Below are 72,089 nucleotides of genomic sequence, written 5' to 3'. Positions count from 1 at the left end.
GGACCACATATTAGAATTGCTGCCTCACAGCTCCAGAGATCCGAGTTCGATCCTAACTATTGGTACTGTATGCGTTGAGTTTCCATATTCTCCCTGTGATTGCATGGATTTCCTCCAGGTACTGTGGTTTCCCACTTCATCCCAAAGATATGTGGCATGGTAGTTTAATTGCCCCAGTGTAGATGGTTTATTGAAGCTGGGATGGTGGGGGAGGAGTAAATGAAAATGTGGCGAGATGAAAATTGAAGTTAGCATTAATGGGTTGTTGGTGACCAGCATGTATTTTAGCCTCAGACACATTTGTTATGAATGTGGCAGCAGTTTCACAATTTGAAAAACACACTGCAAAGACAGAAGGGGCGAGGGTTTGCCTCCTGCTGTATCTCTCTAAGATTCCATGCATTATTGAGTCTAAAATGCACTGCTGGAAAAAGTGGTTGGAAGCAGAAACATGTCTTACACTTGCAAAATATCTGGCAATGGACTGAGAGATGGGAAGTGAGCTTAACGTAAATAACTTCTCTTTGGTTAATATTGGACACATTGACCAAATGGTCTTCTTCAATGGTTTAAACTTTAAACACAAACCACTCCTTCCCCCTTTTACATTTGCCCCCCTCCCTACATCATCCCGACCCACTCTTCATCCTGAATCACTTTCCCTGCTCTTGCAGAAACATTCCTAATTCTACATCTGAAACAAGAGATGATGACTCGGTCCACATGTTCTCTGAGAAACAATATTTTTCCCTGGACAAAGATTCTTCAATGACCGGAAAATATATACCCTTCAACCAGCATTTCTGGGCTTCTAAAATCTACAGCTACACACAATCTCCCAACTTTGGCAGCAGTGAACCCCCCTCCTGGGCAGATTTAATGAAGACCAGGCCACAGCAATCGATATTTATTAGTCGGGAAATGAAACAAAATATACATTGCTCTTTTTGCTGAGTGCGGTGAACTGAACAATGTTAGATCACGTTTTTGTCTGGTGTGCTGTGGACATGAATAAACTAAACCTTTTGTCTTTGCAGTGTTTTTCAAATTGCAATACTGCTGCCACATAATTCATAACAAATGTGTCTGAGGTCAAAATACATTTCTGACTTCTTCAACCTTCTTCTTCCTTTCCATTCGTTTTGCAGAAGTTGATCTCACTTACTAACCATACGGCAGCACATTGCGTGCTTTGCAATGAGTCAAACCAAAGAATCAACTCTTTCCCAGCAGTTCTGAATCTGAAATACAGATGGGAATGGAGAAAAAAAAAACCTGAAAGCATTTAAAGGGGAGTCATAAATCTGTTGATCATCACGATACCCACTAAGAGTGATTTCTGTTGGTTCAGACTGCTGACGTTGAGAAGGTGGCTGTGGCCACCATTCCCTGATCCCAGATCTGGATCAGGACTCTAGGCGGCAAGGTGGCGCAGCGGTAGAGTTGCTGCTTAACAGCACTTGCAGCGCCGGAGACCCAGGTTCGATCCTGACTACGGGAACCGTCCGTACGGAGTTTGCACTTTCTCCCCGTGACCTCATGAGTTATCTCCGAGATCTTCAGTTTCCTCCCACACTCCAAAGATATACAGGAATGTAGGTAAATTGGATTGATAAATGTAAAAATGTCTCTAGTCTGTGTAGGAAAGTGTTAATATGCAGCGCCTGTTTCCGCGCTGTATCACTAAACTAAACTAAATTAAACTAAACTAAACTTTGGGCCTGAAACCAACCCCAAGTTGGTGAATAACCTTGTGTGTTCCTAAGTGAGTGTTTCTTTGCTGGAACATTATCTTTTAATCAACCATGCTTCTCTATTATTCTATTGCTTGAAGCTAAAAGTAACAGCTCTTGCTCAGTGTTGATGCACCAACTCAATTGGATTGCATGTTCTGTTTTTGTTTAAGTGTAATGCAATCCAATTCTTCACTACAACCCAAGTTATTATTTGTAGTCAAGTATAATTGTCAGATGCACAAGTCTGGCGAGGAAAAGGTACAATAAGAATTTGCAGCATGAACAGAAAACAATCAAAAACATAATTATAATAAATCTTTCCATAGCTGTTATAAATAGAAAGATTAAACGAAAACTTACCGTTATTTTATGAGAGTTGAAGTGAGGGATTACGTGAAGAATCCGCCAGCCCGCATGCGCATCAATCTTCAGAGCAACTCTATGAAACCACAGATCAATAGAAAGATTAATAACCGCTGAGTTACCGAATGATCTTTATGAGATTCAGGGTTGGGAGTGGAGGGCACGTAATCCCTCACTTCAACTTCTCATAAAATAAAGATCAAACTTCAAACGGTAAGTTTTCGTTTAATCTTTCTATTCTATTTCGAAGTCACGTGAGTGACTACATGAAGCCTTTAAAGCTATGTGGTTTCATGCAGTAACCCAATCTGTGTGTGAAACACTTAACAGATAAAACCATAAATGGTAGAAAACATGGGTTATTAACACCATGATGCTAACTTGCATACATGGCCATGGCCCTTAATGAGACCACAGTCCCAATTGGGTTTGAGTTAGACAATAACTCATGCAACACTGTTGAGAATTCTATCTGCAATCATCCAGGCATATTCAACCAAAATGTTATAACTTCTGACAGTGCACTATGTAAACCTCCTGCTGTTGCAAGAAGATGGTCAAATGGGAATCCATTCTGGTGCTAATGAGCCACCAACAATCTCTTGAGAAACTATTAAATAACAATGAAGAAAGTATCCTTCATCTCATAGGTACCAGCAAGCTCAGTGTACCTGTATGCATAATAACACCCCCAATCTCCGATCTGGTGGGTATGCTGTCTACTCCAACTTGTACCCAAGCATGCCCGTTTTGCTTTATGAGATTATTCCCATAACAAGCTACCCTCATGTCAGTTTTATCCAGAGACCGAGCCAGAGATTGAGTAAAGGCTGTGTTCTTTGTGCTGAAATCAGCTGCTAAAGCATAATCAACTTAAAAGATGCTGCTCACATTAGGAAAACAGTCGATGAATATCTGCATAATAATTACTGATATACATTCCACACTACTTTGAGTCTAGACTTTTAGAGCGGTCATATAAAAGACACCTTGCATGATGATAGTCAACAACGGGAGAATAACCACCAATATTGTCCACTTATGGTACTATAGAGAATGACAAAGCAGCTCAAGCAGTGTCATTGTGCTATCACATAATCGCTTCTCTGAGCGCAAACTGACCTCCAGCTCGGTCCGCAAGAACCTACCTGACCTCCCGGTGGCTCAGCACTTCAACTCTCCCCTCCCATTCCTAATCCGACCTCTCTGTCCTGGGTCTCCTCCATTGCCAGAGTGAGCAACACCGGAAATTGGAGGAACAGCACCTCATATTCCGCTTGGGGAGCCTGCATCCGGTGGGCATGAACATTGAATTCTCCCAATTTTGTTAGCCCTTGCTGTCTCCTCCCCTTCCTTAGCCCTCGAGCTGTCTCCTCCCATCCCCCAGCCCTCGGCTCCTCCTCCTCCTTTTTCCTTCCTTCTCCCCGCCACCCCCTATCAGTCTGAAGAAGGGTTTCGGCCCGAAACGTTCCTATTTCCTTCGCTCCATAGATGCTGCTGCACCCGCTGAGTTTCTCCAGCATTAAGACTACATACCAGTCTTTTCAATCTTTCCTCATATGACAGTCCCGCCATCCCAGGGATCAATCTCGTGAACCTATGCAGCACTGCCTCAATCACAAGGATGTCCTTCCTCAATTAGGAGACCAAACTGTACACAATACTCCAGATGTGGTCTCATCAGAGCCCTATACAACTGCAGAAGAACCTCTTTACTCCTATACTGAAATCCTCTTGTATGAAGGCCGAACATCCCATTAGCTTTCTTCACTGCCGGCTGTACCTGCACGCCAACTTTCAGTGACTGGTGTACAAGGATCCCAGGTCTCGCTGCACTCCCCCGTACCTAACTAAACCCAATGAGATAATGAAGGTACACAAAATTGCTGAGGAACTCAGCGGGTGCAGCAGCATCTATGGAGCGAAGGAAATAGGCGACGTTTCGGGCCGAAACGTCGCCTATTTCCTTCGCTCCATAGATGCTGCTGCACCCGCTGAGTTCCTCCAGCAATTTTGTGTACCTTCGATATTCCAGCATCTGCAGTTCCCTTTTGAACCCAATGAGATAATAATCTACCCCCTTTTTTTGCTGCCAAAGTGGATAACCTCACTTTTATCTATATTATACTGCATCTGCCATGCATCTGCCCTCTCACTCAACCTGTCCAGGTCACCCTGCAATCTCCTAACATCCTCTTCACAGTTCACACTGCCACCCAGCTTTGTGTCATCCGCCAATTTGCTAGTGTTGCTCCTAATTCCCTCTACCAATCATATATAATAATAATAATAATACATTTTATTTATTGGGCGCCTTTCAGACATCTCAAGGACACCTTACATAGGTTAACAGGAATATAAACATATAATCAGAATAAAATAAATAATAAAGACATCACAGAAACACAAATTAAAAACAGAATTCAGTCCAAAAACAAAAATCAAAAACACAATGTGAAGAGAGAGCAGCGGCAGCTAAAGCGCGCCAGCGTCCACTCTCCCTTCACGGCAGCCATCTTGGACAAAGACTAACAGGATTACCTTACAGACAAAAATCATCCCCCCACAATGGACACCACTGTGGGGGAAGGCACAATGTCCAGTCCCTATCCCAAGTTCACCCCAAGTCAGGCCTATTGAGGCCACCGCAATTGCCTCTACGGAGGCCCGATGTTCCTGGCCGTTCTCACCGGGTGGTCTTGCCCCGGCGTCGGGAGAGTCCTCTCAGCGGCTGGCCACCTGGAACGGCCGCTATCTAGCTGGAGACCGCGGCTTCCGAAGCCGACAAGGCCGCGCCGGTTTGGAGCTCCCAGGCTCCCGATGTTGAAATCGGCGCCGCCCACTCCGCTCCGCAGACCCGCAGCCCGGAGGTGTTGAACACGGCGGTCCTCAGCTCACCAGAGCTCCAGCGCGGTCGATCCAGCGCGGCGACCCAGGCAAGGCATCGCCCGCTCCGCTCCGCGATAGCGCTCCAGCGCTGTGCCGCCACCGAGGCCGAGGTGCTGGGCGGTCCCCGCCAGGAAACGGCGCTCCAAGCCCGCTGGTAGGCCACGAGGACGGGTCGACGGGCAGCCCGAGAAAAAAGCTGCCTCACCGACCAGTAGGGACCTAGAAGTAAAATTAACCCCTACCCCCCACATTAAAAGTCCATATCTCCAACGATCAAAACAGGACTCACTAAAACTTTTTTAAAAGCGAATTAAAACGGACGGCTGCTGGCTATTAATATATGGTAAACAGTTGCGGCCCCAACACCGAGCCTTGCGGCACTCCACTCGCCACTGCCTGCCATTCTGAAAAGGACCCGTTCACTCCTACTCTTTGCTTCCGTCTGCCAACCAATTTTTCTATCTATCCAATTTCAACCCCTACCCCCAATACCATGTGCTCTCATTTTAGTCATCAGTCTCCCTGCGGGACCTTATCAAAGGCTTTCTGAAAGTCTAGATACACTACATCCACTGGCACCCCTTCATCCATTTTACTTGTCACATCCTCAAATATCCTCAAATCCGTTTCATAAATCCATGTTGACTTGGGCTAATCCTTTTACTGCTATCCAAATGCCCCATTATTACCTCTTTAATAATTGACTCCAGCATCTTTCCCACCACCGTCAGGCTAACTGCTCTGTAATCCCCGTTTTCTCTCTCGTTCCTTTCTTGAAAAGTGGGATAACATTAGCTATCCTCCATTCCACAGGAACTGATCCTGAATCTATTGGACATTGGAAAATGATCACCAATGCATCCACTATTTCTAGAGCCACCTCCCTGAGGACCCTGGGATGCAGACCATCAGGCCAGGGGATTTATCATCCTTCAGTCCCATTAGCCTACCCAATACTATTTCTCGCCTAATGAAAATTTCCTTCCGTTCCTCCACCCCCTTAGATCCTCTGTCCTCCAGTACATCCGTGAGATTGCTTGTGTCTTCCTTAGTGAAGACAGATCCGAAGTACCCATTCAACTCTTCTGCCATTTCCTTGTTGCCCATAATAATTTCACCCGTGTCTGCCTTCAAGGACCCCACATTGACTTTTCTACTCTTTTTTTTTAACATATATATAAGAGCCTTTACTGTCCTTCTTTATATTCCTGGCCAGCTTCCCTTCGTACTTCATCTTTTCAGCCCGTATTGCCCGTTTTGAGTTCCTTGTCAACTCTTGACTGTCAGTCACCACGAATCCTCAGCCTTCTTCCTCAGAGTGGAAAATAGCATAATGCAAGCCTGAACCAGGAGTGCTCCGCAGTCCACTGACTAAATCCACCTGTCTCAGGCTCAACACTCTCTCTTCGACCAGCCACTCAATCCGATTTACTGGTATTGAGAGTCTACAATTTATATATATATATTTTCTATTAACAACATGAACCTGCACAATTATCTGTAATGGTTTTCTACAACATCTTTGTACTTCCTGATACATATCACCTTGCTAAAGGAGATCAGACATCCGCTTAAATTACATTTTGTACAAAGACCACTATACTGGAAGGGTAAAGAGTGCTGTGCACATCAGCCTGACAAAAAACCTGTGAGATCATAAAATATCTTTCATCATTGCACCAATACATGACGATTAACAGCCAGAGGACCAACCACAGCCGTCTCCAGCCACACCTTGTGCAGGCTCCTTCATTCCAATGACCTTCTTCTTGGTAGGTGACCTGGACTTGGATGTCCCTTTGAATGAATAGTACTATCTCCCTCTCCCTTGCTGCTTCACTTTTCCAACAGCCAGAGTGTGGGTTTCTGCAGTTTAGCTGCCTTTGGGAGTGCGTGGCTTTAAGGCTGATATTCTGCTCTGCATGCCTCACATGACAAGCAAAATTAGGTCAGGTCCTGCTGGGAACTGTGTGGGTTCTCTTTCAGTACTTGCTTTGTGTGTGTAAACAACTCTAACAACTTTTAAAATTGGATGTTGGCCAGTTTTGTGAATCACCTGATTGATGCTAATGTCAAACATAGCCGCATTTTAGCACAACAAAGTCGGTGCTTAACCTTTCGGAGCTTTTGATTCAACTTAAACTCCAGGGAACATAAGCATTGAATCCAGGCTGACACAGTCAGAGCTGCTGTGTATTGGATGTAATATTATTGCATGACCACGTCTCCCATGGCTGAACCAAATCAATGGCATAAAATCAGGGGAATTCTGGCCATCATTTATCCAAGATTTGTCAAAGACCACTATGGGTATTGCCATTGGTTTATTAATGACATGTGTACTGAGATACAGTGAACATTTTGGTCTGTGTCCTCTCCAAGAATATCACACCATACATGAGTACAATCAAGCCTTGCACAAGCTCATGAAGTAGTTCAAAGTAACTAGAATGTAGAATATAGTTTTACAGCAATAGAGAAAATGCAGATACAAATATTCAATTATTTCATTTGATTACAGTACCAAATTCATTACAAGATTGGAAGAGGCAGTGCAAAGGGTCTAGACCCCATGCAATACAGAAAATATAGACCCAAAAGAAGCATAAACTTGCACATACTATTTGGTCAGTGCTGCGTATGGGAGCTGGTTGGTTGCTAAATTATCTCCATCATTTGGGTGCAGAGTGTCATTCCTACCTCACAGTTCCAGGAGTTGCTTGGGCCACAGCTAGTGTTAGCACATTCTCCCTGTGACATCACCCCGCAGGTGTTGGCTGCAAACTGCCCCATGTGGATGGAGTCAGGAAATTGAAAATGGTGAGAGGGAGGAGGTTGACGTGGACACAAGAAGAAAAATGGGATTTGCGCAGATGATTGTTATAGATATGGACGGTCGTAGGATCTGTTTCTGTACTCTACAACTTTATGACTATATTACTGTGAAGCTTATCTACACTGGCATGTGGATGCATGATATCCCATGCTTTCACTATAAAACCTCTGTGTCCTGACCTAACATCAAAAGAGCAACTAATTTAATCATTTTCATTTTGGGATCTCCAGAAGTGTGTAACGGTGCTGTGTAAATGTAAATCTATGTTTAAGTGTATGTTGTAAATGTTAACATGAGTACATGAGACAGTAGCCACCCACAGTGTTACTTATTTAAGGACCTGAACCAAGGTGGTCTTTATCTCGTGGCATGTTGTGAGGTGGGGTGCTTCAGCCTCTAACTCTGCACAATGCTAGGTACAGAATCTCCCTTATCTCCATCTTGTCTCATAAAGGGCCTGTTCCCGCTTACACGTCCTTGGCTCGCAAATTACGTGACCTCGTGGTCGCTTGAGGCGTACGAGCATAGTATGGCCGCGCGGGGCCGGTCCCACTTAGAAGCGCCGAGGGGTATGGAGTGTGCGGGGCCATTCCCGACATCGCGGCGGGGCTCCGAAATTCTTGCATTGAACGAAATCACTCGCGCGCCAACGGCCTGTCGCGGAACTGACGGCCAAAGTGGGACAGGCCCAAGACCCTGGCACGACGCAACGTCTCACCTCCACAGCAGCAGAAGCAAAACGATCGCTGAACTCGGCCTGGGGCTCACGGCCGTTGCGGTCCGGATCCGCCCCACTTCTACTCCAGAGCGGGCCAAGAAATTTGAAGATAGACACAAAATGCTGGAGTAACTCAGCGGACCGGCAGCATCTCTGGAGAGAAGCAATGGGTGACGTTTCGGGTCAAGACCTTCTTTTCAGACTGAGAAGAGTCTCGACACGAAACGTCACCCATTCCTTCTCTCCAGAGATGCGCCGGTCCCGCTGAGTTACTCCAGCTTTGTGTCCATCTTCAATGACGTCACATGCTCCAGACGGCTGTGCGTACGCATGTAACCGCGCCCGACCTTCGCGGGACCGTCTCGGCTTCAAACGCAACCGCGCGGTCGCGTAATGTGCGTGCCAAGGACACGTAAGTGGGACAGGCCCTTTATAAGCTTCTAAGGGCAGGAACACTTACACAATTAATCCATAAGACCTGTGCATATTTCAGCTCGACCGCCAGAGACCCAGGTTCGATCCAGACTACTGTGCCGTATGTTCTCCCTGTGAAAGCATGGCTTTTCTCCATGTGCTCCAGTTTCATTCCAAAGATGTACATGTTTGTAGGTTAATTGACTTCTGTAAATCGTCCCTCATGTATAGGATAGCACTAGTGTAGGGGGGATCGTTGGTCGGCATAGACTGGGCAGGCTGAAGGGCCTGTTTCCATGTTTGTCTCTAAACTAAAACTAATGCCTGCGTTCGAGTACCTGGACTGGAAGCCGCATTGTTCTGAGCTGGGGGACACAAACAGCACAGCCGGCACTTGAGCCAGAAAACAATCCACCTCACACTACTAGCCCCCCAGCTCCATCAAAGACATCAATAAGATTGCAGACAAATGTGGACGCAGCCCAGACCATCACATAAACCAAGCCTTCCATTGACTCCATTTGCAGCTCATGCTGCCTCAGTGTAATCAAGAAACAAGTCACACCCTGGCCAATCCCTCTTCTCCCCTCTCCATCGGACCAAAGGTATAGAAGTGTGAAAATGCACATCTCCATTCAGGGACAGTTTCTTCTCAGCTGTTATCAGACAACTGAACCATCCTACCACAACTAGAGAGTAGTCCTGGAGTATAATCTACCTAATTGGAGACCCTCAGACTATCTCTATTTTTGATCAGTACTGGCTTTATCTTGCACTAACGTTATTCACATTATTCCTATTATCGTATCTGTACACTGTGGATGGCCCGATTGTAATCATGTATTGTCTTTCAGCTGACTGGTTAGCATGCAACAAAAGCTATTAGTTGTATCTCAGTACACGTGACAATAAATTAAACTAGCCTTCTGGACAGGTGAAGATTGAATGCTCCCGTTCAGGATTGGGAAGAAAGGGCACCGGTGAAACTGACTTGCAATCCACACTCCCCTCCTGAGCAAAGCATGTCCTATAGATGACAAGTTGTGCATCCTTCACGTGAGTATTGAATGAGCACAGTGCTGTGCTGAATGACATCATCTGGTTGGTATAATGGAATGATCTATTTGATACAGTGGGCACTTTCCAGTGTAAATACCAGAGACTGGCTGGTATATATTGATCAGACAAATACTGGCAGCACAGAGGTCGTTGGATCAAGTGCTGTTTAAGCTGTTGTAGCGCTAACTTGGAAATATATTTGCATTCCAGTTGTACCTCCCTGTCAGTCACTAATTCTTTCAGTCATGCAGAATTGCTGGTCGAGAGGAATTCTGACAGATTTCGATGTACCTGTTATGCTTCTACAAGTCTCTGTAACTAATGGATCATTTTCAAATGATTTGTTAAAGTCTACTTCAGCCTCATTCAACAGTAGATTTTTCCTGAGTATATATGTTCCATTTTGTTTAGAGGTACAACATGGAAACAGGCCCTTCGGCCCACCAAGTCCATGCTGACTATTGATCAACTGCTGTCCATCTTTCTCATCCACTTCCGACACATACGGGCAATTTTTAGACAAACTCCCCTGTCTTTGGAATGTGGGAGGAAACCGGATCACCTGGAGGAAATCCACGTGGTCACAGGGAGAACATGCAAGCTCCACACAGACAACACCCAAGGTCAGGATCAAATCTGGATCTGTGGCACTGTGAGGCAACAGCTCTACCATCTGTCCCACTGTGCTACCTACATGGCCTGAAACTAAACTGCTAAATAAATGCAAACAACATAACTTTCCAGGTTGTTACATAGACAATTAAATTAATCGGGGAGATGGTAATTACTCTTAGTGGAACTCAACACACAAGGGCAAAGTTAAACTCAGAATTAAGATATCAATTAATTGACTAAGCATAAAAATGTCATATTTGCATATTTTGCAGCAGTGTATGTCAGGCTTGGCATACAAGTGTAGAAAACAGAACATCCTAGGAATTACTGCAGCATTTGCAGCAAGTCTGGAGAGAGAAACAGCGTTTCAAGTTTGGATGAAAAGATAGACACAAAGTACTGAAGTAATTCAGCAGGTCAGGCAGCATCTCTGGAGAAAATGTATGGGTTTTGTTTCGGGTTGGGACCAGAAGTGTATATCACTGTGTCATCCACTCTGGTGGTTCTGATCTTCTCGTGGGACAAAGCGTATCCAGGGTTTGTAATGGAGGACTCAGGACAGTAAGTGTATGCTATGATTCCCAGCGGTTGCCTTAACACATCTGTGGGTCATCTCTCCCATCTTAAACACCAGAGTCTAGCTCTTTTGTGAGGAAGATTTTTCAAAGTTGACTAGGCTGGAAGCTACTTGGCCATGTCTGAAAATGATCCTTGATGTTGATTCCAGGGAGCCCTGCTAGATTTATTACACCGCTGTTTCAATGTAGTGGTAAAGATACAACTGAATGGCTTGCCCTGCCATTTAAAAGGATATTATAAATCAGGATGAACACATTATAAATTTGGAAAAGAATGACAAACTTCCTCCCATGGTGAGCAGGGTGAGTTTAAACCAGAATCTGTTTGTTTGTGCTCATCGTTAACAATGGCTTGCTTATTAAAAGAATTCCAGAACATCAACTGAGCTTAATGTAGTGAAAGGAAAGTTTTTTTTTCATAGATGAAATGAATCTATGTTCGTTCTCTTAAATAATCACAAGGCACTGCTCTAAAGAAACAGAGATTATCGCTAATATCACCCAATGATCATCCTTAAACTATTATCAGGTCAACATGGGTTATTTGGACATAATCTGTCTGCTGTATGTGGGGGCTTCCTGCAAACTAACTAGCTGGTAGTTTTCTTCATTAATACTGTGGTTTGCCTGGTGAAAATCGGATTGAAATAATCTGAAGTTAAAGGACGCACTACTTAAAAGCAAATATTTATTTGTCTGACTGGCAGAGTCACAGCCAACGTACTTGTTTCCTCACCTGAGTTCTTAAATAAGAGAACTGAAATCCATCGCTGAGCAAGAGGCCGCTTGAGATTTTCTATGTTGACCCAGAGAGTGCATGGAATCAGCGAAAGGTCACCTACTCCGAATGAAGCAGATGGTGCTGGTGACACTTGAGATTTATTTTAGGCTTATTGGTGCAATCTGCTTACTTGGAAAGATTTCAGCTGTCTAGTCCTGGGAAGCATCCTCTTTTTTCCCTTCGGGTCTATGAAAGAGCAAAGAAATCTAGCTTATTTCTTCAACTTTGAAAGGTCTCAATGGCTCAACAGTTCTTTACCGTCACATATGCACAGAACAGTGAAAATATTTTGCACAACCCACAAATGCACTGTCAGCATATTTTAGCACCGTTTAAAAAGTCCAAGTCCAGTCCACAATGTTGGAAGTACTGGAGCGCCCCTGATCCAGGTAAGCCCCAGGCTGCTGCAGGCCCATGACCTGACGTCCCTCTCCTCGCCCGACCTCCTCTGTGTCCCAAGGGGGCAGCTCCGGCAGCCGACCTTGCAGGCGCTGGAGGTAATACCATGGTCCCACTCCCACCGGCCTATTCCACATGTCCGTCATCGCCAGCGGCTCTCTCCTCGATTCTCCAGTCTGCCACCTCAGTCCCGTTCCCCAATAATAAATCATACGCTTGTCTTTCGCAAAACTCACTGGATCTATATACAATGTGACAAGGCAAGAAAGAATATGATTGAGACTCTATCCAAGGGTACACTCCACCCTTCACCCTTGGTTATTTTAATTGTGATCTGAGCTTCTACACAGGCCTTCATCCTAGATTTATTAAGTGGGTATCCAGCATGTATGGAACTGGCTGAATACATTCTCCAGCAGATTTAACCACATCTTTGGTAGTAGTGATCCATGTTCCTTTGATCCCATCCACTTTCAAGTCAGAGTCACTGCAAAGTGAGCAAAGTAGGAATCCTCTCTTGTTTACTTCTCGCTTAAAGCCCAGAGTGGTCTTGTCCATCCTTTTGTTTTGGATGAGATTATTTAATGATGAGAGTAATGAAACATGAAACTGGAATTCATCTATAAAGCAACCCTGTCTCCATTATAATTGACCATAGACACAGAATGCTGGAGTAACTCAGCAGCATCTCTGGAGAAAAAGGAATGGGTGATGTTTCGGATCGAGATCCTTTATCAGACTGATCAGCCTTGACCTGAAACATCACCTACTTTTCTCCAGAGATGCTGCCTGACCCGCTGAGTTACTCCAGCATTTTGTGTTTAACTTCGGTGAAGATAGACACAATATATAAATATATCAATTATAATGTGTAGTTCCTTCGATCACATTATAATTGACCAGCTTTTGATGAGATAGTGCACTACATTTGTCCCTAAAGAAATATGTTTTTCTACCAACACTGAGGTGGATAAATCAAATACTTATAAACCATAAGAACAGAAGAACTGCAGAGCAGGACCAAATCATATCTAAGTCCCACCAATTTTGGTCACACTGACAAGAGACAGTGTATGCAGATGCTGCCACTCCCCTAGAGAGCTGGGGGGGAGTTGTGGTGAGGAGAGGCAGCAGAGCAGGAAGGGAATCTGGGATAACAATAAGATTCATATTTCATTCATACTCATGGTGATGTCAAGTGAAAAGCCCCCCAGTGGCATGTGATAGTGAGACTACACTCTACTGTATCCGCTCTATTGATTATAGACAATGGGTTGAAAATCAATCTGTGGACTTGCATTCTAATGGATATGATAGCTGGAATAGACTTCCAGCTATTCCAACTAACTAATTCTTGAATTTGACAATAATATAAACACCATCATTGCTTACTTAGTAACAGGTCTTCACTACTATAGGATGGTCACCCTGCCTGATAATTTTCAAGTTAAATTTTTAGATTTATTTTCTGGGGCAATAATAGACAAATATTGGCAGTTAAGCTTCAGACTTTGGCGACACAGTGTGGAAAGGCCCTTCGGCCCACTGAGTCCGTGCTGACCAACGATCGCCCTGTACATTAGCACTATCCTACACACGAGGGACAATTTGCAATTTACAATTTACAGAAGCCAATTAACATACAAACCTGCACATCTTTGGAATGTGGGAGGCAACTGGAGTGCCTGGAGAAAACCTATGTGGTGCTTGGGAGAACATACACACTTCATACAGACAGCATCTGTAGTCAGGATCAAACCCGGGTCTCTGATGCTGTAAGGCAGCAACTCTACCACTACGCCACTGTGCCATATATATTCATGTTGTATTTATTAACCTCTATCATTACGAAATTCATCAACCCTGGCAAATTTAGATTAGTTTTGAGCTGCAGCATGGAAACAAGCCCTGTGGCTCACTGAGTCCACACTGACAATTGATCTCCCATTCACACTAGTTATCTGATATCCCACTTTCCTTTCCATTCCCTACATTAGGGGCATTTTGTTTTACAGACGCCAATTAACTTACAAAGCTGCATGTCTTTGGGATGTGTGTGGAAACCATAGAGCACGGAGGAAATCCAGCCAGTCACAGGGAGAACACGCAAACTCCCCACAGACAGCACATGAGGTCAGGGTCGAACCCGGATCTCTGGGGCTGTGAGGCAGCAGCTCTACCACAATGCCTCTGTGCCACCATAATGGTAATTGGAGTGGTTTTATTTATGTTTTGCCAGCTTCAGCATTTAGTGCTCACATTTGAGGTCAATGTTTAAATGTTTCTTCAGAACTCCAACAGTATAATTCAAAACCCTGCCCTTTACAACACAAGTATAGTGGTTCAATTTCCCTTACTGGATGTAAGGGAAGCCTTTCAAGTGTCTGGTGTAAATACAGAGCGGGAGGGCTAAAGGTTGACGGGAAGCATGTGGATTGATGACAATGATGTGCGTTTTTTGGCAAGTTTCTTCTTGCATTCTGTGACAACGCTCCCTGCTGCCTTGTCTCCAGAAGAATAACATCATAAATGTAAGGAAGATGTGTAAAGGTTACAAAGGAGAATTGAGTAAAAATCATTTTGCTGCTGGCTGTAGGCTGATACAAGAGCTTTACTGGGAATGTTCCCTTGATTAGAAGGTAATTGCAATAAGAAGAGGTTGGACAAACTTAGTGTGTAGGAAGGGACTGCAGGTGCTAGTTTATACCAAAGATACTCAAAATACTGGAGTACCTCTGCAGGTCAGGTAGCATCTATGGAGAAAAGGAATAGGTGATGTTTCAAGTCGGAACTCTTGTCTATCTTTGGACAAATTTGAATTGCTTTCTCTGGAGCATCAGAACCTGAGAGGAGACCTGATGGCAGTTTCTGAAATGGTAGACAGACAGAATCTTTCTCCCAGGGTAGAAATCTATCTTGAATCTTGAATCTTGAAATGTCAAATACTAGAGGTCATAGCTTTAAGATGAGATGGGGATAATTTAAAAGAGATGTCTGAGGCATCTTTTTTACAAAGCAAGTGCTGCCATGGGTGGTATTGGAAGTAGATACAAAATTGGTTGTTAAAAGGGTTTTGGATGGACACATGGATATACAAATAATGGAGGGGATGTGAGGCATGTGCAGGCAGAAGTGATTACTTTGATTCATGTTCAGCACATTTATCATGGCCCAAAGTGCATGTTTGCTCTAAGTTCTGTCTACTTGCTGTGTAAGGTGCAGACTCATGTGAACTGGAATTGGGAAAGGCTAATCAGCCTCATCCTATGTGTGATCATTGTAGACTATAGCTTGGGCTTAAGAACAACCTTATCCAAATTTGAAGTACATTCTTCTAACCTGTTCACACAAAAACAAAATTAATAATGATAGTCACTGTGGCTAACATTGGAATGGTTGTCTGCCAGAATGTTTTAAATTCCTTTTTGCTCCTGGAGGTTAGCAAACCAACTTTTATTTTGCATTTTTTTGAAGGCTTATTGGTCAAAAGATTGATAAAGTTAACTCCCTTTAGGTGCTTTTATTCCACCCCTTTACGAACAATTATTGGCAAAAGTCATAATGGCAAGGAATTCTATTTTACATTAAAACCGGTGCATTTCACAAACAATCAGCTTGTCTCTTAAAGGAACAAAAATAACAGACTGAATTACCGAGAAGCAAAGTCAATCTCTGGTAAACGACACAGCTCAAAAAATAAATTGGGTTGAGCTTAATGTGTTTTACAATTTATTAAAATCATTCCCTCCTTCTTGTCCCATCCTTCCAAGTGACATCAATTGCTTTTAGAGTCATTAAACAATTCTGTGATGAGTAATTCAGCTGTTCAGAAGAGGCAGAGACAGAGAGAGACGTAAACAGCTTGTGCTGAATTGGCTCTTAGCTGGACCAGAGGCAGAGCAGTACCTGTAATATGGTGCCTAGCTCCTGACTACTTTGTCAGAATGCTGCTTAAGTGGCTATTATACAATTTCAGAAATGTGAAACCGGCACCAGCAAGGTTGCTGGAGTTCCCTAGTCAGCATTATGGAAGATTATCTCCAGTGTGGATTTGTCCAGTATCCATTATCTACAGTTGTGGAGGTGAGAGAGGGGGATTCACATGCAAAGATTCACATGCACAAGCATTAAAGATATTAATGGGAAAGAAAGCAGAAAAAAAATCCATGTTTGGAGGTGATTAGTGTATGTTTTATTAGTGCCAACGCTGAGATTAAAAATAATAGTTCTCTTTAGACTTTGGGCTTTAAAGATACAGTGTTGAAACAGGTTCTTCGGCCCACCGAGTCTGCTCGACCAGAGTTCACTCCATACACTCCACCAAATTTACAAATTTTACTGAAGCCAATTAACCAACAAACCTGCATGTCTTTGGGAGTAAAATGGAGCACCTGGAGAAAACAAGGCCGCCACAGGGAGAACATACAAAATCCATCCAGACAGCACACATACTTAGGTTTGAACCCGAGTCTCTGGCACTATAAGGCAGCAACTCTACATCTGTGCCACTGGGCTGTCTCTTCTCTTGCCTCCGATACACTGCTGTACTCGACAGCATTTTCTATCCAAACCGCTTCTTCCCCTCTACTTGCTTTGTCTCCTGCACAAACCATTTTGCTGACTCTCTGAATTTAATTAGAAACCCGTGAAAATATACAAAAAAATTGTTGTGCTCATTTTTTAACGCTTTTGCTTCAAAAGGCATTCACTTCAGGATCATGGACAGTGGAGTGTCACTCGAGTAGAAAACAATTAATCAGTTGGGAGCAAGGAGGTTTATCCAGCTGGAGACCTGTGTCCAGCAGCTGATGAGCTCAGACCCACTGCTCTGGCGCCTGACCAGCGCCACGTTCAGCCAAGAAGTGCTTGGTGCTGTCACTTGGTGAGAAATCAATAAACACAATTTATAAACACTTATGTGATCTGGCAACTCCACTGGAAATGAAAGTGGCCTTTTAGCTCCTCCTGCCTGTTCAACCCCTTTAGTGGTAGCGTGCCTTGTCCTCAAACACCCGAGATTACTGTTGTGCCCACGGAAATAAATTATTTCCTGCTTGCCTTGTGAGTTTCCTTGTTTCAAGAAGAATACCTGGAGATGAAGTATCAGCCTTTATAGCATAGCACTTTAGCTTAATTTAGTTTAGAGATACAGTGTGGAAACAGGCTCTTCGGCCCACCGAGTCCACCCTCGATCACCTGTTCACACTAGAAATAGAGATACAGTGCAGAAACAGGCCCTTCAGCTCACCAAGTCCACACTTACCACCGTACACTGGAACTATCCTGCACACTAGGGACAATTTACAATTTTTACTGAAGCCAATTAACCTACAAGCCTACACGTCTTTGAAGTATGGGAGGAAACAGGAGCACCCACGGAAAATCCATGCAATCCATGCAGAACGTAAAACACCATACAGACAGCACCTGTAGTCACCTGGTCACCGGGGTATTGCCTGTATGGTTGTGAGTAGTCTCCTCAGTCGCCCAAAGAGTCATAGCGTCTTTCTGGTTGCCGCTAGATTTTCAACAAGACAGTCGGCGACAGTGGGTTTAACCATAGCTTGACTTCTCCTGTCGTAGGTCCTGTCGTAGTTGTTGCAAGGTTAACGTTGGTTGTCACCAGGTGACTTAGGTTGTCGCCGGTGCCGATTTCGGGTTTTTTTGTTGTTAAAGTAATGATTCTCTTTCAAATTTATGTCGAAGGGGGATCCAGTCGCCGTTTTTTTGCCAGCTGTCGCCTAAAAATAGCCTAAGTGGGACAGGCCCTAAAGGCAGCAACTCTACCACCTTATGGTCATGCCATCCCTAAGTTCCATGTTATTCTACTTTTGCATTTATTCCATGCATACGTGGAGGCAATTTTACAAAGGTCAGATGTGAGAGGAAACTGGAGCATCCAGAGGAAACCCATGCAGTCACAGGGAGAACGTGCAAATTCCATACAGACCGAGGACAGGATCAAACCTGGGTTTCTGATGCTGTGAGGCAGCAATAGACAATAGGTGCAGGAGTAGGCTATTCGACCCTTTGAGCCAACTGATTCAATGTGATCATGGCTCCGACACTGCATCACTGTGCTGCCTTATGGAATAAATATGGACTTTAACACTGCCTAAAGCATTAGTGAAAAACAAATTACCTGAAGAACACAACAGGCCAGGCTGTAGCTGTGGAAAGATCCACAGATGTTGTCTGCCCTATTGAGGTTGTCCAGCACATTGTTTTATGCTCAAGTTTCCAGCATCTGCAGTCTCTACTATCTTCTTCCTGAAACATTGATGTGTTATACATTCTAATAGTCTTGAGTCTTAAATATTAAAGGGGCTGTCCCACTGCGGTGACCTAATTGGCGAGTTTGGAAGAGTTTGCCCTTGAATCATACTCGCAGCATGGTCGACACGGGGTCCTTGGAGGTCTTTGTAACTCACCTTCATGCTCGAGAGTAGTCCCTGTGTGCTCGAGGCCTCAGCTAGGTCATGCCGTATTTTTCAACATGCTGAAAAATGCCCGCGAGAAAAAAAGGTCACTATTGAAAAAATCAATCTTTTTTTTGCTCGTAGGTTTAGTTGAAGTAGGTCATAGTAGGTCGGCATGTTATTCGTAGGTAATCGAGGGTAGTCGAAGGTAATCGAAGGTAGTCGAAGATAGTCTTCAACATAGTTGAAGGGTGGTGGAAGGAGATCGAAGGAGGTTGTCTTCACTCTCCACTATTCGGTGTCCAATTTTCCCGAAGCTAGTCGAAGCTAGTCAAAGCTAGTCGAAGCAAGTCTTCACCATAGTCGAAGGAGGTCTTCTACATAGTCGAAGAAGGTCTTCAACATGGTATTTTTTCAAACTCTCCTAAAGTCTTCTAAACTCTCCAATTAGGTCGCCGCAGTGGGACAGACCCTTAACTGAGTTTCTCTTTCCACAGCCTGCTGAGTGTTTCCAGTAATTTTCTGTGTTAATGTTGTGGATCAGATGAATCTGGCCACCGCTGAATTCTCAACTGTTTTCAAGGCACTGTCCCTCAACTTTCTTCTAGATGGTTCTCCTCTTGTATTACACTTCTCTTCCACACGTCAATACCATCACTAGCTAGACAAAAATGCTGGCGAAACTCAGCGGGTGAGGCAGCATCTATGGAGAGAAGGAATAGGCGATGTTTCGGGTTGAGACCCTTCTTCAGACTGATGTCGGGGGTGGGGGGGGAGGGGGTGAAAATATATCCACTCCCCCTCCCATTCCGAAACCGATCTTTCTGTCCTGGGCCTCCTCCATTGCCAGAGTGAGGCCCAGCGCAAATTAGAGGAACAGTACCTCATATTTCGCTTGGGTAGTTTACACCCCAGCGGTATGAACATTGACTTCTCCAATTTCAGTAGGTATGTTACAATACTTACCTTCAGCAGCACTGCAATTCTGCCACTGGCCGTGTGTGCGTTTTTGGCACTTTTGAGGGGGGGGGGGGGTTAAAACGCGGTTTTTTTCCCAGCTTGTCCTGGATTATATTTGGTTGGAGTGCAAGCTTTTGCTGAAGAATCGTTCCGACGGCCGTCCGGTGTTTTTTTTGTTGTAAATTGCCCGACTCATTCAGCGCTGAAGTCATTTTAAAATCAGCTTCTGAAGCCGTCAACGCCGATAACGGGGCCGGATTTCAGGTAGGTGACGGGTAAAAGAAAGCGGTTTATTTTTATGTATAAAAGTGGTCCTTAAGATACTTTTAGTTCACATTTTAAGTTGCGAAACGGTGATTTAGTCCCAATAACAACCGGCAGTGTTTTTCATGCTGATATGGGGATCTAAATCACTGCAAACCGCAACGTTCCAAATGGTCGTGTTCCAGAAAATCCCACTCGCAAGATGATTTAAATGGCCATTAATTTACAAGTATTAAACATTAAATTCCTTCCATTTGGCCTATAAATCCATGACAATGAGATTTAAAAATTATGTTTTATTGTGAATTCTTGTGTGAATGTTATTTGGACACTTAGGCTATTTAAAAATGTTAATCTATTCTTAAGAAATTGATAGATGTTTAGATCTAGTAATTGAATTTTGTAATTAGCTACAATTAGGTAACTAACTAATTATATGCTTTAATTGCAAGTAATTGTTTCATATTTGTTTCAGAATGCTTCAATCCATAATAACTGAAAATTTATTTTAGTTCTCATAATTTTTAAGAAAGTTATGGGCTTTTGACTGTCCTCAATCACAGCCTTTGTGTTAAGTCAATGGAAAAGCAATAGAGAACAAGATGCTAATTTCCGAGTATGAAAATGGCCATAACTTTTTTAATACTGAAGATATGAAAGTGAATTAGGTGACAAATTAAACTTCTTGTTATGCTTTATCTGATGGGATAAATTACAGACTTGATTTTTAAAATCTCAAAATTTTGTAACATTGCTAATTTCAGGTAGTCCTTGCTTTCTCCCTCCTTCCCCTCCCCTTCCTAGCTCTCCCACAGCCTACTGTCTCTGCCTCTTTCTTTCTTCCTTCCCCCCCCACACCCGTGACATCAGTCTGAAGAAGGGTCTCAACCCGAAACGTCGCCTATTCCTTTTCTCATAGATGCTGCCTCACCCGCTGAGTTTCTCCAGCATTTATGTCTACCTTTGATTTTTCCAGCATCTGCAGTTCTTTCTTAATCAATACCATCATTAATCAGTTTTCTCTTTGCTCCATTCCAATAACTAACAATGAAACTGAGGAAAACATATTTATTCCTTTACAGAAAACAAAAGGTTAGTGGAACTCAGCAGGTCAGGCAACATCTGGAGATAGAATGTTTGCATAGTTGCCGGGTGACATGCTGTGTCCCTCCAGTCTTTTATTTTTTGTTCTTTATTTCAGGATCAGCAGTTTCTTGTGGCTCCTCTTTATTCCTTACGGGCTGCGAGACCCCCTCAAATGTCCATCTTTCCACGAAGGCTCATTTATACAGCACAGCACAGGGGGCACATAGATACATAGATACGTAGAAAATAGGTGCAGGAGTAGCCCATTCGGCCCTTCGAGCCTGCACCGCCATTCAATATGATCATGGCTGATCATCCAACTCAGTATCCTGTACCTGCCTTCTCTCCATACCCCCTGATCCCTTTAGCCACAAGGGCCACATCTAACTCCCTCTTAAATATAGCCAATTAACTGGCCTCAACTACCCTCTACGGGGGGCAATGGATCAGCGTTCTCGTCGCGCCCCCCGTCAGTACCCAGGCTCGCCTGGGGAAGCCAATGATCCTCCCAGCAGACTAAATTCTACAAGACGACACCTGAGAGCCAAGTCAAAGAATCCTAGTCATTATCCCAAAGCCGAAAGCAGCAACAACGACCAGCCTCAAGAGCACCTAGCAGTTGGACCTGCTCTCCGAATACTACAACGGAATGTTGAAGGCCTCTCTGCAGCCAAGCGACGCCTCATCGAAGTCCTCGCCCACCAACACTCCATCGACGTCATCTGTCTCCAAGAGACTCACGTTGGGCACAGAGGAAGCGGGCCGTTACACCATCAATGGCTTTGATCTTCTTTGCTATTCAGGACTGGACACGGCCCCTGCTTGGCCAGCCTTCACAAATGGGGCAGCAGCCCAACCCCACGGTGTGCTTGTGGAGAGCAGCAAACAATGCAACACATCATTGAAGCATGCCCTCAACAAAGACTCAAAGGAGGACTTGTCACCCTTCATACAGCAGATCAAGAGGCAACTGCTTGGCTAAAGGACTTTGCATTCGCTAAATAAAAACTACCCTCTGTGGCAGAGAATTCCAGAGATTCACCACTCTCTGTGTGAAAAATGTTTTTCTCATCTCGGTCTTAAAGGATTTCCCCCTTATCCTTAAGCTGTGACCCCTTGTCCTGGACTTCCCCAACATCGGAAACAATCTTCCTGCATCTAGCCTGTCCAACCCCTTAAGAATTTTGTAAGTTTCTATAAGATCCCCCCTCAATCTCCTAAATTCTAGCGAGTATAAGCCGAGTCTATCCACTCTTTCTTCATATGAAATTCCTGACATCCCAGGAATCAGTCTGGTGAACCTTCTCTGCACTCCCTCTATGGCAACAATGTCCTTCCTCAGATTTGGAGACCAAAACTGTACGCAATACTCCAGGTGTGGTCTCACCAAGACCCTGTACAACTGCAGTATAACCTCCCTGCTCCTATACTCAAATCCTTTTGCTATGAATGCTAATATACCATTCGCTTTCTTCACTGCCTGCTGCACCTGCATGCCTACTTTCAATGACTGGTGTACCATGACACCCAGGTCTCGTTGCATCTCCCAACGGTGGCACAGCTGCAGAGTTGCTGCCTTACAGCGCTTTCAGCGCCAGAGACCCGGGTTCAATCCCGACTACAGGCCCTGTCTGTACGGAGTTTCTATGTTCTCCCCGTGACCTGTGTGGATTTTCTCCGAGATTGTTGGTTTGCTCCGGCACTCCAACGATGTACAGGTTTGCAGGTTAATTGGCATTCTATGAAAGTAAATTGTCCCTAGTGTAGCATAGGGTTAATATGCAGGGATCGCTGGTCAGCGCGGGCTCGCTGGGGCATTGGGCCTGTTTCTGCCCTGTATCCCTAAAGTAAATTAAACTAAGCTAAACTAAACTAAACTAAACTAAACTAAACTAAACTGGCCCTTCGGCCCAACTAGACACTAACTTTGAAATTCTTTTCACAAATCTCTCAGCCTCTCGACCTCCCTGTGCTGTTCAGAGCTTACTGATTTGATGAAGCTTTTTGGTAAACTCTGCATCTTTTTCTCGCCATCAATTTGGATCTGATCTGGGAGAGTCTAGGACTAGAGGTCATAGCCTCAAAATTCAAGGACGTTCTTTTAGGAAGGAGATGAGGAGAAATTTCTTCAGTCAGAGGGTAGTGAATATATGGAATTTTACTTCGGAGTCACGTGAGTGACTACGTGAAGAACCCGCTTCCAACGCATGCGTGTCATATCGCTACAGCGCATTGCACGAGTCAACAGAAGGGTGGAGGACGTCCCCCAGTAACGGGAGAAGGAAAAAAGGATCAGCAAAAAGCAGGTAAGGACTCTGCATTTTTATTCACAGAAAAATGGACAGAGTGAAAAGGAAGCGGTCTGCAAAAAAGCTGCCCGAGAAACGGGTTGTAAACGTGGATGAACGGCAGAGACAGCAGCCGTCGGCTCTAGATGCCTCGGTAGAGGAATCAGCTGTGCCAGAAATCATTCTGGCACCGACGAAACTTACTCACCGGCCGGGAGGCAAAGTTCAAACAAAAACGCACCATCTAGCAGAGCCCGACTTGGAGCAGCAGCGGGCGACCAGCCCGTATCAATATCGGACCAGGGCTGAACGGGTGCGGCAGACGGAACAAACCCGCTATGAGTGGCTGCATACGGAGCAGCCAGGAGAAACAACTGACCGGGAACAGACGTGGACCGACAGTCAGGACTGGTGTGGCCAGCGGCGGGACGAGGAAAGCCCGCAAACCAGCACCCGTGAGTACCGGGGACGGGAACAGCGGGGATACAGAGAAGAGCAGCACACTGCTAAAAGGCTGCAAAAATGGGAGCAGCCAAAAATAGCAAGTGCAGCTCACCGTCTAAAGGAGCTGCTGGAGGAGCTCCTTCACAGTGGCAGTCCCATGAATGTGGAGACTAGCCACAGTGGGCAGACAAGCCCCATATGGGTACCCCGTGAGGGACCCCTGAAATCTCGACCTCTTCGGAGGAGAGTGGGCAGGACCCTGATGGGCCAGACCCTGATCACACAGCTTCCCATGATCCTGAATCTGCAGAAAAACATACACTGCTGGACATGGTGGCTGATTACTTCAAACCAAGTCAAACAGGGGCAGACTTGGATTCCAGGATGGCAGCCAGTATTAACTACATGTCTGGCCATCAACTCCAACAACAAATATTCACAGAGACAATGGCCAGACATCTGCCACCTGGTAACTGTGATGCATTACAAATCCCCAGTGTCAACCAATGCATTTGGAAGCATATGGGGAAGGACATCAGGAACCATGATCTCAAAATCCAGAAAGCCTTAAAGGGGCTTACGGCAGGGATCACAGCTTACATCCGCACCCTGGACAAAACAGAGCAAACTAAAGGCCACCAAGACTCACTAGCCCTGTTCTGTAATGTACAATATGAGCTGAATAGCATGCGGAGGGCGGCTATTCAGCCAGCACTGGATCCTAAATATGCAACAATTTGCAAACAAAGAGCCGTTAAAACCCCAACCCTTTTGTTTGGGGAAGCCAAGACACTGGGGCTCATCAAAACCAGCGCAAAGGCTTATTTTGGATCACGGTACCAGCCACATGGAAGACCGAAAAGTGTGGCTTATATCAGTGGCAGTGCCAGAACCCAATATAACCCGCAGCCGCCTTCTTTTAGGGTATGGCCAGGGACGGCCACCCTGGAAGATGCGGAAGCCTAAACCTCCAGTACAACCATGAACACGAATAAAAACAAAACCCCCTTTTTTCAAAAAACAAAGAAAATAATACAACCACCAGTAACCATGGAGGTAGGTGGGTGTGGTTATTTTGTAAAAAAGGGACCCACGACGGTGGGAGGGAGGTTGCAATACTACAGTGACGAATGGTGTAAAATCACTACAGACTAGTATGTTCTAAGCAGTATTCAGGGTTATCTGATAGAATTTACTCATCCCAATAACCCCCCAGTACAACATACACCAGAAAGGCATTTCGTCCTTACAAAAACCGAACAATCTAAAGCCCACATGGAGCTACAACGATTGTATACAAAAGGTGTGATTGAGCATACTACTCATGAACAATTAAAATTTGTATCAAACATATTTATTAAAAATAAAAAAGATGGGGGTTGCAGGATTATCATTGACCTTTCAACCCTAAACACATTCGTTCAATATGTTCATTTTAAGATGGATACCTTTATCACTGCTAAAGAATTATTATCAGCTGGTTTCTATATGACAAGCATTGACTTAAAAGATGCATACTATACAGTACCCATCAAAGGGGAACACAGACGGTAGTTAAGTGTAAATTGATACCAGAAACGAATATGGATTATCTAGGATTCACCATTAACACGGTCAATATGTTAGTAACTTTACCAATAAATAAAGCCGCAGCCCTACAGGAGGATTGCAGCGAGCTTCTTAACACCAACAGACCCTCCATTAGACGGGTAGGCCGGATAATTGGGAAGATTGTGGCTACATTCCCGGCCACACATTTTGGGCCATTACATTATCAAAATTTGCAAAGAGCAAAAATTAGAGCACTCAAATTTAACAAAGGTCATTTTGATAGACCTATGGAGCTGCCTACGGAAGCTATAATTGAACTACAGTGGTGGGAACATAGCATTAGGTATTGCTCCAACCCCATCATTATTGACAACTCGTCTATGGTATTACAAAATGGTGTATCCAAAGAAACATTTGGATATCGGCAACATATAGGTAAGCTAAATTCAGTGGCAGACACCAGGTCACACAAATTTAATGAAAACACGGAATGGATGTTAAATAAAATGTATTTGCTGAAATTACAGCAAAATATGGTAGACCAGATATTTATATTTTTGCGTCCAGGTTGAATCACCAATTACCAAGGTATGTGTCCTGGGAACCAGACCCTGGGGCAGAAGCTACAGATGCTTTCTCACTGCATTGGGGGAAATGGCGATTTTTATGCTTTTCCCCCATTCTGCATCATCAATCGGGTACAAAGGAAAATTCAACAATATTCGGCATCTGGGATTCTCATAGTACCCGATTGGCCTACTCAACCGTGGTATTCGGTCATACAGGGGATGGTGTTAGAACCATGTTCCATTATTGGACATAGCCCGAATTTATTAATTCATCCAGTAACTGGAGGGGGGCAGTCACCCATGCCATAATACTATGGATTTGTTGATTTATAGAGTCTGAAAGACCCACTACACGGCATGGGGCTGTCAGACAGGACGATGAATCTCATCACATCCGCACAAAGACTGTCAACACGGAAGCAGTACCTCGGACACATCAAGAAATGGGGCATATATACTGCTTTGACAACAACCTAGACCAAAGGGCCAAGAACATTCCGGCCGTATTGGAATTCTTAACAAACCTCCATTATGATAAACGATTGGGCTACAGTGCCATCAATAGTGCCAGAAGTGCACTCTCCAATTACCTATCACAAGGAACGGAGCGGCACACGGTGGGAACGCACCCCCTGGTAACAAAACTTATGAGGGGCATATTCAATGCAAATCCCCCTAAAACCAGGTACTCCAAAATCTGGGATGTGGGTGTCGTTTTAAACATGCTGAGGAGCTGGTCGCCCATAAACAGCATTATCACTGCAGAAACTGACCATGAACATGGTTATGCTCATGGCGTTAGTTACTGCACAACGAGTCCAGTCATTAAGCAAACTGAGCCTGGACTCCTTGATCATCTCACGAGAGAAACTGGTGTTTGTCATACATGAGTTAATAAAACAAACAGACCAGGTTAATCGGGTCAAGTGATTGAATTTATGGCATATCCATATGACGAACGTCTGTGTATAGCAAGACATATCCAATTATACATGGAATATACTAAGAGCATTCGAGGTCAGGAAATGGCTTTGTTAATTTCTTACAAGAAACCGCACAAAAGGGTCACGACCCAAACTATCTCAAGGTGGCTCAAATGTGTCCTAAAGATGGCAGGAATAAACACTAATGGTTTTAAATCTCATTCCACCAGGGCTGCAGCAAAATCCGCAGCAAAAATTCTGAGGTACCCACGGACCAAATCCTCAGAATAGCAGGATGGTCATCCGAAAGGACTTTCCAAAGGTTTTATAATAAACCAGTTTTTGGAGCCATCATCATTTTCGGAAAGCATTTTACGTTCAATATTATAATTTGCCCGAAGGGTTACAGGGCTATGATTTCAATTAATAAATGTATTTTCTCGTTATATCACACAAGTCTTTGTATAAGTGTGTCTAAAATTGCTAATGATACTCTCTCCCGATACCCAAGGCAGTTGTGAAGCATGGACTCGTTCCACGGCATGAGGTCACAGAGCTTTGAAATCTTCACGTAGTCACTCACGTGACTCCGAAGTAAAATAGTAAGATTAAACGAGAACTTACCAGTTTGAAGTTTGATCTGTATTTTATGAGGAGGAACGTTGAGGGAATACGTGCCCTCCGCTCCCACCCTCCTATGATCATATCAAAACTGGTATCTCTTTGATAATCTTACTATGTTAGGTCATTATAGTTTCTGTGACCTCACACCGCTGCTTTGAAGAATGACACGCATGCGTTGGAAGCGGGTTCTTCACGTATTCCCTCAACGTTCCTCCTCATAAAATACAGATCAAACTTCAAACTGGTAAGTTCTCGTTTAATCTTACTATTATTTGCCTCAGAAGGCTGTGGAGGCCAAGTCAGTGGATATATTTATGGCAGAGATAGATAGATTCTTGATTAGTACGGGTGTCAGTGGTTGTGGGGAGAAGGCTGGAGAATTGGGTTAGGAGGGAGAAATAGATCACCCATGATTGAATGGCGGAGTAGACTTGATGGGCCGAATGGTCTAATGCTACTCCTTTTCCTTATGACCTTATGATCTTATGATTATGCCCCAGCTTTCACTTCATGCCAGGCGCTGTATAAATGCAAGTTCTTGTTGCTATTGTGGACTAGTACATGAAGAATTAACTTTTGGGTAATGATTTCAGAAGCAGTAGCAAAACAAAACCACATACCAATGTTGTTTCTGTTTCCCTCTACTAATAAAATGAAGTTTGTTAATATTACAATATTAAAACAAAAAGTTGATTTTCCTTTCCAATTTGACTCACAAGACTCCAGACTTCTAATTGTTAAATATGAGGATTTTCTATTTTGGAATAGATTTAACAAACAACACATGAACATTAAAAGTTTCTGTCAGGAAAACACTGCAGAACTTTTCAGTAAAGTAATCTGTCTGAGGCAGGGATCTTGTCTTTTTTTACTTCATGAGTAGTTTGCATTCCAAGTCCCACAATATGATATCAGCTATGTAACATGCATGGACAGACCCAGACATGAGACTCGGAATGGTTGACATTATTGGATCTCTGGTGCAGCTGTCTCAAACTGTAATTCAGTTTGGTGTTGTTTACTTCTTCAGACCACACTGTTACAGATCCACACATCGTCTCAAAGTGTAAAAGCTTATAGAGCTGTTTTGAACTCCTTCCTTCCATGTAAATGAGTGAACATATTAATGAAGAGATAATAGAGAAAAAAATCTATTGAGATGATTTTAGGTAACTTCTGCATTTAAGGTTGCAAGTCAAATGCAGTTTGATGGACTCAAATGCATTTCTAATTAGATATTCTATTGATTTAGCTTTTTGTGGGACCTTACTTTGTGCAGATTCACTGCCACCATTCCTACACTGCAATATTGACAGCACTTGACAAATCTTCACGATGTGAAATGCTCTCAGATATTCTTAATTCAGGAATGTTGCCTTATAAATGTTTTCCTTGCGCCTTTTGTTCTTTCTCTCAGGAACATGCCCTTCCGCCTATATTGTGCTGATCATGATGCCAAGATAAACAAACCTTATCTGCTGCACTGATCTATATTCCTCCATTCCATGCATTATTACTTTCTTATTTTTCCGCCTTCTTATTTTTCTTATTGACGAAAAGTTGGGAAGGTATATGAGCATATAAGACATCACAACCTCAACCTCACACTAACCTGTTTTATTCAAAAGTATGGGGTTTAGGATGATGGCCGTTTTTTAAAGCTATTTAGTTTAGTTTAGTTTAGCTTGGAGATACACCGCGGAAACAGGCCCTTTGGCCCATCGAGTCCACTCTGACCAGTGATCACCTCATACACTAGCACTATCCTACACACTAGGGACAATTTACCAATCTTACCAAAGCCAATTGACTTACATGTCTTTAGAGGGGTGGGAAAAAAACTAGAGCACCCGGAGAAAACCATGAGGAGAAAGTATAAAATCGGTATAGACAGCACCCAGAGTAAAGATCAAACCTGGGTCTCTGGCGTTCTAAGGCAGTAACTCGACCGCTGCCTCTACCACTGCGCCACTGTGCTGCTCCTTGCCTTAACCTAGAAAGTTATTCCCTCAGCTATGTGCAGAATATTCAAGGGGGCCTTATTGTATTTTCCCTGTGGCATTCGCTCAAGATAAGTGTTGTCAGGTTTTTGAGTAATGATATACTTGTTCACAGAAACCCAACTTGTTCCTGATATTTCTCGGCCGACTTGCACATTTTTTATAAAAGAAAGCAGATGTGTGCGCACAATTTAATCCCAAACAACAATCTTCTCCCATAATCCCTGCAATGTATACAAAGCGTTTCCTTGTTGGTTTTAGTTGTATTTTAGTACAAAGTATACAGTCTAGTAGATTTCTTTGTGGAATAAAAGTTACATTCATTATGACACCCAGGAGTCACCTTCCACCTACAGTGAATTTTTACATATATTTTGTTTTATGTTTTGCGGATGTTGTTGCGGAGGTTGAGGCAGATATGACAGTGGCATTTAAGAGACTTGTGGATAGGCATATGGATATGCAGGGAATGGAGGGGTATGGATTATGTAAAGGTCAACAAGAGATGGTCTTTGCATCATCTTCAGCACAGACATTGTGGGCTGAATGGCCTGTTCTTGAGCAGTACTATTCTACGTTCAAACATTCCATTACAAATTGGACCTTCGTATTTTGAAAGCATTCTTCCCAAGAAATGGGAATTAGATACCAGAAAGTTAAGGGCCTGTCCCACTTGGCGATTTTTTCCGGCAACTGCCGGCGTCATTGACTGACGTATCAGGTCGCCAAAAGATTTTGAACATTTCAAAATCAAGCGGCGACAAAAAAAATGTTGACAGTTGAGGCGACACTGCACGTCAATACGTCATCACGCCGCGTCACCGTCGCATCACGCCACGTCTTATTCGGTGACCTGATATGTCAGTCAATGATGCCAATAGTCTCCGAAAAAGTCGCCAAGTGGGACAGGCCCTTTACAGAGTGACGCAGTTTGACCACAGGCCCATTGGCCCATCGGGTTCACTTTGTTCATCAAACATCTACTTACACTGATTTTACACGACATACATTTTATTCTCTCTACTTTCGCAACAAATCCAACCAGATTATAACACTCACCCACACACAGTGTTGAGCCTTCCCGAGATGTTGTGAGCCTAACTCAACGAAACATCAAATCAATGAAGATATCCCCAATGATATATTTTACTTCGGAGTCACGTGAGTGACTACGTGAAGAACCCGCTCAGTGCGCAGGCGCGGCATTACGCCAGCAGTGCAACAGTGGCTGCAACGGGAGTTAGGCTCTCCCGCTACAGAATGAACCGGACCGTCAGGTGAGTACCCTGAGGTCGGGTTTTCTTTTACAGGTGAGCCTTTTTCTGCTTGTGTTTTTTACAGGCAGAGAAAAAGGCTCTGGAACAAAACTGTCCCCCGTTCAAGGAGGAACGTTTCCAGTCGGGGAGGGGGGCAGCAACAGGCCGCAGGAGCGTTACCCGGTGTTCCGTAATTCCCCGACACCGTGCCGAGGCCAGCCCGCTAGTACCTGATCAGCGGGCTGGATGCATAGCCACTCGAAAGGCATCCGGCAGGTGTTCCCGATGTCGGACGGGACGTCTCTTCACCCGCACGGGGGGAGAGAGAGCCGCCTGAGCCGCTGGAGCAGCTCACGAAGCAGGTGCCTGCGAGACGCACTGCTTGAGGGGTGCTCTCGCTTCTACAAGGCACAAAAGCTCCAGAAGAAGGCGGTAGGAACAATTACCGGGCGCTCCGCTATCCCCATCACCGCGCCGAGCCCAGTCCCGCTAGTGCCTGAACTGCGGGCTGCATGTCTAGCCATCCGAACAGGCATCCGGCCGGTGGCGTCCGATTCGTCGGACAGGGACATGTCTCCACCTAAATGGAGAGAGACAGCCGCCTGAGCTGCATCCAACAGCAATTGGAGCAGCTCCAGCGAGATGCGCAGAAAGAGCGCTCTCGCGGAGGGAGGTCAGGCACCGCCTCCACAGTGTTTCATGCACTGCCCTCTGCTCCCTCATTACTGGAGGCTAGCATTGGTGACCAGGGCTGGGCTGGTCTGGAACAGGGGCAGGCGGACGAATTCGGGAGTATGACAGGGGTGCAGGAACATGAAGAGCTGTTGGGTGTGATGGACCGCTTGTAGCAACCCCACGGGCTGGAGCACCGCTGGAACCAAGAATGGCGGCCAGCATCAACCATTACTGGAAAAGGTGCTCGCTGAGGTGCTGAAACAACACAGCACCAGAAAACGGTGAGGCCCTCAAAGTAAAAAGTGTCAACAGCCAAATCTGGGGGCATGTGGGTCACACATCCGGACCCAAGAACTCAAGCTACAGCGGATCCTAAGGCTCCTGACGTCGGCCATCACAGCCTTTGCTCGTTCCGTGGAAACCACGGAGATGGATACCTGCCAGCAGGATGTGCTGGCATTAATGTGTACCACACAATTTGAGATCAACAATCTCCGGAGGGAAACATAAGACCTGCCCTCAATCCCAAATTTGCTGGCTTGTGTAAAGCCCCAGCTGCGGAGACGTACGCGCTGCTATTTGGGAAAGATTTCAATAAAAAACTGAAGGAGATGCAGGAAGCATCAAAAACCTTCGGCCTAATGAGGGCAGGCCCCGGGACGAGCAAACCAAGACCTCCGATACCCAAGCGGCAGCACCCCACGGCATGCACCAGTCGACGTCCGCAATATGGGACTGGTGAACGCTTGGGGTCCGCACATTATCCCCAAAGATCTTTTTAGATCAGGGCCCACAGCAGACCCTCTAGAAAATGCGCCTCCCCCCAACATCGCCAGCACGTCAGAACAAAATCTTCAGGAAAATGAAGAAACAGAATCGCCAATAACCATGGAGGTAGGTGGGTCTGGTCCCTACCAGCATATAGAGAATAAGGGTGCTTTATTAACAGGGGGGAGATTACACTTGTTTAAAGAAGCATGGGGTATGGTCACGAGTGACAAGTATATACTCAACAGCATTAGAGGATATAAAATACAATTCATGTCAGAAAAAACGCCGCCAGTTCAACAATGGCCCCAAAGGGTATTTCTCCCTCCGTCAAAGAGAAACGTGAGGGACAAGCTGAACTGGTGAGACTTATCACAAAGGGGGTCATCGTAAAGACCAAACATGAACCTTTGGAATTTGTATCGAATATATTCACTAAAACCAAAAAAGATGGTGGCTGTCGCATCATCATTGACTTAACATCACTAAACAAATTTGTTAAGTATATACATTTCAAAATGGAAACATATGTTACTGCCAAACAACTGAATTCCAAAGGACACTTCATGGCAAGCATTTATCTTAAAGATGCTTACTATATAGTACCCATATACAAGGATCATCGCAGATACCTAAAATTTATCTGGATGGTACAAAGCATTGCCCTATGGGCGAACTTCAGCCAAAGATTATTCACCAAAATATTGAACCCAGCCATGGCAATACTAAGAAAACAAAAACATATTGTCATGGCATATCTGGAGGATATTCTGATAGTAGGGAAAACGATGGAATTGGCTGTGGCAGCAGTATCAGCTACAAAACAGCTCCTCGAAACTCTGGGTAAAGGCCTACATCCAGATAAATCTAAGTTGAAGCCATCCACTATCATGGACTACCTGGGCTTCACAATTAACTCAGTCCATATGACTGTTACCTTGCCAAAGGCAAAAATGGTTGAATTAGCACAATCATGCAACAAATTAATGGTCAACGAGCGACCAACTATTCGACAAGTAGCAAGAGTAATTGGGGAAATGGTAGCAGCATTTCCGGCTACACAATTCGGACCTTTGCACTATCTAAAAATTTACAGAGAGCAAAGGTACGGGCAATAAAGCGACATACAGGTCACTATGATCGTGTCATGAACTTACCCACTGAAGCAATATCAGAGCTACAGTGGTGGGCAGAAAACGTTTGGCATAGTTTCAGCCCTATCTTTATCACTAACCCTACTTTAGTTATTCAAACAGATGCCAGTGCTCAAGGCTGGGGAGCGACTAACTCCATATCCAGCACAAGTGGTAGATGAACTAACCTAGAGTCATCATTACTACTTACACTGGGCATTAACTATCTAGAGATGTTGGGCGCCTTTTATGGTTTAAAAGCATATGTATCTAATATGCAGCACTTGCATGTTCGGTTACAAATTGATAAATACTACGGTGATGGCTTATATTAACCATATGGGTGGCATAAAATCATTATCATGCGACAAATTGGTCAACATGATTTGGCAATGGTGTGTCGAAAGACATATTTGGCTATCAGCTACTTACCTACCAGGTAAGCTAAACACCCATGCCATGAGAAAATTAAACGCCTGGGTTGCAAGTTTGAACAGACCTTACCTGGAACTGGGATTGTCCAAACAAACCATCACCACCATGTTGGCATCCCTTCGAACATCCACCAAGAGGCAGTACTTAACCAGCATCAAAAAAGGGAGAAGTACTGCCAGGAAACAGGGACAACATACGCAACAGCTACAGCCACCAACATACTGGAGTCCCTGGCCATCTACACCACGATGTAGGGATCAGCTACAGTGCCATCAACACAGCGCAGAGTGCTCTTTCTGCTTATCTCAAACCAGCGCCAGGACAACAGGCGATGGGATCCCATCCACTGGTGGTAAAACTGATGAAGGGCATTTACAATATCAAGCCCTAAGCCCAGGTATACCCATATTTGGGATATCAGTGTGGTCCTGACATATCTCAGGGAATGGCCACCAGCCAGATCCCCCGGCCTCGAGCAAGCTACACTAAAGACGCTCATGTTGATGGCACTTGTATCCGCTCAGAGGGTCCAGTCACTACACCTATTGCGACTGGACAACATGATCACAGCTCCAGACCAGATCTGTCGTTATCCAGCGACTGGTCAAACAGAGCAGACCAGGAACACCTAATCCAGTCGTGGCTTACCCACCAGAACCACGGTTATGTGCCATGACCCACCTACTATCCTACATAGACACAACCAGAATATTCGAGGGAGATGAAAAGCCTTGTGGGTCAGTCACAAAAACCTTATGGTGGGGTACGAGCCAAACCATTGCGAGATGGCTCAAGCAGGTGCTAGAAACTGCTGGGATAAACACTAACATGTACAAATTTTATTCCACCAGGGCAGCATCCATGTCGACGGCTAAAGAATGGACATGCCTATAGACCACATCCTGGCTACAGCAGGATGGTGGGAAGGGAAAAGACCGTTCAGAAATTTTATAATAAGCCGTTGGCAAAACCTGGTTTATTTGCAGTAAAGATTTACGAACTGCAAATATTTAATTTAAGCCCAGGGGAGCAACTTAATTCTTTGTTGTTATTGTTTAAAAAATACCATTGTGTTTTTCTACAAATAGACTCATTGGTTCATTACGATAACACTTCCTCCCTCAAGAACTTCGGCAGTGAGTGAAATGAAACTGTTACACGGTTTGAAATCACAGAGCTTTGAAATCTTCACGTAGTCACTCACGTGACTCCGAAGTAAAATAGTAAGATTAAACGAGAACTTACCAGTTTGAAGTTTGATCTGTATTTTATGAGGAGTTACAATGAGGGTATTACGTGCCCTCCGCTCCCACCCTCATTATATGGATCAAACTAATAAATTGATGTCTCCTTATCTTTACTATGTTTACTTCAAAATAACTGTGTCTATCTGTGATTCCACACCGCTGCTTGGAAGTATGCCGCGCCTGCGCACTGAGCGGGTTCTTCACGTAATACCCTCATCGTAACTCCTCATAAAATACAGATCAAACTTCAAACTGGTAAGTTCTCGTTTAATCTTACTATTTGCATCTACATGATCAATTTTTATGTGTGTGTTAACATGTAGTTAGCTTATTATTGTATGTAGAGTTAGTTATTGTTCTTAGCATAAGTGTGTATAAGCAGTTTAGATACTACTTTGGCTTTGGGCTTGGTGTTCCTGGTTGTGTGCTTATCCTGGTGTTATAGCACAAGTACTTTGTGTTGTAATAGTAATTTAAGTAATTCACAATGATTAATTACCTATCCAACCCAGATATCTTCAGGATGTAAGAGAAGAGCAGAGAACCCAGATAGTGTGGGGGAAAATGTGCAATTTCCCCACAAACAACGCTGGAGGGTAGAGTTCATCCCAGATCACTGGACCTATGAGGCAGCAGCTCTATGGACTGTATTACCGTGTTACCCAGTTTTAAAATAATCTGCGATTGCGTTGGTTGCCCCTATAACACTAGAAGGAAGGATAATAAGAAGCATATCATAGTGAACCATTGAAAATGAATGGCATGAACAGACAGCAGTGGTTCGAGAAGGCAGCTGGGCACTATCTTCTCAGTTCTAATTGTGGGCAATAAATGTTGCCCTTGTCAATGATACCCAGATCCCTGAACATGAAAACATAATAGGGAGCCGTGCATGCCTGTGCTGGTCAATAAAGAGTTACCTGACATTCCAGCATTTGATCCCTAGGCCTGCAGATCACAGTGACACCCACATAATGTTTAGATGTGTTAACAGTTTCTGTTGCCACCATCACTTTAGGCAATGCGTTGCGGACCCCACCCACTCTCTGGGTGAAAATCATATCCCTCAGCTCCTTTGACATCTTGGTAAAAATAACTGATCATTCTTGTAATGATCTTCTAATTTTGCTTTTAAGCTACATATATTATATATATATATATATATATAACTTTAATTGTCATTCAGGTATACACATAGACACAGTGCACATTGAACGAAATTTCGTTGCATTGACTCTTCAAGTAGCAGCAGAATATAACATTTATATCAGGCGATCAGTAAAAGTGCTTAGTGTGTCCATAAAAAGTACTTCATGTGCATAGTTCTGTATATATCTCGAAGAGGATAATCACTGCTTCCACTAATTTTATCAATTTTGCATACAGGGCAAATCGATCGACAGAGGATGCCATCTCTCTGGCCCTTCACACTGTCCTGACTCACCTGGACAGACAGGGCACGTATGTGAAGATGCTCTTCATTGACTATAGCTCTGCATTCAATACGGTCATCCCCACCAAGCTCACCACCAAACTCCACCAGCTAGGCCTCAGCTCACCGATATGCGCTTGGATCCTGAACTTTCTCACGGAGCGACCGCAGGCAGTGAGACTGGGCCCGCACCTGTCCTCCACCATCACCCTGAGCACCGGCACACCACAGGGTTGTGTACTAAGCCCCATGCTCTACTCCCTCTTCACTCACGACTGTGTCCCTGCATTCGACACCAACACCATCGTGAAGTTTGCAGACGACACAACAGTGATTGGGCTGATCACCAACGGTGATGAAACAAACTACAGAGCGGAGGTGCAGAACCTGGCGGACTGGTGCGCCAATAACAACTTGGCACTAAACACCTCCAAGACCAAGGAGCTGATTATTGACTTCAGGAGGTCCCATTCTGGAGAATACGCCCCAATCTCCATTTATGGGGAAAGTGTGGAGAGAGTGTCCAGCTTTAAGTTTCTGGGCACTCACATTTCAGAAGACCTCACATGGTCCACAAACACCGCCGCGCTGGTCAAGAAGGCACAGCAACGACTGTTCTTCCTGAGGACATTAAAAAAGACTGGTCTGCCCCAACAGCTGCTGACAACGTTCTACCGCTGCACCACAGAGAGCATACTAACGTATGGCATCTCTGTGTGGTATCTCAGCTGCACGGAGGCGGAGAGGAGAGCTCTTCAGCGCGTCGTCAACAGAGCGCAGCGGATCATCGGGACAGAGCTACCAGCCTTGGAGGGCATCTACCACACGCGGTGCCTCAGGAAGGCCCTCAGCATCCATAAGGACTCATCACACCCCTGCCACGGTCTGTTTCAACTACTTCCCTCCGGCAGACGTTACAAGGCCTTCTACGCCCGAACCTCCAGACTCAGGAACAGTTTTATCCCAAGAGCTATAGCGGCTCTGAACCGGCCCTAATGAGTGCCCCCCCACCCACCCCCTTTGGACAGTCTCCCTCAGATGGTCACGTCAATCAATTCAGCTTGTTTATTTATGTATTGTATTTATTTACCTTTCTTGTACATCAGTGGAGCTGCACACTAAATCTCGTTGCACTGACGTGCAATGACAATAAAAGATATATTATAATAATAATAATAATAATAATAATAAATACTTTATTGATCCCCTCAGGGAAATTCAGATGTCCAGAAGCTCCCAATCAACAAACCCACAGATTCAAAACGAACGCAGACAGAAAATACATAAAATACAATGTGGACACTACCTGAGAGCAATAAATACTTAAAAAGACCAATAATTAACAGTTAAAAATTAATAATTGCAAAATGCATCCCCCTACAGCCTAGCGGTCCGAATTATAAAATCTAATGGCTGCAGGGGTGAAGGATCTCCTGAACCGCTCCGTTCTACAGGGCAGGGAGAGGAGCCGGTTGTTGTTCCGAGTGCTCTTTTGACTCTCCAGAATTATATGGAGGGGATGCCCGGGGTTTTTCAGGATGACCTGCACCTTGTGCCTCATACGCCTCTCAAGCACCTCCATCCCAGAGTCTACTCTCCCCTCCAGCACTGAGCCAGCTCGATTAACCAGTTTGACCAGCTTCCTATTGTTTTTTGCACTAATGCTGTTGCCCCAGCAGACAACAGCGTAGAAAATAACGCTTGCAACCACTGTGTTGTAAAACATGTGCAGCATATCCTTACACACATTGAAGGATTTGAGCCTTCTGAGGAAAAAGAGTCTGCTCTGGCCTTTTTTGTAGAGGGAGTCGGAGTTGACAGACCAGTCCAGTTTGTTGTCAAGGTGCACTCCAAGGTATTTATATGTCTGCACCACCTCAATGACAGTCCCTGCAGCGTTGACCGGCTGAAGGGGGAGCTTGGACCTGCCAAAGTTAACCACCATCTCTTTAGTCTTTGTAGTGTTCAGGGTGAGACAGTTCTCTTCACTCCAGGCACAAAAGGCACTGGTCAAGTTCCTGTATTCCTCCTCCTGCCCGTTCCTTACACATGCCACAATCGCTGTATCATCTGAGTATTTCTGTACGTGGCATGTGTCAGACTTATAGTTAAAGTCTGCTGTGTACAGGGTGAAGAGGAACGGGGCCAGAACCGTTCCCTGTGGTGCTCCAACATTGCACACCACTGTGCCAGACACACTGTCCCCCAGCTTGACAAACTGTGGTCGAGCCGTCAGGTAGTCGTGTATCCAGGAGATAAATGTGGAATCCACCCCCATCTTCTTAAGCTTGTCATTCAGAATCAGGGGTTGGATGGTGTTGAACGCACTTGAAAAGTCGAAGAACATAATCCTCACATAGCCACCGGGTTTGTCCAAAAAGGAGTAGATCCGGTGCAGCATGTAGAGGATTGCGTCATCCACCCCAATGTTCTCCTGGTATGCAAACTGTAGTGGGTCGAGTGCGTGCTGGACTTGTGGTCTCAGGAGACGAATGAGTAGCCGCTCCATTGTTTTCATAATATGAGATGTAAGGGCCACCGGTCTGTAGTCGTTGATCTCGGTCGGCCGCCCTGCTTTGGGAACCGGCACGAGACATGATGTTTTCCACAGACCTGGTACCCTCCCTGACTGGAGGCTCAGGTTGAAAATGGTCTGGAGCGGCTCCGCCAGCTGAGCCGCACAGTCTTTTAGTAGCCTGGGACATACACCATCAGGGCCAGCTGCTTTACCAGGGCGCAACCTCCTCAGCTCAGCTCTCACCTCGTCCGCCGTGAAGAACATTTGAGGAGATGCCGGCATAGGAGGTGCTGCAGCTGTGGTGTTGGGGGGGCTGCCTCGTGGAGGTGATGGTGGGGGAGAGGCTGCACCTGTAGAGGTGGGAGGGGATACCAGATCAAACCTGTTATAGAACAGGTTAAACTCATTGGCCTTGTCCACGTCTCCTGACGGCTGGCTTCTCTTCTCCTTGAAGCCAGTGATGGTCTTCATTCCTCTCCACACCTCTTTGATGTTGTTGTACTGCAGTTTCTTCTCCAGCTTCGTTTTATAGTCCCCTTTTGCCTGCTTCATACTCCTTTTCAAGTGGTGCTGTACCCTCTTGATTTCTTCCCGATCACCAACCTTGAAAGCCTCCTAATTATATATTATTATTATTATTATATTATTTATTCAAGACATTAAGGGTCTAGGAATTAAATTTCTCCCTCCCGTATCCGTAAAATGTAGCACAAAGTTTACAGTGTACATGCACCATAGATATGATTTTTGTGATGTTATTGGAAGGTATGTAGAAACAAAAGATGTTAGGTAGGCATTCACAAGTGAGAACGTTAATTGGGTGGTGGATGATTCATTTGGCCCCAAATTTTAACAGGAGACAGGAATGATCCAAATTAATTTGAGAATAGGTTATATTAGAATTTAATTTCAATCTCATTAAGCGATGAGTGCAATTACATGCAATAGCTGGAGAAACTCCTGCCAAGCCAGTGGCCTCACTTTTGCAGTTGGGTTTTCCAGTGGATGCCATTGCTGCCCTCAGTAAATTCAAGTTACAAGTAAGAACAGTATTTAATCACAAGTAAGCTTATAGTATCAAATCCAGTGAGCTTACAGTATTTAAATATTATGATTACTGATACACATCTCCAGAGAAGTTTCTCCAAACCATCCGAAATTAGTTTAGGAATTTGAGAGTAGACATATGCATGATAGGCTGGACTTGAGTTTCATATTGTTATTCTTAATTGAATAATTTAGTCCATGTCCCAGCTATATCCAGAGGAAAGTAAGGCACTTGCGATTACTAGCCTTAACATGTTACTCTAAGACTCGTGTGTAACTTTGTTTTGAGGATGTTACGTCATTTGGAGAACCTGCGTGATAAAGAGAGGTTGGATTGGCTGGGTCTATTCTTCCCTACAGAGTCCTTCCCTACAAGGGTGACACGTTGGTGCAGTGGTATTGCCTTAAGGCACCAGAGACCTGGGTTCGATCCTGACTACAGGTGCTGTCCGAACAAAGTTTTTTCTCCCATGACATGCGTGGGTTTTCCCTGGGTGCTGCGGTTTCCTCTCTCAATCCAAAGACGTGCAGGTTTGTAGGTTAATTGGCCTCTGTAAATGATGTAAATTGCCCATAGTGTGCAGGAAAGCACTAGTGTACGGGGATCACTGGCCGGCGTGGACTCGATGGGCTGAAGACCCGTAAGGCAGCAACTCTACCGCTGCGCCACATTGCCGCACCATTGCTGCTGTGCATTCTGTCAGACCAGGTTAGGGAGGCACAGGAGCTACTCGGCAGGGTCGAGACAGAGTGCGAGAAAGTGGGCCTCCACCTTAATGCCGAGAAGACGGAGTACATAGCGTACAATGTTGGTGACCATGAGCCTCTCAAGACCAGTGGCGGTGCATCTCTCATGAAAGTGGAGGACTTCAAGTACCTGGGAGCAAGGATGCAGAGCTCGGAGAATGAAACCAAGGTCCGGAAAGCGCTCGCAAGGTAAGCCCTCAATAACACGGGGGGAAATCTGGACGTCTCGGATGTCTAAGGGTCTCAAACTGCGATTCTTCCATGCAACCGTAGAGACTATATTATTGTACGGGTGTGAGGCATGGACTCTCGCTCGAGCACTGTCCATGCCTCTCGATGGTACCTACACCCAAATGCTCAGAAAAGTTCAAACAGCCAGTTGGAGGGACCACATCACCAGCTGTATGGGGAGAATCCACCTCTGACCGAGAAGATCAGGTGGAGAAGGATGAGACTCGCTGGTCACTGCTACCGCCCCCCAGAAATGCCAGCAACAAGGTTATGCTGTGGGAACCCACCCATGGAAGACGTGACCCAGTGCAGCCAATCAAGATGATGCTGAAGACGTTGATAGAAGACGCATGTGTAGAGACAAAAGAGGAGTTTGCCGGCTGCATGGAGGACGGAGATGTGTGGTACGTCTGCCGCCGTGCCCGTCGGAAACCAGCACCACTGCGTCGCTAATGTTTTCAACGATAATGAATTCTGTGACCGGTAGTGGAGTGAGTGAATAGTTGTGGATGAGGTGCCTATCAAGTGGGTCCGGTATGGTGCCAAGCATCCTGAGTGCTGTTGCAGCTGCTCTCATCCACACAAGTGTATCATGAGTAATATTGGGAGAAGGGAGCGCAACCACCTTCCCTCGCTGACCCTCAATCCGCAAATACAAAACCTTATGGCCTGCATCATCCATGCCACACACTCTCCCCCATCTTCCATTTTTGCCTACCCAGATGCACTTAAATCTCGTTGCTGAATATTTCCGACGAGTATTCCAAGCTCCCTATGCCTCAGCTCAGGTGAGGCAAGCCACTTGTTCCGCTGAACCTGGGGACGTTTTCCTGCAGCTCCACACATCCGTGTAGACCAGGCTTCAAGTCTCTCTCTGCAAACACCGTGGGTTGGAGCCAGCACCATTCGACTAGTTTGTTGCAAATATTTAATCCGATGGGTGTTTCAGGAGGAACAAATAAATGAAGTCGAAAGGCAACCACTGGAGTTAATTTACGCTCCAAACCAAGAGGCTTGCGAAAATAAATTGGAAAACAATCTGGCTGCACATAACAGGTCGCTCTATTGGCTCTTTGCCTCGTTAAGTACAACTGGTAACAGAAACCTAAGTAACAACGACATACTAAAAAAAATGTTTCTGGCAGCCCCCTTCAAGAAATCACCAAGGACTTTGCTCCTACATGCTATCGCCTTTCCCCTAGTCTCTGACCAACACGTGAGGCCGTGATTTCAAGCAGCCTGGTCTCTAGGTCTAGAGTTTCACTACAAATCCCGAGTATACAGGGAAAAAAAATCCAGACTGTTTTTGAATTACAACTGTGTTCAAAAGAGAGCACTCAGACCCCGACCACGGGTGAACATCTGGGAAGATCGGCGGGGAGGCTGGCTGGACAATGGTGCCTTCCTCAACTTTGGTGCCACTGTGTTGTGTTGTGGTGGTGTTGTGTCGTGGACTTATGTGTTCGTGCTTTTTTTTATTTTAATATGTTTTATTTATTTATTACTTATTTTTATGATACTTGACTGTAAGGAAAATTCATTTCGTTGTCTCGAATATGAGATAATGACAATAAATTGAATACAAAAAAAAAAGGATATGGAGAAAGGATAAATTGAAAGGGCTGTCGGAGGAAGGCAGGAGCATGGGAGCAGCTGGTTTGAAGTTATGCTGAGACTGTACAGGCTGATGGTCAGAATGGCCTCCCTCCATGCTGCAGCCAGTCTATGATTCTGTGACCTTACCTGTACCATGTGAGCCAGCAAAACAGAATCAGCAGTTTTGGTCTGACTCACTCTGACTGCCTTGGCTGACCCAGTATCTAAAAATAGGCTCTGGTTTTGTTTACGTTCATCTCTGCCAAGTTTTTTCTCCCTCCCTCTAAGTCTGTGCTGTGGAACTAATTGCCCTCTGGCATAACAGGAAAGCAAAGCAGCAGTGCGAGGGAGGGTGTGTGAGGATGTGTGGGGAGTGGTGCAAACTGATGCCCTGATAATGAATAGCAGGAAGCCCTGAAAGCGAATAGCTCTGGGGCGAGCAAGTAACATCAAACTAAACCTCGCTGTGACTAGGGCTATTCCCACCGATGACTAGTATGGCCATTCCCTGAGGGTCATCGATATAAATTACTGATATCCTAGCCCGATTAAAGATTGCAAATGGTTACACATCTTAAATCTCATGACCCGATAGGCTTGCAGTTTGAACGCGGGTTGAGAACAAGATGAGTAAACTCGAGGGAAGACAGTCAAACCTAGTCAGAATAAGGTCGCATTTGGATATCTGAAAATATTGAAATTTGATTGGTAAAATAGATGTATGTGGAGCCTCTAGAGCCAGCATGCTGAGAGTCACCGCACTCTCATGGCAGCCTCATGATTAGATCTCAGTATCACAGAAAGGTATAATTACTCAGTCAAGGCCATTCCGTCCATTATGCTCATGCTAGCTGAGGAAAGAGCTATTGAGATTGATCTCATTTTCTAGTTCTCTGTCTGTAGACTTGCTGTTTATGGAACATCATTTGCACACCTAGTTACGTTTGAAATGTGACGGATCTTTCAGACTATACCCAATTTTAGACTGTGATCACCATGCCTCACAAGCCTTTTAAACCACTTTACTTATCGACAGCCTTCAGAGATCTGTGCTCTTGCATTCAGAGTGCAGAGAGTCTTTTCATTGACGCAACGCACCAAAAAAGCACGCAACAAAAAAGCTTTCTACTGTACACAAAAGTGCTGGAGAAACTCAGTGGGTGCAGCAGCATCTATGGAGCGAACGAAATAGGCGACGTTTCGGGCCAAAACCCTTCTTCAGTCTGAAGAAGGGTTTTGGCCCGAAACGTCGCCTATTTCCTTCGCTCCATAGATGCTGCTGCACCCGCTGAGTTTCTCCAGCATTTTTGTGTACCTTCAATCTTCCAGCATCTGCAGTTCCTTCTTGAACAGCTTTCTATTGTACCGCGGTACATGTGACATTAATAAACTAGAGTAAACTAAACTTAGTACATTGTAGTTTCAGAGTGATATATTAAATATATTACTGCCCATTGTTCCACTTGTAGCAAGACTGACAGAAGGAGATAGTTCCCAGGAATGTTTGGTGCCATACCAGTAAGTTCTGATCATCCAGATGCTCACATTACCCATAACAATTCTGTAAAGTTAGCCTTTGACCCTTGTAAGCCCTTCATATCAGGATACAAGAGCAAAGAGTTGCATAAGCTAACAATCATTACCACCTGTCCGACTTCTGCAAGAAGTGGAAGCCATGTAGAATAATTCCAAAACCTCAAAGCCATTGAAGGTTGAATGGAGAGGTAAGTTTAAGTGGAGGGAGTTGGGCGGCAACAAGAATATGAGAGGGATAGAAGTTCGAAGGGGGATGGAGTAAGGAAAATATATATTTTCTCTCATTCATACCTCTGCCATTCCTTCTTTTTCTCTCTACCACCATTTATCTCATATAAATGGGGAGGGGAGACGGTGGGTGAGAGGGAGATAAAAGGAGAGAGAAAGTGGGGTAGGGTGAGCAGAAGAGAGAGGCAGGGAATACTCCTTAGATGGAGAATGATAGAGAGGTGATCAATCGTGGGAGGGAAGGTAAAGGCCTATCTTAGAAACAGGTGTAGGAGTAGGCCATTCAGCCCTTCGAGCTAGCACCACCATTCAATATGATCATGGCAGATCATCCAAAATAAAGTTCTATCGTATCGTATCGTATCGTATTATGAGTGGCTTCAACAAGTTTTTATTCTTGTAGCATCGGGACACGTGCTGGCTGAATGATACACTGCGCTCAGAGGGTTGGATGCCATGAAACATATGAAGGACACATTCAGCCCTGACTTAGAAGCATAGAAACATAGAAAATAGGTGCAGGACTAGGCCATTCGGCCCTTTGAGTCAGCACTGCCATACAATATGATCATGGCTGATCATCCAAAGTCAGTAGCCCGTTCCTGCTTTTTCCCCCATGTCCCTTGATTCAGTTAGCACTAAGAGCTAAATCTATGGTAGACAAAAATGTTGGAGAAACTCAGCGGGTGAGTCAGCATCTATGGAGCGAAGGAAATCTAACTCTCTTTTGAAAACACTTCACTGCCCTCTGTGGCAGAGAATTCCACCTCCTTTTCCTTGATACAGAATCAGAGAACTGGGCTCAACACCTCTGTCTGAAAGTTGGAGTGTGTTCTGCTGACTGCTTTCCAGCCAGCAACTCAGAGCACCTATTGTCTCTGGCAAATCTCCTAGTTCTAGGAATTTTGGAAACTCTAAATGCAGATCGAACCCAGTGGTAACCACTGACATTCATCATATTATTAATTTATCTCAGCACCTGAACCTGGAATGGCTGGAGAATGAGAGGACGTTAAATTCAAAGTAAATCTAAGCCAGGCGATCTTTGTTGCTCTCATCGGGTTCTCTGCTCCTTTCTCTTTGTATTAATATATTTTTTTTAAATTTTTAATCTTACAGCGAGTGTAACCAAGCTACATGATAATGGACTATATGGTTGTTTATGATGGGAAAGAAAATGAACTAAAATAAACAAGTAGCCAGAATTGGAGGACCACATATATTTTAGGTTGCCGGATTGCAGAAAGGTACAGCAGTGGGGATGATTGCAGCTGTAAAGATATTTGAATGCAATGCATATTTCAAAGCAAGTTCGGTAGGCGGCGCTACTCTCGTCTGCAGCGGCCTCTGCAGTCCGTCTGCGTTTTTATTATTTTATGTCTATGTTTTTATGTAGTTTTTGTTATTTTTTGTTGGGGTATGTGTGTGGGGAGGTGGGGGTGGTGTGGGGGGGTTGGGGGTAACTTTTAAATCTCTCCCTGCACGGGAGACCCAACCTTTTCTTTGTCGGATCTCCGTTGTCATTGGGGCTGCAACGAGGAGCGGCCTCCAACAGGAAGACCGGAGGCTGTGGTGCCAACTACTCACCTCACCATCGCGGAGCTGGCCGAGTCCAGAGCGGGTGGAGCTGTGGTGGACGCTGCTGCGGCCCGACCCCCGGAGATTCGGTGGCTGCAACTGCGGGTTTGGTGGACGGCACCGGGAGCCCGCGGGTCCCTGGAGGGAGACCGCTTTTCGGGGCTTCCGCAGCAGTGACTTCTCCCGCCCGAGTTGCGGGGTTGAAGAGCTCCTGGAGCGGGGCCTTACAGCACCGCCCCGCGCGGCTTGGAATGGCGGCGGGTCTCTGCGAGCGCACGCCGGGGGCTCTAACACCAAGACCTGGTGTGCGACCTTGCATTACCCGGCGTGGCTTTAATGGCCACGGGACAATCGCCATCGCCCGCCGGGGGCTTTGACTTTGACTCTGACATCGGGGGGGGGGGGAGAGTGCAGTGGAGAGAGAAGTTTTTTTGGCCTTCCATCACAGCAATGTGATGGATGTTTATGTAAATTATGTTGTGTCTTGGGTCTATTTGTTTGTAATGTATGGCTGCAGAAACGGCATTTCGTTTGGACCTCAAGGGGTCCAAATGACAATAAATTGAATTGTATTGTATTGTATTGTATTGTATTGTAAGTTATTAAAGGTTATTAAAGCAGTGTACTTACCATTACACAAAAGTGTTGGTATTATTGTTGTTTAATTAATTGAGACTGCAATTATATTGTGATTAATTACTTTCATTGTGCGATGACCCTAATTAAATTGCAATTACTATGTAAAACAAAGAACTATTTTCCCAATTGCAGCATAATTGGCTAATGAGTCATGGGGTCATTGTGCAGACATGGAGAAGTAGCTTTTACATGCAATGACAAGGGTCGAGACCCTTCTTCAGACTGAGAGTCAGGGGAGGGAGAGATACTGAGATAAAGAAGTGTAAGGCATGAGGATGTCATAACTTCTTCAAAATAGGTGTACCTTGAGGAGATTTTGCAGTGGAGCAGACACAATGTGTATCGGCAGGATAGTTATTATCACAGTGCTATCATCATATTTCGTCCGTTTCCTGGGCTGAGACTCACTGAGTTTTTTGAAGCCTCCATGTCCACATGTTGCATTGATTAAGGTTCCTTGTGACCCAGTGTCTGTGCATCAGCGAGGACTGTGATCAGTTTATTTCATTGGAGGCGGCTATTCCCACTAAAACCTGAAGGTTAGTGGATTCTTTGCTTGTAAGTTTTCTGCTCCACCGTGTCCGACGACCAGACCCCCCTAGAATAACCATATAAATAAAACCTTTATTAGACAAGAAAGCTATATCTTTGGCATTCAATGAAACATTTCAAAACAGTTATGGAGTAGTGGAAAATAGTTGATACCAAGCAAATGGGAAACGTAAAAAACATGTGGGAGCAGGACCAAGACCTTGGTTGTGAGGGAAATTTTTCAGGATGCCTTTTGCAAGCAGGGAACGATGAACTAAGCAGTTCCAGATGACAACCCAACAGGAAAGAGAAGGAAAAATGTAAATCAGAAAAATAAATAAATACCATGTGAAAGCAGTGGCCCCTGGACTCCACAATAATATTGACCACAGAATAAAATGTTTCTTGACAATGCAATGAGAATATTATATGTCCGGACACAGAATTGAACCCTAACTAAGGATTGGGTAGCTCTGTTTAAGACTTTGCCCCCTGTCCCACTTAGGAAACCTGAACGGAAACCTCTGGAGACTTTGCGCCCCACCCAAGGTTTCCGTGCGGTTCCCGGAGGTTGCAGGCGGTTGACGGAGGTTGCAGGTAGTGGAAGCAGGCAGGGAGACTGACAAAAACCTCCGGGAACCGCACGGAAACCTTGGGTGGGGCGCAAAGTCTCCAGAGGTTTCCGTTCAGGTCTCCTAAGTGGGACAGGGGCATTACAATAATTTGCAGAATTCACATCTTTAGTTTAGTTTAGTTTAAAGATACAGCATGGAAACATGCCCTTTGGCCCACCAAGATCATGCCAACCAGCTATCACCCCATACACTAGCACTATCCTACACTGCAGGGACAATTTACAATCTTTACCAAAGCCAATTAACCTACAAACCTGCACGTCTTTGGAGTGTGGGAGGAAGCCGAACACCCAGAGAAAACCCATGCAGTCACAGGGAGAATGTATAAACTCCGCACAGACAGCGCCCATAGTCAGAATCAAACCCGGGTCTCTGGCGCTGTAAGACAGCAACTCTACCACAGCGCCACCATGCCACCCAGTGTCATTATCAGTGCCATTATTCTTTGAAATATTTTCAGATGAAGCATTGTGATTGTTTTGGTCTTTTTAAATTTGTATTACACTCTCTAACATCACTTCAAGCTGGTCTGCACAAGGGTTATCATTGAATTGATCTGTCCGAGATGAATTATTTTATGAATATTTAGGAGGTTTCATTCAGCCTCATGTTTGCCATTTCCATCTTGTTGTTTTTGTACAGTTCGGTATTTATTTTAGGTTTTGTTTGAAAGAACAGATATTCTGCACAAAATTATTACAAATCTGACTTATTGAAAGACTTGCAAGGCTTCAATAGAACAATTCATATCCAAAACAAACCCGTAGACGTTAGAAATCTGAAATAAAAACAGAAAGTGCTGGAAACACTCAGCAGGTCAGACAGTTGAAATGTTAACTCTGTTTCTCTTTCCACAAGTGCTTCAGCACTTATTTTGCTTTTATTGCAATAAAAAATGGTTTTAAGCATAAAGAAATAGGGATATTTATAACCACAGAGAGTAGCATTAAAATCGCTCTATTTTACAGAAGTTCCAAAGAAGTATTTTACCACTAAGATGGAGAAAATCTAAGTGAGAAAAATGAAGAAAGCAAGGCAGCATTAGAAACAGCTGTTGCATTTGTATTTTGGCACGTTGCAACCGAAGGGGAAGACCTCTTCTCATTCCAGATCGGCAGAAAGCCAGTTGCAAAGCTGCGGCATCTGCAACAAGGTCAACTGAGACCAATGCCCACCGTCAGTGACAAGCAGATGACTCAGAGAGTGGTAGCTGTGTGAAATAAGCTTCCAGTGGAAGTGGTGGAGGCAGGTTCGATTTTATCATTTAAAAATAGATTGGATAGGGATATGGATGGGAAAGGAATGGAGGGTTATGGTCTGAGTGCAGGTAGATGGGACTAGGGGAAAATAAGTGTTCGGCATGGACTTGAAGAGCCGAGATGGCCTGTTTTCGGTGCTGTAATTGTTATATGGTTATATGGTTATAAGCTTCTTCATGCTACAGGCTGTACGGTGGCGCAGCGGTAGAGTTGCTGCCTTACAGCGCTTGCAGTGCCGGCGATCCAGGTTCGATCCCGACTACGGATGCTGTCTGTACGGAGTTGGTATGTTCTCCCTGTGACCTGCGTAGGTTTTCTCTGAGATTTTCAGTTTCCTCCCACACTCCTAAGACGTACAGGCTTGCAGGTTAATTGGCTTGGTGTATGTGTAAATTGTCCCTAGTGTGTATGATAGTGTTTGTGTGCAGCGATCGCAGGACGGTGCGGACTCGGTGGGCTGAAGGGCCTGTTTCCATGTTGTATCTCTAAACTAAACTAAACTAAGCTAATCCCATGTCCTCTGCCTCCTACTTAGACCCTAAAGCCATTTGGAATGCTAAGTTCTGAAGAAGGTCTGAAGGAGGGTCTCGACCTAAAAGGTCAGTCTGAAGAAGGGTCTCCTCATAAGATCATAAGATCATGTGATAGTAGTAGAATTAGGCCATTCGGCCCATCAAGTCCACTCTGCCTTTCAATCATGGCTGATCTATCTCTCCCTCCTAACCCCATCTCAACCCGAAACGTCACCTATTCCCTTTCTCCAAAGATGCCGTCTGACCCATTGATTCACCAGCTTTTCGTGTCTATCTTTAATTTCCTTCATTTGATTGTCTTTTTCAGATGCTTTTTGCCTTACCTCTTGAGTTCCTCCAGCACTTTGTCTTTTGCTTAAGATTCCAGCATATGCAGTTTCTTGTATCTCCATAAGCTCTGGAAAGATCAATTGAGGAAGAAACTGTGAAAACGTTCCTCTGAGAATTTTTCAGAAAATATATTGGCACAAATGGACATAGGACCCTCTAATGAGAATGCTTTTTCCAAAATATATTCCAAAACATAAGAAAAGGTGATCATTGTAACATCATTTTTGATGTGTAGTTTTCTTTGACAATTCCTAAAGCATCACTTCCTTGCTCATAAGCAGTTCAAAGTGTTTGTGCCTCATGCAAGGATCCATTATGTATGTGACCCTGCAAATTAGTTTGGCAGGAGAGGCTGCATCTGTCTGTGGGGGAAGCTACAACAGGAGCATCAGGAAGAGCACGAGAAGTGACTCAGCTCAGTGGGATTTGCTCTAGTCAGGGGGATCTCCAGCTAGGCTTTGACGTTGTTGTTCAGGCAAGCTGTCAGCTGCAAAAAAACAAAGTACTGGAGGAACTCAACGGGTCACGCAGCATCTGTGGAGGGAATGAACACACAGAACTGCACAGAACAGAATTGACTCAGAACTGCTGTAGCTTTGGGAGCAACAACAGCAGCAGGAGGAGATTAGCAAGAGATACGACTGATTGGCTCTAGCCCAAGTGGGAGGAGAGAAGTGAAAACAGTTTAAGTACAGGTCAAGGACAGGCAGACTTGACTCAGAACTGCTGTAGCTTTGGGAGCAACAACAGCAGCAGGAGGAGATTAGCAAGAGATACGACTGATTGGCTCTAGCCCAAGTGGGAGGAGAGAAGTGAGTCAGTGCTGGGAAAACAATTGAAAACTGAGGAATTTGGTTTGTAAATTGGTAAATCAGGCAATTTATCAGTCAATTTAAGTAAGACTGCTCTTAGGGAGCGGCAGTGAGTGAGTGGCCGTGTGAGTCTTTGGCTCGATAGTCTTCGGCTGAGGAGAGGAGACCACGCAAAACACTGCAGAGGGAGAGACGAAAGAAGGAGATGTCAGGCAAGCTGATTCAGTGCGTTGCTTGCAGTATGTGGGAGGTCAAGGACACCGCTGGTGCCTCTGGCTGCTACAAATGCGAAAAGTGCATCCAGGTAGAGCTCCTGAAGGGCCGTGTTGGGGAACTGGAGAAGCAAGTGGATGACCTCCGGTTCGTCCGAGAAACGGAGTCGTTCCTCGACAAGTCCTACAGTACGATTGTTACACCTAAGGTACTGGAAGAGAGAAGGTGGGAGACAGTGAGAACGGGAGGGAAGCATGGAATGCCAACTTCCCCAGGTGTTGTACCTCTTGTGAACAGGTTCACCCACTTAGAAGCTGTCGGGACAGAAGAGGTGTTTACACTGGGCGGCGGACTGGCTTGTGATGCGAATAGGGCTGTTGAGCCAAAACCAAAAAGGCCTAAGGCAGGCAACACCATTGTAGTAGGAGACTCCATTGTGAGAGGTACGGACAGGGGTTTCTGCGGCAACAGACGGGATGCGAGGATGGTGTGCTGCCTTCCTGGTGCCAGGATCCAGGATGTCACGGACAGAGTGCAGAAAATTCTCAAGGGCGAAGGTGAACATCCGGAAGTGGTAGTGCATGTCGGCACAAACGATGTCGGAAAGAAGGGGATGAATATTCTGCAGCGTGACTTTAGAGAGCTCGGAAAAATGCTGAAAAGCAGGACCTCCAGGGTTGTTATCTCCGGTTTGCTTCCAGTTCCTCGTGCTGGCGAGAGCAGGAACAGGGAGATACGGGACCTGAACGTGTGGCTGAGGAACTGGTGCACGGGGCAGGGATTTAGATTCTTAGATCACTGGGATCTGTTTTGGGGTAAGGGGGAACTGTACAAAAGGGACGGATTGCATCTTAACAGGTGTGGGACCAGCATTCTGGCAGGCAGGTTTGCCACTGCTACACGGGTGGTTTTAAACTGAATAAGGGGGGTGGGGTGTCGAATGGGCTAGTGGAGGATGGAGTTAAAGGGAAAGGGTTTCTTAAATGTGTGAGCATAGAGACAGAGGGGTGTAAAATGAGGGTAGAAGCAATAGGTAGCAAGGTGAAAAGTAAAAGTGGCAGGCCGGAAAATCCAGGGCAAAAATCAAAAAGGGCCACTTTTCAACAAAATTGTATAAGGGGTAAGAGTGTTGTAAAAACAAGCCTGAAGGCTTTGTGTCTCAATGCAAGGAGCATTCGTAATAAGGTGGATGAGTTGAATGTGCAGATAGCTATTAATGACTATGATATAGTTGGGATCACGGAGACATGGCTCCAGGGTGACCAAGGCTGGGAGCTGAACATCCAGGGATATTCAATATTCAGGAGGGATAGAGAGAAAGGAAAAGGAGGTGGGGTAGCGTTGCTGATTAGAGAGGAGATTAACGCAATGGAAAGGAAGGACATTAGTTTGCAGGATGTGGAATCGGTATGGGTAGAGCTGCGAAACACTAAGGGGCAGAAAACGCTGGTGGGTGTTGTGTACAGGCCACCTAACAGTAGTAGTGAAGTTGGAGATGGTATCAAACAGGAAATTAGAAATGCGTGCGACAAAGGCAAAACCGTTATAATGGGTGACTTCAATCTACATATAGATTGGGTGAATCAAATTGGCAGGGGTGCTGAGGAAGAGGATTTTTTGGAATGTATGCGGGATAGTTATCTAAATCAACATGTAGAGGAACCAACGAGAGAGCAGGCTATTTTAGACTGGGTATTGAGTAATGAGGAAGGGTTAGTTAGCAGTCTTGTTGTACGTGCCCCCTTGGGCAAGAGTGACCATAATATGGTTGAGTTCTTCATTAGGATGGAGAGTGACATTGTTAATTCAGAAACAATGGTTCTGAACTTAAAGAAAGGTAACTTTGAGGGTATGAGACGTGAATTGGCCAAGATTGACTGGCAATTAATTCTAAAAGGGTTGACGGTGGAAATGCAATGGAAGACATTTAAAGACTGCATGGATGAACTACAAAAATTGTTCATCCCAGTTTGGCAAAAGAATAAATCAGGGAAGGTAGTGCATCCGTGGATAACAAGGGAAATCAGGGATAGTATCAAAGCGAAGGATGATGCGTACAAATTAGCCAGAAAAAGCAGCATACCGGAGGACTGGGAGAAATTCAGAGACCAGCAGAGGAGGACAAAGGGCTTAATTAGGAAAGGAAAAATAGATTATGAAAGAAAACTGGCAGGGAACATAAAAACTGACTGCAAAAGTTTTTATAGATATGTGAAAAGAAAGTGATTAGTTAAAACAAATGTAGGTCCCTTGCAGTCAGAAACAGGTGAGTTGATCATGGGGAACAAGGATATGGCGGACCAATTGAATAACTACTTTGGTTCCGTCTTCACTAAGGAAGACATAAATAATCTGCCGGAAATAGCAGGGGACCGCGGGTCAAAGGAGTTGGAGGAATTGAGTGAAATCCAGGTTAGCCGGGAAGTGGTGTTGGGTAAATTAAATGGATTAAAGGCCGATAAATCCCCAGGGCCAGATAGGCTGCATCCCAGAGTACTTAAGGAAGTAGCTCCAGAAATAGTGGATGCATTAGTAATAATCTTTCAAAACTCTTTAGATTCTGGAGTAGTTCCTGAGGATTGGCGGGTAGCAAACGTAACCCCACTTTTTAAGAAGGGAGGGAGAGAGAAAACGGGGAATTACAGACCAGTTAGTCTAACATCGGTAGTGGGGAAACTGCTAGAGTCAGTTATTAAAGATGGGATAGCAGCACATTTGGAAAGTGGTGAAATCATTGGACAAAGTCAGCATGGATTTACAAAAGGTAAATCATGTCTGACGAATCTTATAGAATTTTTCGAGGATGTAACTAGTAGCGTGGATAGGGGAGAACCAGTGGATGTGGTGTATCTGGACTTCCAGAAGGCTTTCGACAAGGTCCCACATAAGAGATTAGTTTACAAACTTAAAGCACATGGCATTGGGGGTTCAGTATTGATGTGGATAGAGAACTGGCTGGCAAACAGGAAGCAAAGAGTAGGAGTAAACGGGTCCTTTTCACAATGGCAGGCAGTGACTAGTGGGGTACCGCAAGGCTCAGTGCTGGGACCCCAGCTATTTACAATATATATTAATGATCTGGATGAGGGAATTGAAGGCAATATCTCCAAGTTTGCGGATGACACTAAGCTGGGGGGCAGTGTTAGCTGTGAGGAGGATGCCAGGAGACTGAAAGGTGACTTGGATAGGCTGGGTGAGTGGGCAAATGTTTGGCAGATGCAGTATAATGTGGATAAATGTGAGGTTATTTTGGTGGCAAAAACAGGAAAGCAGACTATTATCTAAATGGTGGCCGACTAGGAAAAGGGGAGATGCAGCGAGACCTGGGTGTCATGGTACACCAGTCATTGAAAGTGGGCATGCAGGTGCAGCAGGCAGTGAAGAAAGCGAATGGTATGTTAGCTTTCATAGCAAAAGGATTTGAGTATAGGAGCAGGGAGGTTCTACTGCAGTTGTACAGGGTCTTGGTGAGACCACACCTGGAGTATTGCGTACAGTTTTGGTCTCCAAATCTGAGGAAGGACATTATTGCCATAGAGGGAGTGCAGAGAAGGTTCACCAGACTGATTCCTGGGATGTCAGGACTTTCATATGAAGAAAGACTGGATAGACTCGGCTTGTACTCGCTAGAATTTAGGAGATTGAGAGGGGATCTTATAGAAACTTACAAAATTCTTAAGGGGTTGGACAGGCTAGATGCAGGAAGATTGCTCCCGATGTTGGGGAAGTCCAGGACAAGGGGTCACAGCTTAAGGATAAGGGGGAAATCCTTTAAAACCGAGATGAGAAGAACTTTTTTCACACAGAGAGTGGTGAATCTCTGGAACTCCCTGCCACAGAGGGTAGTCGAGGCCAGTTCATTGGCTATATTTAAGAGGGAGTTAGATGTGGCCCTTGTGGCTAAGGGGATCAGAGGGTATGGAGAGAAGGCAGGTACGGGATACTGAGTTGGATGATCAGCCATGATCATATTGAATGGCGGTGCAGGCTCGAAGGGCCGAATGGCCTACTCCTGCACCTAATTTCTATGTTTCTATGTTTCTATGTTTTAAGTCAGGATGGGATAGTGCATGTTAACTTGGGTGTCACAATCAAATAAGATCAAATAGAACAAGTTGCCCTACAACTTTAGGCTGTGCACGCCATATGCAAGAAGAAGACAAAGAAGAAGACTTGGGAGTGACAAACCGAGGCAATGTACACCACCTTCAAGGAAATCACTCCCTGTTGTTCAATTATATCTCCCCAGAGCTCCAAACAACCTATTTTAATAAATTTCCATTGATATTCTCACCCATTAAATATCTGTTGATCTTAAAAATGAAAACTCCTGTTGCTGCTTAATAAGAAGGGTGTCAAAGATTGCAGGGCGAAAGCAGGAGAATGGGATTGGGAGGGAATAATAGATCAGCCATGATTGAATGGCAGAGTAGACTTGATGGGCCAAAAGAGCTAATTCTGCTCCTATGTCTTATGACCTTGTCGTCTTATACTGGAAAGGGAAATATTATTTTGGTTTGTGTTCCTAGTCAGAATTCAGAAAGGCACTCACTATGCTATTTAAAGAATGCATTCAATAGCAACAATAATATTATTTTTGTGCATTTGCATAGCATCTATATAGCAAAATATTCCAGAGTACTTGGGGCGGCATGGTGACACAGCAGTAGAGCTGCTGCCTTACAGAGCCTGAGACCAGGTTCGATACGGATACTGTCTGTACAGAGTTTGTACGTTCTCCCCGTGACTGTGTGAGTTTCCTCTGGGTGCTCTGGTTTCCTCCCACACTCCAAAGACGTACAGGTTTGTAGGTTAATTGGCTTTGGAAATTGTTTTTGTAAATTGTCTCCATTGTGTAGTGGGTAATTGCTGGTGGGTGTGTAAGAAAGAACTACAGATGCTGGTTTAAATCGAAGGTAGACACAAAATGCTGGAGTAACTCAGCGGAACAGGCGCATCTCTGGGGAGAAGGAATGGGTGACGTTTCGGGTCGAGACCCTTCTTCAGATTGCTGGTCGGGCCGAAGGGCCTGTTTCCGTACTGTTTCTCTAAAGTCTAAAGTCTACTTAATGGGAAAGGCATGCTGAGTGGAATCGGATTACCAGTCTGATCTTAAAGAGATTTGTGATTTCAACTTGCTACCATTGAGTGATTAAACAGAAATTAAACAGAAATTAACAATTCTTATTCCTGCAAATTCCTGATAATGATTATTTTATCGGGAAGAGTCCAGGAAAATGGGGTTGAGAAAGAAGTCAACTGTTGAATGTTGGAGCAGATCTATTCCGGCTCCTATTTCTTATTTTCTTATGCTGATAGCTTGCTCAATTTTGCATTTGCAAACATAAGAGTCTGTGGATGCTGAATGTGGAGTGACAAGAAGCTGCTGGAGGAACTCAGTGGCTCAAGTAACATCTGTGAAGGGAAGTGGATTGACCTGATGTAAGGTCTCAACAGGAGATGACGACTATCTCTTTGCCTCCACAGATGCTGCCTAACTTACACACTCCCTTGTATTTGGGCAATCAGTCAATAACTGTGCATTACAATGCAAAGATATCAAACAACTTGGACAGCTGCACAATGAACTAATCATTGGGAATATTGTGCAAGCTAGTGAAAACACAGAAGGTGCTCTGGTGAATAGCACCTCGAGAACTCTTTTCAGATGTATGTACTGCATGAATCAGACTATTTTTTGATGCCCCCATTCTACGTTTCGATTTATTGTCAAATGCCGAGGAGTGATTAATGCCATCCATCTGTTTCCCAGAGATAAACTGTGTAACCGCTTGCTTGTTGACTCAGTGTTACTCGGTGCTGTTTGTACCTAATTGTGCCTTGTTTTCTTTGTAAACTGTTCTTGAAGACAGTAACCCAATCTCTGGTTCTGAATGTATGCTTACAACAAATCTCTTAGAACGAATGCGGCCTGAAGTTAATAAAAAGCAACATCAGACTTATCGATGACTATAAACTGTGTTGATCTTTGTTTTAAACTAAGCCATGACCTTTGCTAATTAAAGACTGCCAATATTTTCAGGCCTAGATTTTCTCTATAGAGTACAAGTTGGACAAATTCAGTGCCAGAGGCAACATAGTTGAGAGTGTTAAAGGACTGACACACTGGTCAATTATTGGGTTTCCGTCATTTTCTACCGTAGATTGGTCATTCGTGTTATAGTCTCTCTCAAATTCATCAACAACCAATTAGACAAGTAATCTTGGGGAAATATTTAGAGAGCTATCACTTAATATTTTCCAGCCCCCTCCCCTTCCCCAAAAGGTGCTTTATTATTCCATTGAGGGTGTTGATATGAAGAGAGAGTTTTAAACAATACTGCCTCACTTATCCCAGCTGGGTCTCTCCTGTCCTAAACGGTAATTTCCTCTAACACAATACACATATGGGTAACACATGAGCCCAGAATTGACAGCAGTAGTAGCTGCAAGTGAAGCAGAAAGAGAGGGATACAGAATCAAAGGTATGATATATGATGAAAGATTGGATCGATGACATTTGATGAAAGAACGGATCGACTGGACTTATATTCACTGGAATTTAGAAGGATGAGAGGTACCGCCGTCCTGTATGGTATGGCTGCCCAGCCTGCAGCTGTCTGTTTTTTCACTTTTTTTAATTTTTAGTGTGTTTTAGTGTTTTGTTTTTGGAGTTCTAGTCTTTTTTATGTGGGGGGTGGGGGGGAAGGGGGAAACTACTCCCTACCTGGTCGGAGAGGCGGCTTTTCTCCGGGCAGCATGTTTGACCCGTCCTCGCGGCCTACCAGCGGGCCTGGAGTGGCGTTTCCTGAGGGGACCGCCCAGAACCTCGGCTTCGGCGGCGGCACAGCACTGGAGCGCTATCGCGGAGCGGGTGATGCCTTGCCCGGGTCGCCGCGCTGGAACTCCGGTGAGCTGAGACCGCCGATTGAAACATCGCGGAGCTGCGGGTCTGTGGAGCGGCCAGCCACGGGCGCCGGCGCTGAACTTAAACATCGGGAGCCTGGGATCTCTCTCCGAGATCACCAGTAGTGGAGCTCCATCCGGCGCGGCCTGTCGGCTTCGGAAGCCGCGGTCTCCAGTAAGGAAGCGGCCGTTCCAGGTTTCCCAGGCCGCTGAGAGGGTTCTCCCGACGCCGGAGCACCATCACCCGGCGAGAACGGCCTGGAACATTGGGCCTCCATAAATGCGACTGCGGAGGCCTCAATAGGCCCGACTATGGGTGGACATGAGATGGGGACTGGACTTTGTGCCTTCCCTCATAATGGGAACCATTGTGGGGGGATGTTATTTATGTTTAAATCTCTTTATTATTGTTAAGTCTGTATTCTTTTTTTATGTGCTGCATTGGCAACAAGCATTTCACTACACCTATGGTGTATGTGGCCAATAAATAACCTTTGAACCTTTATAGAAACATATAAAATTCCAAAGGGATTGGACAGACTAGATGCAGGAAATAATGTTCCCAATGATGAGGGAGTCTGGAACCAGGGGTCACAGTTTAAGAATAAGGAGTAGGTCATTTAGGACTGAGATGAGGGAAAACATTTTCACCCAGAGAGTTGTGAATCTGTGGAATTCTTTGCCACAGAAGGCAGTGGAGGTTAATTCGCTGGATGTTTTCAAGAGAGTGTCACAGTAGATATAGATTTTTGGGCTAACGGAATCAAGGGATATGGTCAGAAAGCAGGAAGGGGGTACTGATTTTGATGATCTGCCACAATCATCACAGTTTAAGGATAAGAGGGAAGTCTTTTAGGACCGAGATGAGAAAATCATTTTTTTTACACAGAGAGTGGTGAATCTGTGGAATTCTCTGCCACAGAAGGTAGTTGAGGTCAGTTCATTGGCTATATTTAAGAGGGAGTTAGATGTTGCCCTTGTGGCTAAAGGGATCAGGGGGTATGGAGAGAAGGCAGGGATGGGATACTGAGTTGGATGATCAGCCATGATCATATCGAATGGTGGTGCAGGCTCGAAGGGCCGAATGACATACTCCTTCATCTATTTTCTATGTTTCTATAAAAGCCCAAATGTTCTACTGTTGCTCCTGACAGGTGATCTATAAAAATGACAGCCAGCAATTACGAGCAGTTCACCTACAATTTTCTGAAGTACGGGACTGAAGAAAAACTAAAGACCATGTTCAAAAGGATGAAGAAAAAGGGAGTAAAATGATCTCACTGTTTGAATTATACATATTTTTGCAAGCAAAATTAAATTTAGTGATCCATGGAGCTGGAGTCTCCCTCTCTGTCTCTGTCTCACTCTTGTCTATAGGTGTTCTGAAATATTTCCACTGCTGATCTCATAAGACCCACACGTGGAGGTTGTGGAGGCCACGTCAGTAGATATTTTTAAAGCGGAAGCTGACAGATTCTTAATTAGTATGGGTGTCAGGGGTTATGGGGCAAAGGCAGGAGAATGGGGTTGAGAGGGAAAGATAGATCAGCCATGATTGAATGGCGAAGTCGTCTTGATGGGCGAGTGGCCTAATTCCTGAGAATTTATGAACTTATGAACCATGGTGGTTTGATGAAATTCTTCTGAGTCAGTCAAGTGAAAGTGGGTCAGAAAGAATTAAGAAAATTTGACTGTGAAGCTGCACCCACAGGGAGGGTTATGATGATAGGAGAAAAATTTGCACCTTCTGTCCAAGGAATAATATGTTTTCTCAGAAATAAAAACAGAAAATGTTGAAAATGTTCAACTGGTCAGACAGGGCCTGTGGAGAGGAAAATATTAACTTTACATTTCACTGCTGGCAGTTTTGTAGACTGAGAATTATCTGGCAGCGACTCTGACAATGAATGTTGGTCTCACATGAGGGAAGGAACAAGCAGCAATTGCTGTTCAAATACAGCTGCTGTAAATCTTTCCCCACAAACGAGAACAATTTTACTTTATAGTAAAAATTCAGAGAGCTAATTTTCAAAATTATAAAAATATTTCTGTTCAATATTTATCATACAGACTAAGGAAGGCCAGATCAATTATTCTTTTCTGAGTATGTGATGATCAAGTAAGAAATAACACCTTCCCCAATTTCACTGTAAAATTAAACTGATGCTGTAGCTTTCAGAACAGTTTGGATTGGACAGGTTTAGAGGGATATGGTCCAAACGCAGACAGGTGGGACAATTGATAGGGACAGGTTGGTCGGCGTGGACAAGTTGAGCCGAAGGGCCTGTTTTCACACCCTATGACTCTCTGACAGTAATATGGTTTGCTTTCCTTATCTTGAATGAACAACCTTACTTGTTGAACAGGAACAGAGCAGCTTGGGATAAAGTTGTGATACATTTGGGTACATTTTGCTGTATTAATGATGCAAAGGATGGAGCTTATGCCTGGACCATGGAAAGTGGATAAGGCATTTGCATTGGTATTGTTCGGTAGGTTAGTGAGGCCGCACTTGGAGTATTTTGTTCAGTTTCGGTCACCCTGCTACGGGGAAGATGCCATTAAGCTGGAAATAGTGCAGGGAAGATTTACGGGTTTGTTGCCAGATCTCGAGGGCTGAGTGATGGGGAGAGGTTGAGCCAGCTAGGAAGGAAGCTGAGGAATTATCTTAGAGAAGTGTATGAAATTATAAGGGAGATTAATAGGGTGAATGCTTTTTCCCAGGGTAGTGGAATCAAGAACTAAGGAGCAGAGGGCTAAGGTAAGATTTTATAGGAACCTGAAATTTTTAATAAGAACCTGAGTGGTAACTTTTTCACACAGAGGTTGATGGGTATATGGAATGAGCTGCCAGAAGAAGTAATTGAGGCAGGCATTATAACACCATATTAAATGCATTTGGATGGGTAGATGGATAGGAAAGATTAAAGGTGATATAGGCTAAATGCCAGCAAAGGGGCAAACTTAGATGGGGCATGTTGGTTGGAATGGACATGTTGGGACAGAGGGGCCTGTTTCCTTGTCGTATGACTCTATGACATTACAACCTACCACCTCTTAGTACCTGTGTCTATCCACAACAGTTAGCTGCATAGCAGGCTTAGTTGACAAATAAGGCAAATTGAATCTTTCTTTTCAATAGCTGAGGCATAGAACATAAGAGCAGGAAGATGATAAAATATTCGTTAGACCACAGTTAGAGTTCCACACAGTTCCGGCAACCACATTTAAGAAAGTATGTGATAGCACAAATTAAACCACAGAGAAGATTTACAAAGTTAATGCTGGCAATGCTGTGTTTTGATTATGAGAAAAAAATGGACAGGCTGAGATTGTTATATTTGGAACAGTGGAAACTGAGGAAAGGTAAAGTGTATATACTTATGGAAGGCCTAATGTGAGGGAGGAATAAAATTAAATTTGTCCTTTAGCTGAATCGTCAATAAGTAATGGGCATTAGCTTAGAGCAAGGATAAACACAAAGTGCTGGAGTAACTCAGCGAGTCCGGCAGCATCTCTGGAGAAAAGGAAGGAAGAAGGGTCCCGTCTTTTTTTCTCCAGAGATGCTGCCTGACCCGCTGAGTTACTCCAGAACTTTGTGTCTTTCTTTGGTATAAACCAGCATCTGCAGTTCCTTGTTTCCACATAAACTTGGGGCAGTCGGTAGAAGAATTAACCTGAGGTTTGGAAATATGTACAGCTTTTACACCAGTGTCCATTGATAACTCAGGATATGCAAAATGAAAAAATGGATCAACATTGGGTTGAGCTGAGGATACAGAGGATATAGGGAAAGTAAGAAGGTCGTGCTTTTGTGTTCTGCAAGTGAAGAAGAGGAAAAGATTAGATGCGAGGTAACTTGAAATCATAAAAAACAGAGAATGCTGAAATACTCAACAGGTTAGGCGTGTCTGTAGGAAGAGGAAAAGAGTCAACGTTTCAGGATAAAGGCCGTTCATCGGAACTGGGTGGAGACAGAAGAAGCATGTTAAGCTGCAGAGAGAGTGGGAGGGAAGATGCTTTTGATAGGATGAAACAGGCTGATCACAGGGATAAATCATAAAGTTGCATGGTCATTGAGTGAATAGAAGCAGTTAGAAGGTGAGAACATAGACAAATGAATGTAGGAGTTATGAAATGCAGAGCATGAGGACATGCCCAACAGGTCAAGCTAGGTATATCATCTCGTTTTTGAGGGGAAAAGAGTTAAAAATAATAAAATAAAATTGAGGTGGATAGAAACAAACAAGCTGAGTCAATGTTACAGATGGGCAACTGATGCAGGCAGATGTCAAGTTTCCTGAAATTGTAGAATTCAACATTGAGTCCAGAGCTGCAATGTGTGCAGATGAAAGATGAGCTGCTGTTCCTCCTGCTTGTGTTGGGCCTCATTGAAAAAGCACAGGGGGCCACAAAGCGACAGGTCAGAGTGTGAGTGGGATGGAGGTGTGCAGATAGTTTAGTCATATATCTTTTCTATTTCTCATGTGGCTATGGCATTAACAATGCCCCTGATCATGATTTATAACATTGACTCCTTTGTGGGATTTTAAATAAGATGCTGTCCTCGTCCTCTTCAAGTTCTTTGCCATTGTCTACCCATGTTTACTGCCTTCTCCTGCAAACTATGGATGATATCACTGCCAAGATTAAAAATGCTGCATGCGTAAGCAAACTGGGCATTAGTTGCGCAAGTAATGTTTCGCATGTGTAAGCCAGGCGACAGTGTCAGGCAAGGATGAGGTATATATATATATGTTTTTTATTTTAGATTGTTGATATGGTTGATAGTTGCTCTCCAAGATAACAAGTGTCACCATACTGTGGGGGCTTATCTTGTGTCACTGTTTTGATTGCTTCTGTGATTGCCCTCTGTGGAAGGGTTACCATTGCTGATATGTGCACTCAGCAAGCTTAACAAAAATAGACATAAAACCCTGGTAAAAACCCAGCCAAACCTTTATGCATGTTAAGTGTTAAGACTGAACACCTCGCATTGAACTCCAGTACATATCATTCCCACTGCCTCCTGATCTTCTGACCTCTCTCCATATTTTGCAACAGTATTCTCAATGCTCCCGAAATAGTTGTTCACATTCCCTTATACTTTCTGGCATTGGTTGAAGTATTAAGATTACAGGTTCTGTTAAACAGAACACTCTGATTCTTACAGCCACAACACAATGTTCCTTTAAGAGTTGCAGGGTGCCTTCATGTGGGAGTAACTATTTACAATATCTTCCCCTGTTGATCAGTGCAGTCAATGAGCAGAATAAATAGCACTGTCTCCACTTAGCAGTTGGTTTAAACAACAGGCAGCATGAATTTAATGTGCTGCCTGGATCACAATTAACCAGCTAGATAAAAATCGAGTTTAGCGATTCTCACATCCATTTTCAGGTGCCAGGCAATTTAATCCTCATCACATATATGAGGAATTATACAGCCTGCTCAAACACTGATAAAGTCGGGGGGGGGGGCGGCACAATGGTGCAGATGTAAAGTTGCTGCCTTACAGCGCCAGAGACGCGGGTTTGATCCTGACTACGGTGCTGTCTGTACTGAGTTTGTACGTTCTCGCTGTGACCTGCGTGTGTTTTTTCCAGGTGCTCCGGTTTTCTCCCACACTCCAAAGACATACACGTTTGTAGGCTAATTGGCTTCAGTAACATTGTGAATTGTTCCTAGTGTATAGAATAGTTCTTGTGTATGGGGCTTGCTGGTCGGTACAGACTCAGTGTGCCAAAGGGCTTGTTTCCACTGTATCTCTAAACTAAACTAAACTAAATTAAACTAAATTCAACCTCTTAATTTTTCACTATTGATCATATGACTTTGTAACCAAATAGTACAACTGGGCAATAGATTTATCCTAAAATCAGTGGGACCTTCAATATCCATATTGATTGGCCCTATGGCTATGCTCAAATGGAGATCCTTTAACATTTTCAAAATATTTTTTTGAAAAATGTGTAGCTGTTGAAATGCTGTAACTTAATCTTGGTTACAGGTCTCAATTGCTATTCTAAAACTGGTTGAGCCTCACTTATTGTGTTTTATGGTGTTGTCTGCATTTCTTGTTTGACACAAACCCCTTGTACGAACTCCCAAATCTATACTATTGTTGTTTTAAATTACCCCATTGAAAAACAAAGGCTCTTTTATGATTCCTGAATGGAACTAACATGTAGCTGAACCTCCCACGTAAGTTGGAAATGTAGGATTGTAGACCTCATCAAAGCTGTTTCCTTTTGCCACGCACACAATGAAAGCAAACATTTTAAGCTATATTTTCAAGGCCTCTTTGGACAGGTGCAGATGCATTGAATGGTCCAGTGGTTATACTTTGTGTTATGCAGATGCTGGCGCCTTTATTGAGCCAGCGAGGAAAGTTCCTGCAGCTTATCAAATAACCACGAATGCCAGCACTCAGGCGTGGTTGGGCCGCTAGCCTTTCAGAGCTTGATGACAGTGATAGGAAGGAATGCTTGCCCACAGAATGCCCTGCATGTTTGTAGGGCACCACCGCTCCCTGCCTATTGTTGTGAGGAGCATGCAGATGCCGGTCACACCTGCAGACGGCACAGGGCAGCTCGAGAGGAGCAGCCAAGGTCTCTTTTGGAGTTGTGCACCATTTGTGACCTTTACCGCTCTCACCTCCTGTTCGGGGAAGTGATATTACAACACCTCATGCGCTGGAAGACCGTTATCAGAGAGAACAGATTTCATACCCACAATGTAAGACCTGCAACATTTGTTTCATAGTCATAGAATCATAGAGTCATAGAGCACGGAAATGGGCCCTTTGGCCCAGCTTGTCCATGCCGACCAGTATGCCCCAACTACACTAGTCCCACCTGCCAGCATTTGGCCCATATCCTTCTAAACCCTTCTTATCCAAGTACCTTTCCCAATATCTTTTAAATGTGATTATAATTTCTGCCTCAACTACCTCCTCTGGCAGCTTACTTCATATACCTACCACCCTCTGTGTGAAAAAGTTGCTGCTCAGATTCCTAATCTTTCCCCTCTCTCCTTAAAACCTATGATCTTTGGTTCTTGATTCCCATACTTGGGGTAAAGGACTCTGCATCTATCCTATCTATTCCTATTTTTGTTCCCTTCCCATTCTTGCCTTATGGACTCAGCCCCACCAGGACAGAGAACTTATATTTATCGACATAAACACTTTTACCCGCAGCAGTGCACATCACTGTTCCAAGGTGACTTTAGAGCCACAGGCTGTGGCATCTCCAATGACCCATGCGAGTTATTTGCACCATAATAAATACCACCTTAAAAACTAGTGATTTTTTTAAACAAATCAAGGCCAAGGTATTGGAAATTTACAGCCAACAAATGTGCTCTATGACATCTGCAAGGAGCACTTCAGAGTCTGATATCTGCATGGTAGGAAGATTTGGGGATAATTATGGACTGATTTAACAAAGTGGTTATACTGCTTCCTCAAGCGAGGGAAAATCCATTTAAAACATGCAACAATGCCAGCAGGAGAACAATATACCTTTTAAGGTAGTAAAAATTTAATGGAGAGTGGAAGCCCTCTAATGATCTTCTAGGGTGTAATAGTTAGTGGCAAATGAATCAGTACCTGCTTCATTCACTCTCTGAGATTACAGCACATGCCATGAATATCGAACAACTGCTCCCTAAAAAGCTCCTGTCTCTGAAAGTTGCATTGAGTGGCAACATTGTCCAAGCACTGTTATGTCATTAATTTCTTATTATTACTAAGAAAATAGCCATGTCGTGTTTTCCCAAGGCATTAGTAAATAAATAGCATCGTGAATAAGATTGTGGTCACTACAAGATATGTTTCGAACTGTGTTCTGAAAGCAGTCCCTGGGCAAAATTAAACCTTGTTTCATTACACGTGCCCTCTCATTGCCCTCTTTAAGCACTTGGTCTGCTGTGCATAACTTTGATGATATTAGACATGAATTTGCAAAAGTTGATTGTACTTGGCTCAACAAAGGGACATCAAGAAAGAAGAATATCTTTTAAAAGGGTGATAGTGAGAGTCCTTGATAGGCATGTTCTTGTCAGAATAAAGGGCAAGGCTGGCAGGAGTGAGAAACCCTAAGGGCCTGTCCCACTTAGGTGATTTTTTTGGCGAATGCCGGCGACTGTCACAGTCAGAGCAGGTTACCGAAAAAGTGGCGACTGGACCCCCCCCCCCCACATGCCAATGTCTACGACAAGCTGCGACAACCTGCCACCTAGTCGACGTCAAGCTACGGCAAGCTACCGACAACCGGCGACCCATCAGGACGTTCACCTACGACCACACGTCCGTCAACCTATGACCACACAGGTGACAACCTACCTCCTCAGGCAGTTTGTTCCATCCGTTGATAATGTACTGCATGGAGACTGTTCTGGAAGTTAGATCACATAATATCCAGAGAGAGCTAACTAACTGGATAAGGAATTGGCTTCATGTTAGGAAGCAGAGAAGTGTTGGTGGAATCTTGTTTTTTGGACTGGAGGCCTGTGACCATTGATGTGCCTCAGGGATTGGTCCTAGGCCCATTACTGCCTGTCAATCTATATGAATGATCTGGATACAAATGTACAAGGTATGATTAGTAACTTTGCAGGTGACACTAAAATTGGTGGTATCGTAGAGTGAAGATGGTCATAAGGTCAAAAGTGACTGGAGTAGAATTAGGCCATTCGGCCCATCAAGTCTACTCCACCATTCAATCATGGCTGATCTATCTCTCCCTTCAAACCACATTATCCTTCCTTCTCCCCATAACCTCTAACACCTGTACTAATCAAAATTGTATCTATCTCTGCCTTGAAAATATCCACTGACACAGCCTCTACAGCCTTCTGTAGCAAAGAATTCCATAGATTCACCACGCTCTGATTGAAGAAATTTCCCCCCCTCTCCTTCCTAAAAGAATGTCCTTTAATTCTAAGGCTAGGACCTCTAGTCCTAGACTCTACTCTAGTGCTGGGAATCCTGCAGCAGCCCTCTCAAGTCACTTTGCATCTCCGATTTCTGATTTACCATTTAGAAGGGAACGTGGGCTGAGGAATGGTTAATTCGGATAAATGAGAGTTAGGCTGCATTTGAGGAAATCAAATTAGAGCACAACCTTTACAGTGAATGGTAGGGGCCCGGGGGATTGAGTAGAGCAGAAGGATATAGATATCCAATTAAATAATTCCTTGAAAGTGACGTCACGTGTAGATAGGGTTGTAATGATTTTTGGCATCATAGCCTTCATCAGTCAGGGAATTGGATATATAGAAGTTGGACATTACCTTACATTTGTACAACACTGGTGAGGTCACAATTGTAGTATTGTTTTTTTTGTGTGGTCCCTCTGCTATAGGAAAGATACCATTAAGCAGGAACAGGTAAAGAGAAGATTTATGAGGATGATGCCAAGACTCAAGCTGAGTGGGAGTAAATAAATCCCTCAGGCCTGATCATTGTTACTTTCCATCACTTTTCACTGTTCACCCACTGCTAGAAATTCACAGGGAACTCACAGGATACATCAGGACCACTTTTGGCACACTTTCCTCAAATTTTGGTTATGCTATTTCAATAGTGTTTCAGTTAATTCACAGTGGACACTTTGTGGTCCTGCTCTACATGTGCAGAAGGTAGAAGGCTTGTGGAATGTGAGGAAGAGCAGAGTCTAGGCAGCACAGGACTACAAGCTGCAGAAGAGACCTAGGAGGGTGAGAGAGCACCAGATTCTAAGGGTTTTTCTGCAGGTTTGACAAACTGGCCAACATTCTGTCAAAGGACAAGTTCCGGAGACACAAAGCTGATGCAACGAGACCTGGGTGTCAAGGTACACCAGTCATTGAAAGTAGGCATGCAGGTGCAGCAGGCAGTGAAGAAAGCGAATGGTATATTAGCATTCATAGCAAAAGGATTTGAGTATAGGAGCAGGGAGTGTCTACTGCAGTTGTACAGGGTCTTGGTGAGACCACACCTGGAGTATTGCGTACAGTTTTGGTCTCCTAATCTGAGAAAAGACATTCTTGCCATAGATGGAGTACAGCGAAGGTTCACCAGACTGATTCCTGGGATGTCAGGACTTTCATATGAAGAAAGACTGGATAGACTCGGCTTGTACTCGCTAGAATTTAGACGATTGAGGGGGGATCTTATAGAAACTTACAAAATTCTTAAAGGGTTGGACAGGCTAGTGCAGGAAGATTGTTCCTGATGTTGGGGAGGTCCAGAGCAAGGGGTCACAGTCTAAGGATAAGGTGGAAATCTTTTAGGACTGAGATGAGAAAAACATTTTTCACACAGAGAGTGGTGAATCTGTGGAATTCTCTACCACAGAAGGTAGTTGAGGCCAGTTCATTGGCTATATTTAAGAGGGAGTTAGATGTGGCCCTTGTGGCTAAAGGTATCAGGGGGTATGGAGAGAAGGCAGGTACAGGATACTGAGTTGGATGATCAGCCATGATCATATTGAATGGCGATGCAGGCTCGAAGGGCCAAATGGCCTTCTCCTGCACCTATTTTCTATGTTTCTATGTTTCTAAGAGAAGGAGGTTAGAAGGTGGATATCATTGTAGATTCAATGATTCAATGATAATTTATTGTCACATGTACTCAGGTACAGTGAAATGCTTCATTTTGCATACATCCCAGTAATATCATGTTGCAGACTTCACCAAGGCAGTACATTAGTGTCGCCACATTTTGGCGCCAACAATGTAACGAAAGTTCACCAAACATTCCCGTCAACTCCTCCCGCCGGATGTGGCAAGACCCCCACTCCCCCCCCCCCCCCCTTCCCCTCGGGCCTCCCTTCGTTCTTGAGATAGATTTCCCTCCCTCCCCCCCACCTGGCCACTCCACAATAACAAGGCACCCTTCCTCTTTTGAACCAACTCCAGCAGCACCCTTTCGATCAGTGTCTGAGACATATGTAACGTGCTACTGATTGCCAGTGTACACAGCTGCCATCTTCAGCAGATGCGGAGCCTCAATAACTCTCCACAATAAGTACCACTGATATCTGTTTGACTGATAAAACTTGCAGGTTTTTGATTTGCAATCCCAGGCATTTAATCTGTCACGATAAAATCTGCGTGATAAATCCAGATTTTCAAATTGGTGTGTTTTATTGGGACCTTTTGCACCTTTTGTCGTTCTTTCAGCAAAATAATAGACTTGCTCTCTCTCTTCAGTAATCCTCGAATGCTAAAGCATCAAAGTGCACTTGGCAATATTACATTCTTCTTTTTGCATTGAGTCGGTGCCCAAAGGGCAGCGGCAGCCGTAACGAAAGCACAGCAGAAAATAGAAATTGGTTTTATTTATTTCCAGGCAAAATATTTCAGCAAAATTTTTCAGTGCATTTCTACTGTCTATTAAAATCCATTTGCACCACTGTGCAAACCCAGCTTTAGATCAGTTGATAAAAAGGGTGATTGGGACCGATGTAACCCTGCGCTGTTTGAGTCAATGGACGCAATATTAAACACATATATCTCAAGTGTCAAGAATGTCAAGATACGCCATCGGCTGGCACCGTGCGTGGCAGCCTCACCAGCAGTCTGTCCGTCCTTTCACCCTTTTTGTCATTTTTAGTCTGTTTAAAAGTATGTTCCTGGAGGTTTCTTAGACTTTTTTATGTGGGGGAGGTGGGGTGGGGAAGGGGGGAACCGTTTCCCAGTCACTTCCTGGTCGGGATGCGTCTATTCTCCGAGTCACATCTTCGTCCCCCCTCCTCGCGGCATACCATCTGGATTGGCGCGGCCTTTCCCGCCAGAGACCAGCCAGAGCTTCAGCGGCGGCGCAGCACTGAATTACGATCGTGGAGCGGGCGATGCCTTATCTGGAGTGTTGGGCCAGTGTTGGACCAGCTGACGTGGAGCTGTGGTTTGCGGGGCTTCCAGCCGCGGGCAGCGCTGACTTTTAACATCGTAGGGCCTGGGATCTTTGCCAAGGATCGCCAGTGTTGGAACTCCATCCAGCTCGGCCTGTGGACCTCGGAAGCCGTGGTCTTCGGTAAGTTGTAAAATTGTCCCTACTATAAAGGATAGTGTTATGAGGTGATTGCTGGGCGAGGCGGACTCATTGGGCCGAAAGCTTTGGTTCCGCGCTGCATTTCTAAAGTCTAAAGTCTGAAGCTCCCATTTTTCTTGTAGGTGTGGAAATTATTAATCAGTCAATCTGAATTAGGTGTTGAACGTTATATTTTACAGTTGAGAGTTTTGTTTCAAATCCTGTACTCAATTACGAAGGCAACATGTGAGTAGAAGTTCACAAGTTATAGGAGTAGAATTAGGCCATTTGGCCCATCAAGTTACTCCATTATTTAATCATGGCTGATCTCTGCCTCCTAATCCCATTTTCTTGTCTTCTCCCCACAACCTTTGATACCCGTTCTAATCAAGACTTTGTCTATCTCTGCCTTAAAAATATCCACTAACTTGGCCCCCACAGCCCTCTGTGGCAATGAGTTCCACAGATTTACTACCATCTGACTAAAGAAGTTCCTCCTCACCTCCTTTCTAAAAGAGCGCCCTTTAATTCTGAGGCTGTGACCTCTGGTCCTAGACTCTCCACTAGACTCTCCCACAGATAGTAAGCTGCATGCAATGCGTGAATAACATCAGATCATGAAAGGTCAGATTTCAATTTCTCTGCTGGATTGTATGATGTGAAACAGACACTGGAGATCCCCAACCCTGGCCCTATGTAGGATCCAGTAAAAGGGGGTAGGATCATGCAAGTGTTGGATGGCCATTCCACAGCCTGGATATTCACCAGAGTAGATGACTCTGGCCAACTGCTACATTAGTGATTTCTTAATCAGTCCTCTTTATAAGGACCTGTGATTTTTGGAAAAGGACACAAAGTGTTGGAGTAACTCAGCGGGTGAGGCAGCATCTCTAGAGAACATGGATAGATTTCTTTAGTCAGAGGGTGGTGAATCTGTGGAATTCATTGCCACGGTAGGCTGTGGAGGTCAAGTCAATGGATATTTTTAAGATGGAGATTGACAGATTCTTCATTTGTACCTTTTTATTACTTGATTATACTAATTATTACTTGATTAGTGTCAGATGTTATGGGGAGAAGGTAGGAGAATGGAGTTGAGAGTAGAAAACTAGATCAACCATTATTGAATGGCAGAGCAGGCTTGATGGGCTGAACAGCCTAATTCTTCTTCTATAACATGAATTTATGAAGTTGGTCATAAGTTATAGAAGATGAACATAGAACTTGTGTGAACGGGTGATCTATAGTCAGCATGGACTTGTTGGTGCTAAAGGACATATTTCCATGCTGTATCTCGAAACAAAACTAAACATACGTACTTATTATGGCACAGAAGGAGGCCATTCAGCTTGATAGGCCCATATTGTCTCTCAGCGGACCCTCCGTTGATTCCAATCCCCTGACAGTCCTGCTCTCACATGCCCATCGATTGTCCTTTTGTTCTATTGTCTCGGACTATCTTTGTTTGGATATTACTGGCTTTATCTTGCACTAAATGTTATTCACAAGAATCCCTTCATCATGTATCTGTACTCTGTAGATGGCTTGATTCTAATCATGGATTGTCTTTCAGCTGGCTGGTTAGCACACAATAAAAGCTAGGGAGTGCAGTTTATCTCTGTGACTCTGCCTCTTTAAGTACTGAGGAAAGTCCATACTGCTGGAATTGTTGACAATTGATGAAATGTTGAAGATCGGTGGGGTTATCCCCTGTGACAAGACCAATATTTCAAGAAGATGAGCCACAAGGCGGCCTGGTCGTAATGACATTGCTATTTGTGGAAGTACAATGGACCAAAAGTATCTTGGTATTTCTTACACTGTCACAAAGTCCACAAATCAGTAATGGAGTTCATTGCCACCAAAATACTTTGGGGAGTTCCAATGACATGCGAGGTTAAAAATGGCGGTTCAATTTGGGCTTGCAGTACTCAGGCGGCACAGGGACACAACGGTAGAGTCGCAGCCTCGCCGCCGCGCCTGAGACCCGTGATCGATGCTAACTATGAGTGCTGTCTGAGGAGTTTGTACTTTCTCACCGTGACTTGCATGGACTTTCACCAAGTGCTCCGATTTCCTTCCACACGACAAAGACGTACAGGTTTATAGGTTATTTTGCTTGGGTAAGTGGTAAAAATTATCCCTAGTGTGTGTAGGTTAGTGTACAGGGTGATCACTGGTCGGCACAGACTCGGTGGGCTGAAGGGCCTGTTTCTGCACTGTATATCTAAAATCTAAAGTCTAAAATAGGCTGGTGCATTTCATTCAA

Source organism: Amblyraja radiata, chromosome 5 (genome assembly GCF_010909765.2).
Source record: "Amblyraja radiata isolate CabotCenter1 chromosome 5, sAmbRad1.1.pri, whole genome shotgun sequence".
In the NCBI taxonomy this organism is placed as follows: Eukaryota; Metazoa; Chordata; class Chondrichthyes; order Rajiformes; family Rajidae; genus Amblyraja; species Amblyraja radiata.
This window is presented reverse-complemented; position numbering follows the sequence as displayed.